Source organism: Lithobates pipiens, unplaced genomic scaffold (assembly GCF_037356315.1).
Source record: "Lithobates pipiens isolate NorthernLeopardFrog02 unplaced genomic scaffold, aLitPip1_a1.2 Scaffold_10, whole genome shotgun sequence".
NCBI lineage: Eukaryota > Metazoa > Chordata > Amphibia > Anura > Ranidae > Lithobates > Lithobates pipiens.
In genome coordinates this window covers 209,896,714-209,958,959 of record NW_027507686.1, presented here as the reverse complement: position 1 = coordinate 209,958,959, position 62,246 = coordinate 209,896,714, and the positions used below count along the sequence as shown (strand labels likewise).

At 44.3% G+C, this 62,246-nt stretch overlaps 1 protein-coding gene across 1 annotated transcript; it reads right to left on the bottom strand.

The window, feature by feature from the left end:
* Window positions 1-4,019: 4,019 nt before the first annotated feature.
* On the bottom strand, window positions 4,020-58,476 carry TCP11L1 (t-complex 11 like 1). Its single transcript, XM_077460903.1, has 10 exons — window positions 58,207-58,476; window positions 47,251-47,411; window positions 45,509-45,641; window positions 42,038-42,158; window positions 33,177-33,397; window positions 26,286-26,422; window positions 17,763-17,926; window positions 14,202-14,383; window positions 12,348-12,520; window positions 4,020-7,430 (listed from the first exon to the last, which is right to left on the bottom strand). Exons 2-10 carry the CDS (start codon window positions 47,405-47,407, stop codon window positions 7,216-7,218), a joined length of 1,503 nt encoding a protein of 500 aa, XP_077317029.1. The 5' UTR covers window positions 47,408-47,411; window positions 58,207-58,476; the 3' UTR covers window positions 4,020-7,215.
* Between the last annotated feature and the right edge of the window lie 3,770 nt (window positions 58,477-62,246).

Here is a 62,246-nt window from a genome sequence, read left to right as displayed (position 1 = left end):
TGGCAGGGAATTGAGGGATTAAATTTCGGTAAGCAGCGATGTGGGCACTGCAGATGCAGCCCACAGCGCTGCTGACACTGATCTCTTCCCCCTCCGCTGTACCGATCGGTACAGAGAGGGGGAGGGAGGAACCGGCGTCATAACATGACGCCGGTTTGTTTACAAGTGATCACTCCGTCATTTGAGCGGCCGTTTACCGTGATCCGTGATGCTCTCGGTCACGGATGCTCTCGAGTGCGCACCCCAGGGGGCGCTCGAGAGCGGAATTCTGGGAGGACGTCATATGACGGCCTCCCAGAGTTAAACAACCGCCCTGTAGCCGTCATTCGGCTATGGGCCGGTTGTTAAGTGGTTAATCAACAACAAATTGTCCTTGAACCAGGAGGTTTTCCAATGGATCTGCCACCAATGGGGCAGCCCTCAATTAGACATTTTGTGTCTCCTCTCAATGCCAAAACACCCTGCTTTTTCAAGAGGTTCCAAGTCTGGTATTCGGCAGGGGTGGATGCCCTTGTCTAACCATGGATCTTCCAAGTAGGATATGCATTCCTTCTGATCCCTCTCATACTGAGAGTTCTTCAATGCTTAACAGAAGAAAAAGTAACCATTTTAGCAGTAATACCTTACTGGCCAAGAAGACCCTGGTTTACCCTTTTAACCAAGCCGTCTTTTTGCAATCCCTTATCACTTCCGGTCACACACAACCTTCTGCCCCAGGGGAACCTCTTCCATCCACATCCCGAAATTCTGGATTTGAGGGTCTGGAAATTGAGCGGGAAAGGCAGGAAAAATTGGGTTGCTCCCACAGAGTAGTACATACACTGCACCAAGCCAGAAAAGCTTCCACCAATAGAACTTACTACAAGGTTTGGCAAAAATTTTCAGAGTTGGAAACCCGTTAAAGCCAGTGGTTCACAAAGTTCTTTTGTCTCTTCAAAGGGGGTTAGATCTAGACCTGGGACTTAGCTCCCTGAAGGCCTTATCAGCCCTAACAGACATCAGATGGGCTCTAGATCCGCTAATAGAAAATTTTGAAGGCAGTCCTTAGATTGAGACCTCCAAGAAAGTCGCTATATCCAAAGTGGGATTTGCCTCTAGTACTCAGTGCGTTCATAGCACCTCTATTCGCACCTATGGAAGAATGCTCTCTAGAAGATATCACTCTCAAAGCAGCATTTCTAATCGCCATCACCTCCGGTCGAGGGGTCTCGGAGATCCAAGCCTTAGGGGCTGAGGACCCCTACATTACATTTTTTCCAGACAGGGAGGTCCTCCCACCGATTTACCAGTTTGTTCCAAAAGTTCCCTCTGTATTCCATCTGAACCAAGAATGGGTGCTCCCAGCTTTCGGGAAGAATCCGGCAACATCAAAGCTGCACGAGCTGGATGTGGCAAGGACTCTCTGACATTACATTGAATTAACATGTTCTTTTCGTAAAGATCAACGTCTCTTTGTGATCCCTAAGGGTGCAAGAGGAGGAATTGCAGCATCAAAGACAACCTTAGCAAGTTGGATTGTACATCTCATTCACCGAACATATCGAGCTAGTTGTCTTCCGGTCCAAAATCAATCAATGCTCACTCAACGCGGGGAATGGCATCTTCCTGGGTGGCTTTAGCACGAGTCTCTCCAGAAACTATCTGTCGTGCGGCAAGTTGGTCATCTTTCACCACATTCATGATCCAGCCTCGCTTACTTCTTGCGACTTCTGGGAAAAAAAGCTTTGCAGTTGTCTGCTCTGTAATCACATTTAAAATGTTTTTGCAGCAACCCTCCATGTGAACGAGTTATTTACCATGTGTATGCTGCCATGAAGGCACCAGGAAAACTGAAAATTGAATACTTACCTTTCCGTAATTTTCCTTTCCTGGTGCCTGTCCATGGCAGCATACACCCTCCCTTTCTATAATCCTTAAATGTTTGAGTCTAGTTACAAGAATGGCTAATGAGGGGCTGACTCTTTCTTTTATAGAGTTAAAGTTGGTCCTGTGGGTTGGTTGGGGCGGAGTAATCAACCATGTGTATGCTGCCATGGATAGGCACCAAAAGAGGAAAATTACAGAAAGGTAAGTATTACATTTTAAATTTTTTACTGTCTCCATTAGCCCTTCAAATGATACATTTTGAAAAATGGGCACACACCCTAGCATATAACATATAATTTGACCCAACACCACAGCATCCCTTTTAAATGTGCAGGTTTAGATTCAGTGGCATACCAAGTGGGGGGCGGGCCACACACTGGGGGGGTGTCAGGCCGGCGCCCCCCCATCCGCAACTGAAGCGGTGACAGCGATGCAAGGCGGGTTTAGGCAGCGGTACAGCAACAGGCAGGTAAGAGCAGGGAGAGGCAGCGACGTTGCGGGGTGATACCACTCCACCAACCAAACATCCCCTTCTCTCGCGGCCACGGGCGGTCTGAGCAGTCCTGGATGTCACAGGCACAGCCGAGCAGAGTGAAGCCGCCTCCCCCTCCTCTCTGTTTATGTGTACACAGGGGGGGGGGGGGAGAGACCTGCTGTGTAATGTATAGGGGTCCAAAGGTGCAGGGTGCTGTGTAACGTAAAGTAGTCCAGAGGTGCAGGGTGCTGTGTAATGTAAAGGGGTCCAGTGATGCAGGGTGCTGTGTAATGTTAAGGGGTCCAGAGGTGCAGGGTGCTGTGTAATGTAAAGGGGTCCAGTGATGCAGGGTGCTGTGTAATGTTAAGGGGTCCAGAGATGCAGGGCGCTGTGTAATGTAAAGGGGTCCAGAAGTACAGCTGTGGAGAGGGGGAGCACAGTAGTGACAAAGAGATATTAGGGTATGCGGGGGGGGGGGGGGAACAGTGGGGTGTTTTAACATTTTAACGTGAAGGGGGTGCCAGATATAGGCTCTGCCCCGGGTGCCAAATGCTCTAGGTACGCCCCTGTTTAGATCTATTCTTCTCCATTAGTTCAATGGCAACAAGCTGACCTACAGGGATGCAAGTGATGTTTTCCTTCACACCGCTTTCTGCCTTCTTCAAAATGTAACAGTGTGAACTGTTCAGTTGCCAGCCAACACTGTTTCCCAGGAGGATTTAGATGGTAGAAATGTTAATTTTAGAATTGCAATCACCTAGTCATGCACCAGGTATGCATACCCTCCAAACGTACTAGATCCCACTGGACTGGCCTAGTGCAGGATTGGGCACAGAGATATGTTGCCAAACAGAGCCTGCATAGTTCCAGTGCTATTGCCATCAGGACAGCCAGAGACCTGGGACAAAGTGGGGATGATTTACTTAGGCCGGGTTCACATACTGTATGGGCGGCAGCGGTTTGCAGCCTGGGGTCCGGTGTGTTTCTGTTCAGCGGTTCTGGTGCAATTCAGGTCTGAATTTGCACCTGAACTAGACCCAAAAAAATGCACAGGACTCTTTTGGAATTCGCACCACGGCTGCCCCGGACATTTGTGAACTAGCTCTATCGAGAGGCGGTCACACTCGCGTGTCATGCAAATTGGATGCGGTAAAAATCGCATCCAATTGGCACATATGTAAACCCAGCTCAAAACTGATGTGGCTCTGCATAGAAACCAATCCACCTCCAATTTTTTTTTTTTTATTGGCAATGCTTAACTGAACATGCTGAAGTTAGAAGCTCTACTGGCTACCATTGACAGCTGCACCAAATTTTGCAGTGTTACAGTAAATCAAACCCACAGTGTCTCTGTTATGACCAGCGTGTGTATATTATACATTTTGGAGCGCTGCTTAGATTATTGAAATTTGATTGCTTTTAACAAGTTGCAAAAGTTTTTATAATCATTCACATGGTCTTATTAAGATATTGTCTTTGAAGTAGCTGCTACTTTAGGTGCAAACCAACAATTATTATATGTCGAGTGTGATTCTTGAACCTGTAGTGCTGAGGTGGGAGGAAATGAGTACCGCAATTTTATTTTTCTTATCTTGTATTTGAGATATATATATATATATATATATATATCCCCCCCCCCCAATCTTTAAAATAAAAAGGAATGGAGGCTCAAACAGTATACTGATAAGAGAAAAGGTGCTTTATTCTGGATGGAATGTAGTGTGAGCACAGATAAGAGGACGGAGCAGTCATGCTTGGGCCCCCCCCGACTCCATCAGCCCAGCAACGGGTGTACCCACCACATGTCAGTTTCCAAGATCCTACAGAGCTGAAAACTTTTTTTTTTTTTTTTTCAATTGTAACTTCCATTTAAAAACTTTATAGCAACAATACAAAACAATCTATATTTTCACAGGCCTCCAGGGTCTCTTCTTTGACTTTAATACTGCCTCAAATCATTTATTTTTTTAAACACAAATATAAAAGTATTTTTAAATAAACGTTAACATTTCCTGTAATAGCTAGCACTGGAAGAATGACCTTTGCGTTATTAAAAAGGCATGTTTAACTTTTATGTAAAGATTTGAAGTTATGTTAGATTATTCTAATATACTTTCTACTCCATGAAGCTGCTGCACATGCTCAGTGGATAGGAGGGAATGCAAGGGCCTACACCAACGGCGGAATGATAGCAAGGATGCACCCTGCTGAAAGAAAGCTGTTATGTAGGTGCTTTACACCAAACATGAATTGAAAATCCAGTAAAATCCAGTAAATGCCAAAAAACATTTTTGCTACAGATCTAGTCTAAAAAAAAAAAAAATAGGAAGTATGTATTAGTATTCATATATGGGATACATTCTTTATCATATTTGTTTTATATATTTTACAGAAGAATAAACCAAACACAAAATAGATTTCTGTTGGACAACTGAAAATTAGGACTTCTGCATTATAGATATTCTCTGGATTGCTATGCTGTTTAGCAACTACTACTCTATAGATATAGGAGGAAATTAGTAGGACTTGCAGCATCATCTCATATCCTATAAAGGGTTCGATATAGTCAGCAATACATTTCTCTCCCTTACAGCTAAGATGCCTATTGAAACAGGGGCAACAAGCACATCACTGTTATCTCTATACTGAAACCAACAGTTCCTCTAGCTCAGTGATGGTGAACCTTGTTTGTTGATGTTTTGGGAACTACATTTCCCATGATGCTCATGCACTCTGCAGTGTGGTTGATCATCATGGGAAATGTAGTTCCAAAATATCTGGAGTGCCAAGGTTCACCATCACTGCTCTAGGTCATAGGACTTCAGCGATAACCTAAACACAAAAGTCATCTTATTCCTAGACCTGGTACTCTCTAACCAAATCACTAGCATAAGGCTAGCTATACACATTTGCATGACCATTCTTGCAGTGAAAGTAGATGTACATTCTCCATTTCCCACATAAAGGGAAAAAAAAAAAACAACAAAAAAAATAAATAAAAACACACGACTACAGTATATCCTGTGCTTTGACTGTAAATCACTTGATTTTTAAACAGAAAATACCAAAATTTGTCCACTAGATCGAGCTAAACATGATAGGAAATTCCTATTCTCCTGTTAGTGGCCAAATGCAGTATTTTCCAATTAAAATCAACAATTTACAATCAAAAAGCACAGGATATAGGCTAACATCACTTTTTTGCCCCATTCACACATAACATGTACATGCACCTTTACTGGGTGAGAGGCTATGCAAATTCTTTCTAAAATCAACCCTGAAGATTTCTCTCTTTAAGCCTGTGGGCACAAAAAATAAAAAAATAAATAAAAAAAAGTTCCTCCATCCATGCTTAAACAGTGCGGATAAAGATATCTGCACTGCCAGCTATTGTATGTGAATTGTATTGTGTAATACCTGGATAGTGACTGTGTCTAATAGATGCAGTCACAGTTTTCCACCCAACTCAGTGGATTTTTAGATACATTTTTGTTAACTCAGGGGGTGCCAACAAGGACTCCCACGACTAAAATTTTGAGCTGTGAAGGGCTACCTTAACAATAAGTTTTGGGCTTCCTTCAGGGATAGGGCCATGAGGTTGATTTACTAAAAGGCATATGCTGTGCACTAGAAGTGCACTGCAAATGCAGTTTCTCTAGATCTGAGGGGAAGCTCTGCTGATTTCTATCATCCATCCATATGTGCAAGCAAAATCAATGTTTTATTTTCTTTGCATGTTCCCCTCAGATCTAGAGCAACTGCACTTACAGTGCCACTTTAGGGTGCACTTGCAGTGCACAGACTGTTTACCTTTAGTAAATCAAACCAATCCCAGTGTTCACTGCCAGAATCACAGCTGTTCATTATAATAGGTACGATTTTTCCTGAATGCAATTCACATTCCTAGTTGGAATTTCTTTTTACCTCTGATAAGAAAAAATTGACATCGTTTAAATGTACTCAATACTCTCAAAAACGATTGTCTATCTGACTTCACTAAACAATAGAAAATCTAACGAGCATTCCAAAAACGTACATTTCTGTTCAATCGTCAACTGGTGTATGGTCAGCTTAATAGGGCCGTGGATATCAGGTCAAACCAAACTAATGATTCAACAAAAAACTCAGAAAATTGGTTTGGCATTCCCGACCCACAGGCTAAACGTGCTGCTGTTGGTGCAGTGCAACTTTAAAAAAAAAAAAAAAAAAAAAAGTTGGACTTTTTTTTTTTTTTCCCCCGCATTTGCAATCTGCAATACATGGACTGCCTACACGCAGAATGCAGGTCGCACAAGTGTGAACCTAGCCTACCTGTTTCAAGAGACAAGTTAGCTACGAAAATAAATCTATGAAGTGTAGTGGCAATTAGTGATGAGTTAAGGTTCAGGCCAGACTCGCAGGAAACTTTCACATGATAGCAGGCTGCCGTCTCAATCATTGTCCATGTGGTCATGGGCCCGGTTATGGGCGGTTGCAGGGTGGGGAATTCACCAATCCCAGATAATTGGAGTGGCAGCCTTCCAGGGATTCAGCCTAGATCTTAGCTCATCACTAGTGGCAATACATAGTCTTCCTGAGAACTGTGGAATCTCTGTCCTTATAAGCATCAGTCAGAATCTCAAACTCCCCACTATGGAACTCATATGCTTTTCCGGATTCAGCCAATTCAATTCCTCAGCTGGGAAGGTCATCTCTCGTGACTTTTTACACAAGTGAAATTTCCTGTAGACCGGAATTAAATATTTAATTGGCATATCCTGTCTGGGAGATTAATGTGTTTGCTGTCGGTCAGGTATAGAACATTGCGCCTGAAAGCTAATGTAAAGCAGAGGTGACGGTACGTCTTCTTCTCGGTCAATATATTGATTGCAAACTCAAGGCTGTGCATCCTGTTTGTTCAGGATTTTGGTCAGGATTGAGTCATAGTAAGGACTGAACACCATTTTGTTATAGTTGACAAGGCGTGCAAATTTCACAGCCAGTTCTTCTAGTTCTTTCTGTATGGGGCCGAGGCCACCAGGCAGGGCAGGGCTGGATTTCTGGTTAGCCGCGGATAGGTAGCTCAACAAAAATGACTCAATCCTCGATTCTGAAAGAAGAAAATAATAATATAATAAATAGGAGGAGATGACTCGCAGGTCACAAGATGCCAAACATCTGAAACGCTGATTTATTTAGTAACCATCCACCACATGGATTCCCTGGAGGAGGGGGCATCTCATTACTAATGTTCAAATACAGCAAAGCTTCCCCCCCCATTAAGTTCTGCATAACATATGATAAGAGTTATCTGTCGGGTTTTCCTTCACTTCCTGTGTTGTCACCAAGACAGGAAGAAAGCAATATCTCTTTTGGGGGTACAGGCTGTAATAAGAGCATTTGTTAGGCTTCATGCACACGAGACGCAGATGCAAACGCTGCTGGACACATGTTGAAACCGGCGTTTAGAAACGCGCGTTTTGCCGCGATTTTTACCGCGATTTAGCGGCGTTTTACCGCGTTTGCGTCTAGAAGCGTTTAGTTAAGCTAACATCATAGACCCTCCCCAGCTCAAAAAAACAGTATTATTAACTATTTCAGCAATTTTGTGAGACCAGAGTGAGTAGCAGCAGCTGTGAGAGCTGCAGTGTATTTGTATTTAGCGTGTCACTTGCCACGGCACCTGCCACAAGTTGTGGATTGTCCACTTGCCACGTCACTTGCCACGTCATCTGCCACAAGTTGTGGATTGTCCAACTGCCACGTCACCTGCCACAAGTTGTGGATTGTCCACTTGCCACGTGACTTGCCACATCACCTGCCACGTCACTTGCCACGTCACCTGCCACAAGTTTTGGATTGTCCACTTGCCACAAGTTGGGGATTGTCCACTTGCCACATCACCTGCCACGTCACCTGCCACAAGTTGTGGATTGTCCACTTGCCACGTCACTTGCCACATCACCTGTCACGCACTTGCCACGAGTTGTGGATTGTCCACTTTCCACATCATCTGCCATGCCACCTGCCACAAGCTGTGGATTGTCCACTTGCCACGTCACCAGCCACATCACCTGCCACAAGTTGTGGATTGTCCACTTGCCACGTCACTTGCCACATCACCTGCCATGTCACTTGCCACATCACCTGCCACAAGTTGTGGATTGTCTACTTGCCACGTCACTTGCCACATCACCTGCCACGTCACTTGCCACAAGTTGTGGATTGTCCACTTGCCACATCACCTGCCACGTCACCTGCCACAAGTTGTGGATTGTCCACTTGCCACGTCACTTGCCACATCACCTGCCACGTCACTTGCCACGAGATGTGGATTGTCCACTTGCCACGTTACTTGCCACGTCACCTGCCACGTCACTTGCCACGTCACCTGCCACAAGTTGTGGATTGTCCACCTGCCACAAGTTATGGATTGTCCACTTGCCACGTCACCTGCCACAAGTTGGGGATTGTCCACATCACCTGCCACGTCACTTGCCACATCACCTGCCACAAGTTGTGGATTGTCCACTTGCCACGTCACTTGCCACATCACCTGCCACGTCACTTGCCACAAGATGTGGATTGTCCACTTTCCATGTCACCTGCCATGCCACCTGCCACAAGTTGTGGATTGTCCACTTGCCACGTCACCAGCCACATCACCTGCCACAAGTTGTGGATTTCCACGTGACTTTCCACATCACCTGCCACATCACTTGCCAAGTCACCTGTCACAAGTTGTGGATTGTCCACTTGCCACATCACTTGCCACCTGCCATGTCACTTGCCACAAGCTGTGGATTGTCCACTTGCCACGTCACTTGCCACGTCACCTGCCACAAGTTTTGGATTGTCCACTTGCCACGTCAGCTGCCACGTCACTTGCCACAAGATGTGGATTGTCCACTTGTCACATCACCTGCCACACCACTTGCCACGTCACCTGCCACAAGTTGTGGATTGTCCACTTGCCACATCACCTGCCACGTCACTTGCCACGAGATGTGGATTGTCCACTTGCCACGTCACTTGCCACATCACCTGCCACGTCACTTGCCACGTCACCTGCCACAAGTTTTGGATTGTCCACTTGCCACGTCACTTGCCACGTCAGCTGCCACGTCACTTGCCACAAGATGTGGATTGTCCACTTGTCACATCACCTGCCACATCACTTGCCACGTCACTTGCCACGAGAAGTGGATTGTCCACTTGCCACGTCACTTGCAACGTCACCTGCCACGTCACGTGCCACGTCACCTGCCACAAGTTGTGGATTGTCCACTTGTCACGTCACCTGCCACAAGTTGTGGATTGTCCACTTGCCACGTCACTTGCCACGTCACCTGCCACAAGTTGGGGATTGTCCACATCACCTGCCATGTCACTTGCCACATCACCTGCCACAAGTTGTGGATTGTCCACTTGCCACCTCACTTGCCACATCACCTGCCACGTCACTTGCCACAAGATGTGGATTGTCCACTTTCCATGTCACCTGCCATGCCACCTGCCACAAGTTGTGGATTGTCCACTTGCCACGTCACCAGCCACATCACCTGCCACAAGTTGTGGATTTCCACTTGCCACGTGACTTGCCACATCACCTGCCACATCACTTGCCACGTCACCTGTCACAAGTTGTGGATTGTCCACTTGCCACATCACTTGCCACCTGCCATGTCACTTGCCACAAGCTGTGGATTGTCCACTTGCCACGTCACCTGCCACGTCACTTGCCACGTCACCTGCCACAAGTTTTGGATTGTCCACTTGCCACGTCACTTGCCACGTCAGCTGCCACATCACTTGCCACAAGATGTGGATTGTCCACTTGTCACATCACCTGCCACATCACTTGCCACATCACCTGCCACGTCACCTGCCACAAGTTGTGGATTGTCCACTTGCCACGTCACTTGCCACATCACCTGCCACGTCACTTGCCACGTCACCTGCCACAAGTTGTGGATTGTCCACTTGCCACGTCACTTGCCACGTCACCTGCCACAAGTTGGGGATTGTCCACATCACCTGCCACGTCACTTGCCACATCACCTGCCACAAGTTGTGGATTGTCCACTTGCCACGTCACTTGCCACATCACCTGCCATGTCACTTGCCACAAGATGTGGATTGTCTACTTTCCATGTCACCTGCCATGCCACCTGCCACAAGTTGTGGATTGTCCACTTGCCACGTCACCAGCCACATCACCTGCCACAAGTTGTGGATTTCCACTTGCCACGTGACTTGCCACATCACCTGCCACATCACTTGCCACGTCACCTGTCACAAGTTGTGGATTGTCCACTTGCCACCTGCCATGTCACTTGCCACAAGCTGTGGATTGTCCACTTGCCACGTCACTTGCCACGTCACCTGCCACATCACCTGCCATGTCACCTGCCACGTCACCTGCCACAAGTTGTGGATTGTCCACTTGCCACGTCACTTGCCACATCACCTGCCACGTCACTTGCCACGAGATGTGGATTGTCCACTTGCCACGTCACCTGCCACGTCAGCTGCCACGTCACTTGCCACAAGATGTGGATTGTCCACTTGTCACATCACCTGCCACATCACTTGCCACATCACTTGCCACATCACCTGCCACGTCACCTGCCACAAGTTGTGGATTGTCCACTTGCCACGTCACTTGCCACATCACCTGCCACGTCACTTGCCACAAGATGTGGATTGTCCACTTTCCACGTCACCTGCCATGCCACCTGCCACAAGTTGTGGATTGTCCACTTGCCACATCACCAGCCACATCACCTGCCACAAGTTGTGGATTGTCCACTTGCCACACCACTTTCCACGTCACCTGCCACGTCACCTGCCACAAGATGTGGATTGTCCACTGGCCACGTCACCAGCCACATCACCTGCCACAAGTTGTGGATTGTCCACTTGCCACATCACTTTCCACGTCACCTGCCACGTCACCTGCCACAAGTTGTGGATTGTCCACTTGCCACGTCCCTTGCCACGTCCCCTGCCACAAGTGGATTGTCCACTTGCCACATCACTTGCCACATCACCTGCCACAAGTTGTGGATTGTCCACTTGCCACGTCACCTGACACAAGTTGTGGATTGTCCACTCGCCACGTCACTTGCCACATCCCCTGCCACAAGTGGATTGTCCACTTGCCACGTCACTTGCCACGTCCCCTGCCACAAGTGGATTGTCCACTTGCCACGTCACTTGCCACGTCACCTGCCACAAGTTATGGATTGTCCACTTGCCACGTCACATGCCAGTCACCTGCCACAAGTTGTTGATTTTTCACTTGCCGCGTCACCTGCCAGGTCACTTGCCACGTCACCTGCCACAAGTTGTGGATTGTCCACTTTCCACGTCACTTGCCACTTCACCTGCCATGTCACTTGCCACAAGTTGTGGATTGTCCACTTGCCACGTCACTTGCCACCTGCCATGTCACTTGCCACAAGTTGTGGATTGTCCACTTGCAATTGCAATTGTTTAAAATATTTTTCTAATGGTTTTTCATCATTTGCAATCATTTTTGAGATTTTTAATGTAAAAAAAAGGTCACCTTTAAAAACGCATATAAACGCAAACGTGGCTAAACGCGGTAGCGGCGTTTTGCCGCGTTTTGCGTCTGAAACGTGGAAATTTTTGCTTCTGAACGCATTTTTTTGCTTCTGGAAAAAACGAGATTAAAAGCAACTGCATAAAAACGGAAAAAAACGAGACTGTGTGCATGGACACATAGGATAACATTGAATGAGTTCAGGGGCAGTTGAAAAAACTGTCCAACTGCATCTGAACGCGCGTTTAACTGCGTCTCGTGTGCATGAGGCCTTAGAGTATAATAGAGAAGATGGACAATGATTTGCAAGTATTGTACACATACTAAACAGAGTCCTTTCTAAATTCTTCTCTCCTATGTCATAGGAAGAGCGCCAGGACACGCAAAGCATTCTGTCACTTCTGAGACAAACAAAAAAGAGATAATTTATTCTAATGATTGTAAAACCAAACAAATTACCTATTAATCGATATATCTTATTGGATGGAGATGCGGCAGTCCGAATCTGTCCTTTAAGAGATTCCCCTCTCTCTGGAGAGAAGGGAGTGGATCCATGCTGACTCAGGCACCTGGCCACTTCCACATTGATCTTCTCACTGACTGTGGCGAGAACTTCATCTGTACTCACACCTCTGGGCAGAGAAGAAAATACTTGTTAATAATTACCATATTAGTGGATATTATGAACTCACTAGCCCAGTGGTTCTCAACCACCAGGCCTTGGCCCATTCCCCCACAGCCTAGGCCTCCAGACAGCTGCAGATCCCTAATGCTGAGTATACATGTATCAAAATTCAGCTAGTTAGGCAGAAAGTAGACAAATTTAGATACTGGTGTACCCAAAGTCCTGCTGGAAAACTAGCCTTTTATTAGAGCTTGCAGCCAACGGGCAGGGAGATCCCTGCATCCACATTGCTTATGTGGATGCAGGGATCCATCAAGCAGCTGGTTGAATGAAAAAGTAACGGTCAGTGTATACATCGATTTACATTTTGCAGTGCCTCCCAGCTCCTATCGTGCCTCCCCAAGAACCCTCAGCCTTCACAGTGCCATTCAGCCTCTCACAGTGCAAAAAGCTCAAGGTTTTTTTACCTTCATGTATAAAAAGGTAAAAAAAAAAAAAAAAACTTCAGTGTACAGCTCCCCCCAGCCCTCCATAATACTTACCTGAGCTCCCTCCCAATCCTGCAAAGTGCACAAGAGCAGCAGCACTCCTGGGCCTCTTCCTCATTAGCTGAGACAGCAGCAAGAGCTATTGGCTCCCGCTACTGTCAATCACAGCCAATGAGGAGAGGGCAGGGCCGAGCCATGCTGTGTGTGAATGGAGTGATCCTGCTTGGATGCCCCCATACCAAGCTGCTTCCCTCCTGCCCACTCAGCAGGAGGGAGGGGTCTTAAAGCTGGTGGTGGACCCAAAAAGAGGCAGATTGGGGCTGCTCTGTGCAAAACCACTGAACTAAGTATGACGTGTTTGTTATTTAAAAAAGAAAAAAAAATGTGCCTTTAATAGCACTTCAAGCCTGCTGCAGAGCCTCCAGCCCTCCACAGTTCCCCCAACAGTGTTCCCTCAACCACCTCCAGAAACTTCATCCCCTACAGGGCCATTAAATGTGCTAGAGAGTCCCCTAACCCACTCAAAAACTTCCATCCCCCCCACCAGTGACACCCAGGCCCATACAGAGCCTTCCAACATTTCAATACACGTTGTGAGTATCACTTTATTTTTTACTATTAGGGTATGGAGGGTTTTGGAAGATTGTACCAGACCCTGATCTCAAAAATAGGCAGAATCACTGTAATAGACTTTTCACACAAAAATGAGAAAGCTGGCTATGCAGTATACAATCTCCTTTTGATCTATCATAACCTATGTCATGCAAGGGCCTGCCTGATCTGGCATCAATTGAATTGTTTAGGTACGTCCTCATATTACACGGTTACCCACTCACTGTCGGTCCTCCGGCACTTACCCCATCTAGGTGGTGGGCATCGGGTAGCGGTAGGCATTGGGCTCCTGTGTCTTGTCCTCCACCGTGTGTCTCCTTCCCTCCTCCTAGGCATCCAATAGGATCGCTTGTCCTTCAGCCAATCGGGTGATGGGTTTCAGACCCGCTTCCCCTGGCCGGGAGGAGGATCAGTGTTGCAACAGTGAATATTCCTTCACTATTGCAACACACCTGGGGGGGGGGCTCCAGATGCAATGCTCTGCATCTGAAGCCCGCCCCTGTTATCTGCCATAGGAATGCCTCTGAAATGCTCATGTCATCCAAATTTTTTTTTTTTAAATCCCAATAAATTGATAAGTGTACTTACGGAGTTCCCACTCCCTCTAGCAAAAGCCCGATAAGACTCTTCATCTGCTCTGTAAAGCCTGGAAGGCCCGAGACGACTGGACCAGAAGCGTTCTGTGTTATAAGCAGCAAAGTCCCCAGCAAGGTGAGCTTCAACAATTCCAGCTTCATCTCCTGAAATCGGATCTGGTCCATCACAACAGTCTATGGGGAGGAAACATGTCACTCCAAAAATTAAAGCAAGTAACTAGGGACCTAGAGGTCCTTCCAGAAACATCATAATCAAGAAATAATATCGTACTTTAGCTTAAAGTGGACCTTTCAGCATTTTTACAAAATGTTAATGACCTCATTCCCGACATGTCACAATTTACAAAAGGAGTATAGTCACCCACAAAATCTGTACCTAACCACAATCAAAATCAATCCTTGAGCAACCCGCATAGGACGTCTTCAGTCTGCTGCAGGCAGGAGGTAGCATTTCCTCAATTTACTCTCCACTGGTGATCAGTAACTTTGTAGTGAGTCAAAACGTGAAAAGCTGCAGCATGGGCTGATCTGTGTCAGACATAGGAGCATAGGCCTAGTTCTTTTACAGAATGGGTTTCATTTACATTGGTGATACGAATGACAGGGCCACTTTAAAGCAGAGCTAAAAATGCAAATGCTAGTGGGCAGTAGTGTGTATAGAATGCCTGCAGGGCATGTGAAAAACTGAAGTAGAGGGTGCCCGTTGGCAAAATCAGTAGATTCTGAACACAGTCAGTGGTCTGAACATATGGTGTGCAACCAGCAGAAGCTGTTAGATTTGTAACATGTACAAATCATTGGCCAGTACTGCCGTTGTTCACATGTAGTGCTCATTTGAGCGAATATATCCTCCAACCAAAGCGTTGCTGTGTCCACTGTTGACATTTAGCCGCCTCTGAACACAGCCACCTATCTGCATCCCATATGAATATAGCCTACTATTTTCTATACCGCTATGGGTCCGTTGACACTGGCTTAAAAAAAAAAAAAAAAAAAAAAAAAAAAAAACACACCATGGCTCTTAGAAGACATTTTTTTATATAAATATAAAGAATTTAATTCATTTATTTTTGCTACTAGAAGCAGAATGTTACCCTATGCATCCATGCATATTAGGTAGTCTAGAGGCATTTTTTAAAAGGAGGTTGTAAGCCAAAAAAAAATAAAAATAAAAAAAAAAAAAAAAAAGGAAGAAGACCTCCGGGCTGATGTCAGAGGGAAATCTCCGCCCCGCCCGCTGTAGTCCTTAGATCGGGGGAGGGGAGTGGTGGAAGGTCACATGACCGCACAGCAGCTCTCTGAAATTTTATATTTAGCAGCACGATTATATAAAAAAAAAAAAAAAAAACACTTTAAGCTCAGCGTTTTGAGGCAGAAAAAAAAAAACAAAAAAAAAAAAAAAAAAAAAAACCACACCTTTGGTTTGCATTTTTTAAGAGCATTTTTCTTGCACTAAATGCTCCTAAGTGCCGATGCCCGGCTTTTTTTCCCCCTAAAGTTTTGATGTATAAAACTTATAAAAGCGAACATTCCTAAACACTGGCACAAAAACGAGGAAACTGGCGTTTTCTTTAAGCCAGGGTGCATAGACTCAAAAAGTACTGAAAACAAGAGGTCAACATCACAGCCATGCAACCAACATTTCCAGAAGGAGTTTAGCAATAGCACCCTTTGTATCTTAGGCGGCTTTCACACCGAGCCGCCCCGGGCTTCAGCGGTAAAGCAGTGCTATCTGCCTGCAAAACGCCGCCGGTATCGCAGCGCTGCCCCATTGATTTCAACAGGGAGCAGTGGTGAGTTCACAGCTCCAAAGAAGCTGCTGGCAGAACTTTTTGTGATGCCCTGCCAGCGCACCGCTCCCTCGGGCTTTCACACTGAAGCGAATGGTGCCGCTTTTTTCAGGCGCTATTTTTAGCAATGTAGCGCCTGAAAAACACTGGCAGTGTAAAAGGGGTCTTAATCAGCAGGAGGTTCCCGTCGGCATAAAATATACATGGAGCAGCACAGTGGGTGGGCCTTAACTCCAGTGGCACTCATGTGGCTACTGTGACAGCCAATCACAGTGATCACATAATCAGGAACTTCAACTCCAGGTGTTAGAAGCGAGGGGTTAAGGATCCCTGGTAAATATTAGCAGTGAAGGTTGCAACGTCCTTTAACTACTTCAGCCCCGGACCATTTTGCTGGTCAAAGACCAGACCACTTTTTGTGATTCGGCACTACGTCGCTTTAACTGACAATTGCGCGGTCATGCGACATGGCTCCCAAACAAAATTGGCGTCCTTTTTTTCCCACAAATAGAGCTTTCTTTTGGTGGTATTTGATCACCCCTGCGGTTTTTATTTTTTGCGCTATAAACAAAAATAGAGCCACAATTTTGAAAAAAAAAAAAAAAAAAAAACGCATTATTTTGTACTTTTTGTTATAATAAATATCCCACAAAAATATATAAAAAATTAATTTTTTTCCCTCAGTTTAGGCCGATACGTATTCTTCTACATATTTTTGGTAAAAAAAAATCAAAAAAAAAAAAAAAAAAAAATCGCAATAAGCGTTTGGTTGGTTTGCACAAAATGTATAGCGTTTACAAAATAGGGGATAGTTTTATGGCATTTTTATTAATATTTTTTTTTTTTTACTAGTAATGGCGGCGATCAGTGATTTTTATTGTGACTGCAACATTATGGCGGACACATCGGGCATTTTTGGCACATTTTTGGGACCATTGTCATTTATACAGCAATCACTGCTATATAAATGCAGCGATTCCTGTGTAAATGACACTGGCAGTGAAGGGGTTAACCAGTGGGTGGCAGTGTAGGGGTTAAGTGTTCCTAGGGGTGTGTTACTAACTGTGGGGGGCTGGGCTTTCATTTAGTGAACACTGATCTCTGCTCCGATCACATGGAACAGAGATCAGCGTCACTAGTTGCTAGGCAGAACGGGGAAATGCTGTTTACAACGGCATTTCTCCGTTCAGCTGCCCCGTGAGACGATCACGAGTATGCTCGCGGCGATAGAGTCTGCGGGACCCACGACCCTGACTCACGGGGGTCCTGACCGGCGCGCTCGCGATGGCAGGGCGCCAAATTTAAAAGGGACGCACAGGTACGCCCATTTGCCTGCCCTGTGCCATTCTGCCGACGTACATCGGTGTGCGCCGGTCGGGAACCGGTTAAAAAATACACTACATTACCAAAAGTATTGGGACACTTGCCTTTACACGCACATGAACTTTAGTGCCATCCCAGTCTTAGTCTGTAGGGTTCAATATGGAGTTGGCCCAACCTTTGCAGCTATAACAGCTTCAACTCTTCTGGGAAGGCTGTCCACAAGAGTTGAAGAAGGGTTGAAGCTGTTCTAGCTGCAAAGGTTGAGTCAACTCAATATTAAATCCTACAGACTAAGATGCCATTAAAGTTCATGTGTGTGTAAAGGCAGGCATCCCAATACTTTTGGTAGTATACCATGTTATAGAAATCCTTATAATCCCTGACTCCTTTTCCCCAAATAGTATGCAATCTGTCTGCAAGCATTGGTAAGTAATTTGTACCTCTGGGAAAGGTCTCTGTTCATGATCCCACGTGAGAAGCTTCAGGTAGGCATGATTTAACACAGAGACAGAACAAGAGGATTCAGAAGAAGCTCCATCGGAATCCTTGGAGTTCAGGTCACTGGCTGTTTCCTCAAGCCAGTTGGTTACATAACACAGAGAATCTGAAAATAGAAGGGGACATAACATTACAAACAGCATTTAATAAGAAAGGATAAAAGATCAAAGACACTGGAGGGAGTCGAGGTCTCCAGCTGTAAAAAAAAAAAAAAAATAGGTCAGGTTCAAAACTGTAGAGTGTAAACTGCACCATCCCTCTTACGCTAAAGGGGAACAAAAGCCAAACCTTTTTTTTCACCAATTTGGATAGAGTAAGTGAGGGTTATTACCCCTGTCAGTTGTTTGCCATCTGTGTGGGAGATTTCCCTTCACTTGCTGTCCCATAGCCAAGACAGGAAATTAGAGGAAATCTTTCAAAGTGAGGGAATTTCTGGTTGTCACCTAGTGTCTCCATTGGATGATTAAAAAAAACAAAAAAACATTTATACTCAATTAGGTGTCCGATCCTGCATTTATCCCCCGCCGGCTCTGCTGTGGGAACTGAGCAATCAAACAGTTAAATCGCTCAGTTCTCCCCCTATACTCAGGAGAAAGCCAGGCTTGTCAGTCACCAGCTCTCCCTGCTCTCCCTTCCAGCGCTCACTGGAGAGCTGGGCTGTGGAGGGAGTGGGAGGGGCTGGCTCAGGCTTTCAACGGATTGCTGAGAGGCTAAGCTGGGTGCCAGTCCAACTATCTGGGCGGATACCGAACATATTCAGATTACTTTAATAATCCCAAAAGGAAAAACAATTACTGAAATGGTTGGGATCTTTCCCAAGCCTGGACCGGCTCTGTGACATCAGCCGTCAGCAGGCTTTAGCCCACTGTCGGCTGAAAGCAGGTCACAGGAGTGCAGAATAAACTGTGATCCATAGAAGTAAAGCCAAGATAGCTTTGGCCATACTTCTTTAATTATAATTAAAGAGGAGCTCCACTAAAAAGAGGTAGTTCCACTTTAAGTACTCCTCCCCTGCCACATTTGGCATGTCATTTTTTTTTGGGGGGGGGGGGGGGGGGCGGAGCAGGTACCTAGTTTTGATAGGTACTCGCTCCCACTTCCACTCAGATCGCCTAGGGGAGCTGAACCAAAAGTTCTTTCCCCCTCCCTCCAGTCTTCTGGGACATGTCACAGGTCCCAGGAGATTGCGGAACCATTTAGGAGGTGAAGTGTGACTTGCACATGCGCAGCGGGCAACCAGCTGTGAAGCTGAAGCTTTCACAGCTGGCTGCCCACAATTGAAATGTGGAGGAGGGAAGACTGGGAGAAGAAATGGCTTGGGTGAGAACATCTCTGGATCCTGGGACAGGTGAGTGTCTGTTTATTAAAAGTCAGCAGCTACAGTTTTTGTAGCTGCTGACTTTTAATGAACACAAGAACGGCTGGAGCTCCTCTTTAAAATATCACACCTTCACTTGTTCATTTTTATTGTATTATGGCTTTCCCATTACAGCAACGTGCTGCAAAGTAGTGGTCATCAACCAGGGCCTACTAACAGGACAGGTTTATGTATTACCTTGGGAAGATGCAGACTAGAATACTGCAATCACTGAGCAGCAAATTATATCACCTGTGATGTATTTCAGTTATCTTGCAAACCCGGCCTGTTAGTGGGCCCTGAGGACAGGGTTGATGACCACTGCTGTAAAGCATGGGACCTAATCAGATTATTAGTTACTGAACAATAAGTTATGATTGGCTGCTAAGAATTACTGCACTTTTGGGCTTCCATAAAAGGTGGATGTATTGGCGTATACTGGTAGTAGGACTGACATTTTCTTTACCAGCTGGAAGAAATCTGATATGACTTCCAGACATTGTGGGGGAACTCTTATTCCTGCTATTGCCCGGCCCTCGTCTCTTCCCCTTTCCCCTTCCAGCCACATGGACAGCATAGTGCTCAGTGGTTAGCACGGTCTTGCAGCTCTGGGCTAAAATTTGCTGTCAAATCAGTGGCTGGTGAGACTTTTGCTGGACATCACACTGGTAAAATACTATTAACATTTTACCCTTAATAAAAGGTCCATATACATGTTTTTAAATTTCAAGCACTTCAAGATGAAAGGAGTTGTTTTTGGACCCCCTCTAGTGCACTGGCTTCTTCTGTTTGATTTTCTGACTGTTTACTGGATCAATATTGTATTTGGATTTCTGTGTAGTAATCTGTAGTGTAGCACTTCAATCTTAGAATTTACATTTTGCGCTAAAAACCAAGGAAACCGTGGGAATCTTCTGGGTGTAGAAGGTGCCAGACCAGTAACTAGACAACCTGTGCAAATGTCATTACAAGACAGCAATGCCAATAGAACAATCCCAGGCTTCAACACCATTGATCCACTTTAATAAGTAACAAAGGGTAAAGCCAGCCATAGACCGTGCACTTTTCTTTCCTACAACCATTTGCTTGATTCCTCCATCAACACAGTCTCACCTGGTCCCTTCTGAACTGGCCAAGATTCAAACTGTCTATGGCTGGCTTTAAAGGTTTTGATTCACTTCAATCACTGTCCATAATCCCCCATACCCTCATTAGGATTCTTTCACTTGCAGTTCTTCATCCAATGTCAATCACTCCAGTCACATCCTCACTTCCCCTCAATTCCTTTCTAAATATATGGTTTACCCAATTCATCTACCTTATTCCATCCAGACTCCAGCCTATTGATTTGTTAGTCCCCCCCAGTCGCCATGGGAGACTCCCTTCACTTGGTGACGCCTTGTGCCGTGTGCTTGCCAGGATGTGGGTAAGCAGTTTCGCTTTTGCCCCTGTACAATATAAGCATATTGTTTGACCGATATATTGCTTTAAATATTGTTACTCTTTATGTCTGTGATTAATTATATTGTCATTGATTATTTGTTAATCAAATTACAGATAGCCTCCTGATGAAGCAGCTTTAGTCCACGAAACTAGTTGAGATGTTATCCGTGATCAACTATCCCACTGTGATCTTCCCCGTTTGGGGACTCTTATCTTGGTGATATATAATGGATTGTTACCCATGCGTTTAACCTGTAACTGATTTTTTTTCATTATGTGTTATGCATTAGTAAACTTTTGTACTATTTTACGCATTTGTTCATACATTTGAGTTTTCCCTTACTACATTGTACCAAGATAGTCCATTTGCTCCTCCCTATTTTTGGGGAGACCCGATTGGGGACCAGGCTCCCGATTCCTTTATCTATAAAGTTTTGGACGACGGTACAACTCCTTTCTCCCTATACACTCTACTCGTTGTTACCGATTTTAGAGGCTACCCTTATTTTTCCTGGCTTTAAAGGTGTAGAGAATGGGCTTCTTGCTCTGTATGGTTATTAGGACAGGTTGACTAACATTGTTCAATAAAGCCAGCCATAGACTATTCAAATCACGGCTGGTTCAGAAGGATTTTCCGTCAACTTTGTGCAACCGTGTGTATGCAAGACAAGTTTGGGCCAAAATCCGTCGGAAAAAATCTGACTGATTTTGTCGTCGAAATGCTCGACCGTGTGTACAGGGCATTACAATTTAGTCAGCCATTCATAACCAATAGTTCAAAGTCATATCTTGAAAACAGTTTTCCTGAAACTTTGCTCGCTGATGGCTTATTAAACATTTATTTCAGTGACTTGAAGTACTGGCAACTCCTTATAAACCTGTTCCATGAAATATACATACATTACTGCATGAACACTGCAGAGTCTCACACTAAAGATAATGGGCCCATTCTCCTAAGAACATGATCTTTTTGTTTTCCGGGTTCTGGATAAGACTGAATAGGATTGTTCTATAATTATGCTGTAATTATGAATGAAAAAAAACACTGTATAAAGTTCAGATTGTTCCCGTTAAGAACTTGCTGAGGATACTTTTCTTTAATAAAATGGTTGTTACTTGCACAGTTTTAAATTACATTATTAAATAATAAGATCAACAATAACAACTACATAATACAAACATTAACTTAAAAAATAGTAAGTTACATAAGGTTGAAGAAAAAGACAAGTCCATCGATTTCAACCAATATAAAAAAATAAAAATAAAATATATGAATGTAAAACCTCCATATACAGAACCTTATAGCCACAGCTGATCCAGAGTTGGGCAAAAAAAAAAAAAAAGAAAACAAAAAAAACAAACCTGAAAAAGCACAATCTAATTTAAAGAAATTCCATCCTGATCCGTGAGATTGCAATCAATTGTTCTCCGGATCAATCATCTCTAGTGTTATTAATCATACATTTTAATATCTAGTAGTACATTCTGTGCATTTAGGAATGCATTCAAAAAAAATTTCAATTGATCTGCCCAGAACTAGTAGCCATTTCACATTTTCACAGCTCTGTCTAAGGTTAAACCACCTATTTTTCCTACTTTTCCTTTTCAATGACCTTCAAGTGAAGAAGAACTCTACACCAAGTTCACTTATATATGTATACATCATGATCATATCTCCCCTAATCACCTCTTCTCAAGGAAGGATAAGCTAATCTTTCCCCCTAGCTGAGCTCCTCCATGCCTCTTATCAGTTGGGTTGCCCTTCCCTGTACTTTCTCCAGTTCCCCGATATCCTTTTTTTGTGATTTGACTGAACTGTATGGTTCAGGTCTTACTAATGGATTTGTACAGGAGCAGATTATGTATCCATCTCTGGAGTCTATACCTCTCAATGCAAGAAAGTGTTTCATAGCATTGGAGGCTGCAGTTTGGCATTGTAAGGCCCCTTTCACAAGGCCGTTCCAATCAGGTCCGCCTGTCAGTTTTTCAGGTCGATCTGATTGGACGGTCCATTCACCCCTATGGACTGGTGGGTGTAAACCAGCTTCTGTCCATTTCCATCCGCCTACCTCCAATCTGATCCGGTCAGCTATAAAATGTAAGGGGATCCATCCGACTCCATCTAGGCCAGGGGTCTCAAACTGGCGGCCCTCCAGCTGTCGCAGAACTACAAGTCCCATCACTCCTCTGCCTATGGGAGTCATGCTTGTAACTTTCAGCCTTGCAATGCCTCATGGGAACTGTAGTTCAGCAACAGCTGGAGGGCCACCAGTTTGAGACCCCTGATCTAGGCAGATTAGAGGGCAGTCAAGTGTAAGCAGAGTCCAGTTACATCCAGCAAGCCATGGAACAGAGGGATCAGCAGGGGATGGGCCTAAGAATGTTATTCTACAACAAAGCTTAGTGCCATCTGCAAACCCTATCTTTTATACATTTATAAAGTTAAAAATGAAGAGCCCAAACACTGAACCTTGGGGTACACCAATAATAACCTTAGACCATTCAGAGTATGAATCAGTAACCATTACTCTCTGAATTCAATCTATAACCAGTTAAGGACACTGGGTGATGCTACAAACACTCAAAAACTTTACCGGACGTGTGTAGTACATTCAGTCCTTCTGCCTTACTACAATCCCCCCTCCCTCTACAACTTGCTCTCAATTTCCAGCTCCTAAAATAAAAGCTGGGCGCGTATGTGTATGTAGCTGCTGCTGTCAAAAAAGGCCGTCTGACTTAACCTGGCCATAGAAGGACCAAAATTTGGCTGGTTCAACAGGGACTATCCAAGTTTCGATTTGTGTGTGGCTATCCCTGCTCGACATAAGTCGATCATTTGAGCCCGGCTGTCAAAAAAAAAAAAAAAAAAAAACAAACATACGCACAACGTTCCGGTAGTGGTGGTGGTGGGGGGTGGTTAAAGTGGATTCCCCCATCCATCTTGTTTGTGTGGGTGGAGGAATCTGTTTTTGTGTTTATCAACACACATATGACAGAAAGGGGGTCAACAAGCCATCAATCATGATTGACTGGTCTTCCCCCAGCATCCACCGCTCTCCTGTTAACTGCAGAGAGGAGAGCCGGAAGCAGCATAGTTCTTCATGGTGGGCGGGGACGGGACCTGCTCAGCGATTGTTTGCTAGGAGGTTGTAGCAACCAATCACCAGCTTGTTATTATGAACTCTGGTAGCTCCCACTCCCGCCTCCCACCCAGCACTACGCCGTCTACTGATCTCCACTCTGCTGTACATGTTTGCAGGTAGTAAGTGCTACCTGCACAGGGCTGGGTTTAGGGTGGGGGATGCTGTGAAGGGGACAGAGGACACTGTTTTGGGGGGAGGGGAGAGAGATGACACTACAGTGGGGGGGGGGGGGGTGGATTGTGATAAGAAAGGGACAGAGGTCACTGCTTTGGGGATGGGGAGGCAGAGGACACTGTGTGTGTGGGTGGGACATTGCTATGGGAGGGGGGGGAATTAGAAGACACTAAAGAGAGGGAGGGTAATGTGAAGGGGGGGCGTACAGGACACTACTGGGGGAGATAGAATGCTACAGTGGGGGGAGGGGGGGTGATGTGAAGGAGGCAGGGGACACTGCGTTGGAAGGGTACAAACCACTACTGTGGGGGAGGCAGAAGACACTACTTTTAGGGGGCAGAGGACACCTTGTGGAGGGCAGGACATTGCTATTGGGGGGGGGGGGGTAGAGGACAGTACATTATGGGGGGGGAGATGTGAACCACAGCAGGAGGACACTGTTTTGGGGGGGGGGGGGTCACTACTGTGACACTGTGTTCCTTCAGGCCATCTTTGCTTTCCTCCTTGTCTCAGTTTTACTACCCCCCAGCTGCACACCTAAATTCTAACATTATAGCTTGACAAAGCTGTATGCATGCCACAGCAGAAACTATTTTAACTTGGCCTGCAGAGTTTGACACACAGCAAGGTCTAATAAATTAAATTAAAGTCAATGGGAGCGCACCACAATGGTGAGCCAAATGCTTGGGTAACGGTTGTGGTTCATTATTTTAATACAAAGTTGCCTTTAGGATTTAAAAAAAAAGAAACAGGACACCAGTATCCCCTCACTTCTATAAAGCCCTCTGAAAAGCAACCCATTGTTGCTTTCAGAGGAGAGTAAGCACTGCTGTCCATGTGACAGAGCCCTTAGTTGCTTTAAGAAGGCTTTTAACAGGTTTTTGCAAGCACCCAGCATGTTGATTGGGCAGTAAATGAGTAGCAGCACACTGAGGTGTCATCTCTGTTCTGTCCCCTCCAGTAGGTGTGCTCATTGTGTTACTGTGCAGAGTAAGGCTGGATTCACACCTATGCATTTTTAGTGCTTTTTGCAGATTTGCATTACAGAACGTGTTCCATAGGAAACCATGGTAAATGGACTGTAATGCAAATCTGCAAAATGCAAAAAGCACTAAAAATGCATAGGTGTGAATCCAGCCTTACTCTGCACAGTAACACAATGAGCACACCTACTGGAGGGGACAGAACAGAGATGACACCTCAGTGTGCTGCTACTCATTTACTGTCCAATCAACATGCTGGGTGCTTGCAAAAACCTGTTAAAAGCCTTCTTAAAGCAACAGCCAACATGTTCATTAAATTCTGTATAACATGGTCACACTGGAATGTGTTTTAAAGGCTTTCAAAACATTGCTAGAAGCTTGTTAAACGCTTACATACATGATGCTCCTAAGATTATCATTTAAAAAATAGTGGAAATGTTAAGACCGCTTTAAGGGAGATTATTGGTGAAGGAAATACCCCCAGCTATCGCCAAGCAAACTCAGGCAAGAAAAAATACTCTTTCCTAAAATAGAAAAGAAAAATTCTGAGATCCCTCCAGCATCAGGTCACATGACCAATACCTAGACACAGGTAACGTGGTCACTGGAAAAGGGGAGGAACATGTGACCGGCCACCAAAGAGAGCCTAATGATGTCCAAGTATCCGTAACCTGAAAAGTAGTGGCGGCTGGTGGTTTTTTATTTGGGGGGGGGGGGGGGGGGGCGATGGCAAGATGGTGACATCAAAGCCCCACACTTACCCCATCTAGGAAGTGAGCAGGCGGGTAGCATGTTCATGGGAGTGACAGCTTTTTTCCTCCTCCTGTGGTGTGGATCACAGTGGCTTCCACCTTCCATCCCCCTCCTCCTCCTAGGCATCCAATAGGATTGCCCGACCGTTCAGTCAATCGGGAAACGGGTATCAGCCCCGTGCTTGCTGATTGGCGGAGAGGCGAGTCAGTGTTAGAAAAGTGAATATTCATTTGCTTTTCTAACACACCTGGGTGGGCTCTGAGCACAATGCTCTGCACTCCAATTCTACCCCATTTTGAAGCCTATTAGAGCCTATGGCTCTAATCAGGTGCTTAACAAAAAAAACACCCCTGCCACTGTAATTCAGGCACCCGTCGTCCTGAAAGGTGCCAAACGCATTCATACGGGGTGGCCGCGGTGGCGGCCATGGATAGATTCATGCTATGCACGAACCTATCCCTTAATCATAGAGGGTGGTGTGGATAGACGGGCCGCCCCTGCTGAAAAGGCTGCCAACAACATGCTTCACTGAGACACTGAGATTAAGTGTTAACGTCACAAAAATTATTTTCTAAAAAGTAAAAGTAAAACATGAAAAGAAAGCGTTCATACCTGGCTGCTTATCGAAGAAGTCCTGAAATTTATTCCTTTCATATTCCACAGATTGCTTCATCAGCTGAGGCCGGATGCTGCTGACAGCAAAGTTGGCCATGTCCAATTTCATCAAGTCCAGAGCAGCGAAGATTGCTCTGTGGGACAAGATAGACAGACAAATATTTCATTAAAGCTACCAGAAATAATACATGGGATTAATACACAATTAACATAATATAGGATTATGATTGTGTTATTGAAGTGCAATCTGTCACCTGTGGTTAGGTTTGTTAAGCTGGCCATAGATTTTTTATTTTTTTTGCATCCATTACACAGACATTGCATGCTGACAGCGGGACTCGTGGCGGTGAAAATACACTGATGAGCAGCTGCAGCCGATTGGTTGCACAGGCTGATCGACAAACATTTTCCAGTTTGACAGAAACCAATCTAACCATCACCTTTTGTCAAACAGCCACCTACGATTTAAAATTCAAAGTTTTTTTGCTGAACTGGTCACATTTCGGTCTGTCTTTTTCTAACTTTACATTATAACACTTCTGCCTTGCCGCACTCAGTTTGAATCCTGTTTAAGACACCATCTGCATTGAGTTTGCATGTTTTTCCTGTGCTTACATGAGCTTCCTCTGTGTACTCTCCAAAGACACGCTGGTAGGTGATTTGCCCCTTGCATGTGAGACATGGGAGACATGGGAGATAGGGACCTCAGATTGTAAGCTTCTTATGGGCAGGGAGTTAGGTGATTGTACAAAGTCTAAAATGCTAAGTAAAGTGTTGGTGCTATATGAATGTTATAATATAAAAAAAAAAAAAAATATCACTGTATTTTTAAAGGTCACTGAACAAGTAAAGCACCTATCCTATACATGTTAGTATTAATGAGGGGTTAACATTTAACATAGAAATTAGGTTAAGTTAGAGCTTAAGGTTGAAGTGAAATAAGGGTTAAAGTGAATCTCCAGCCAAAACTTTATGAATAGAGCAGATAGGATTTAAAAAAAAAAAAATGTTATTGGTCGTTTATGTCCCTGTTGGGAGGATCTTCCCGTTTTAGCGACATCTCACATGCTCCTTGCAGGTTAATTACTTGCTAGGTGGTAAAATGAATATGGGGATGACAGCCCTGGAGCCTGCACATTTAAAATCCAGAAATGTCAGGGTCGATATGTTCATCCTCCAACTTACTTTGGCATGTTTGCTGGTAAGTTGAACCATGTGCTAATGTTTCGAGTCCCCAGTATAAGAGAACGGCTCTTTCCTTGTGGAAGAGGGTGGAGACACAAAGGGGTTTATTTACTAAAAGCAAATCCACTTTGCACTACAAGCGCACTTGAAAGTGCAGTTGCTATAGATCTGGACGGGGCATGCAAAAAACAAAAAAACAAAAAAAAAAACAAACAAACAGCATTTTTGCTTGCACATGATTGGATGATAAAATCAGCAGAGCCTCCCCTCATTTTAGATCTTTCCCTCAGATCTACAGAGACTGCACTTCCAAGTGCACTTATAGTGCAAAGTGGATTTGCTTTTAGTAAATCAACCCCGAAGTATGCTTGGGAACTCTTACCATTTGAGTCTCCCAAAAGTCAGCGTATAACATATAACATGAGCCCATAGCATGCCGAATAGTATCCGTTTTTTACATGAACAGAATTTGAGTTACATGCTGTAGTTCAGCAGAGGTACATTTAGTAAGTGTGCATGATGTGCCCATGCAGATCTGAATTATCGGTTTCGGGTGGAGTTGTCCTTTAATTCAAGACAAGAATAGAGTGCACATCATGCACGCGTAATAAATGTACCTCTGCTGAACTACAGCCTAGAACTTGAATTCTGTTCATGCAAACGGATACTGCTCAGCATGCTATGGGCACATTAATCCGGCCAGGTTGTTTTGCCAACTCCAGCAAAGGTTTGGATATGAAGTGTAACCAGAAAGAGTGAATGTCTATTTTAAAATGAACTGCCAAACAGTACATATATAAAACCTCTCCCAAATCATGTACATCCCCTGGATAAATCCTTTCATAAGGAAGGAAATCAATTACAGAGAGACTTGTGTGGATGTCGGTGGAGTCTTGTATTGTGCTCTCTGTCCGTCTGTTCTTCTGCTCTGGCCGAGGTTCCCGATTCTCGAAGCCAGGCACTGTACATTAAACAGCACAATCCTTTAATCTACAGTGATGGATGGAAGATTTGTCTGGAACAGTCAAACAGTTTGGAATACATAAACTCTGTTTTACCCACGCCTTCCAATTAATCTATGTTTAGCAGCACTGGGAACCGTCTGCCAACACAGAGTAAAAGGCTTTCTTTAATATACAATCTACTTTAAACACCTGACACACGTCAACACAAAGCATAAGTCACACAGCAGTAAAGAAAAAAAAGAAAAGAAAAAAAGAGCTCTAAATTTGCAGACCTGAAGTAAGTTCTATCACAGAATATGCTGCACTTTAAAGCGGAACTCAAGCCAAAAAGGTAAGATAAGAATTAATAGCTCAAACAAGAATATAAAAAGTAACTTTTGTTTTGATATCCATTGTCAATCCAGAGATCCCCCCCACAGTACTTCTTTTTCACCACACAATGTCTTCAGTCCATCCTGAGCCCAGGTTGTCCTGAACCCTCCTCAGCCATGACTGGACAGTGAAAAAAGAAGCAGCACTGTAATGAGCTTTCTCCTCCTATCAGCATGCTTCCTTACAGGAATATGAACTGACTGACTCCTCCTGCTGCTTCTTCCGTTCACATTCCAGCCCTGCTCATAACCCTGAGTAAGTTATTGGAAAATAGTATGATGTGACTCTCTTAATGTTACAATAATCAAAATACAAAACTGAAAACAAGTATGTCATATGCAGATGCATTCATGTTCCTTGTAGAGTAGTGTTTCGCAAATGCTAGATTTTGGCCATGGTCCCTCTTCTCCTGTGCCGCCAGCCCACTGCAGGTCCCCTAACCTACCACAGTGCCTTCCAACTCCAATAGTGCCCCCCCCCTCAACCTCCCATAGTTGCCCAGTGTCCCTCATCCCCCCACAATGACCCAAGGCACCAGAGAGACCCCAGAGGGCCTCCCTCCTCCCAGCCAGCTGCAGATCCACACAGAGCCTCTCAGCTATTGCTACCAACCTCCCACAATTGCCTGCAATGGACCACAACCCCTTACAGTGCTCCCAGCCCCCCCCCCCCCCCCCCAAAAGAGCTCACAGCTCCCATAGTGCCCCTTAGCCTTCTATAGAACCTCCAGCCCCCCCCCCCATTATGCTCCCAACATTCAAAAGTGTCTTTACGTTCCCCTCCAACCTCCCACTTTAGTTCCAGTCTCCCACAGTACCCCTGCAAAGCCCCCGGTCTCCTGGAGAGACCTCAGCCCACCTCCATAAACTTCTTCCCTACAGGGCCAACAAGACTGGTGCAAAGCCTCCTAACCCACTCTTTCCCCACACACAGTGACAGCCTGTCCCCCCCCCCCCTTCCAGAGTCTTCCAGCACGTCCACACATATTTTGCTTTCCCATAACTTTATTGTATGATTATATATTTATTTATTTTTTTATCTGCTGGGGCATGGAATTCTTTTGGAAGAACTTACCAGGCCTGGTCTCAATATGTTTGAGAATGCCTGCTGTAGTATACATCAATATAATTAGGAGAGGTCATTAGTATCCCTGCTAACATTACTATTGGAAAAGTCCAGTCTATGGTTTTCTGTCAGGTCAGACCAGACCACTGGCTGCCCAAGTTACACCTATTTTCAATACTATCCCCTTTTTAAAACTTTTACAATTCCCTGTACTGAGAGAACATTCATTTATGCTCCCTTTTACAGCTAGGAGCACGCAAGTGTGCAAGTTCCTCGCAGTGTGCCCCAGTGGCGTCTTGTGTTCAAATTCAAAAATACTGAAACCCCCCCCCCATCAATTGCAGCCTCACTGTGCCCATCAAACACAGCCTCACTGTCCCCATCAAATGCAGCCACTCGTGCCCATCAAACGCAACCCCTACCCCAGGTTGGACGTCCTGCCTCCTAATTGGTGGGGAGGAAGGTCAGTGTGAAAATAGCAAAAATGAATTTGCCATTGTCACACAATTGGGTGGGATCAGGGCATACTCTCTGCGCCCTGAGCCCACCCTATTTTGAAGCCTATTCGAGCCTCAGGTGCTTCAAAAAGTACCACCCCTTCCCACCCTCGTCATAGGAATCCATGCGTTTGGCGTCCTGAAAGAGGCCGGGCGCATGGATGGGGGGGTGGCGCCTGTACGCCCACAGTGCACAGGCCGCCACTGGTGAGACCACAATATCATAGCTCCTTCTCTCCTAATGATTGAGAACCAGATCCAAAACCAAATGTCAGCAAACCTATTTCACTGGAACCAGCATACAGATTACGAGTCCCCACCCTTTTCTGATCTGTGTAGAGTCTCAAAGTACTGAAGCCAGAGGACCAGCATAATGGCTATGCAACTAGAATTTTAAGATGGCTGTCTGCAATGAAATGTGTCAATGCTTCCACTGCAGGTAGACACGCATTGTGTAAAATTCACCCTTCCCCTCAACCATTTATATTTTGAGGGGAAGGTTATGACCATCAGACCCTGAAAAAGGACATTCTGACAGTACGAACCTGACCTGCTGACATGAGGAAAGAGCAAAGAGGTGCCCTCATCAGGGTGGTGGTGCTCCTTCACTGTCCAATCACAGGCTGGGGGCAGGTCCGTGATCAAACTGTACTACAGTACTTAACAGTGCTATGCTGTCTAGCAGGGGATTCAGGATCATAAGGTTGGCTGAACAGATTTACAAATAATATGATCAATTCACATGTATGCATTGCAGCTATATATTCAGCTTTTAGACTGGAAATATTAAACATGTTCAGCTGAATATATAGCATCTTAGAGGCCATTACTGTCCTCCAATGTTTTTTGTTTGTGCATATAACAAACTGAACAGTGAGAGCTACAGGAAATTGAATTTTAAAGCGGTTGTAAAAAATCTTTTAAATTAGGCCGGGCACCGACATAAACCTTTGTAGAAGAAATCATATGTGTTTTACAGGACATTTATAGGTATATAAATGGAAATTAAATGCCCCTTTTAATTGGCTATAAACAAGAAGGATGTAGAAACTTTATGCAAAATTAAAAGAGAAAAAAAAAAAAAAAACAACACACACACACACACACACACATAGGATGTGGAGCAGAATGTACCCAGTGAATTACAAAGAATTGCAGGAGACAAGGAATATCAATTCAATTGACATTGCAATTCACATAAAGCATAACTTCAGAAAAAAATAAAAATAATAACCTTGCCAAGAAGTGTGCATTGCCGCACACTACAACACATGGTAACGCATTACTGTGGGTTGCAGTGCACTACAAAAAATAAAAATAAAATAAAAAAAACACCATACATGCCAGGGCTCATTTAACTATGCTATGCTTAAAGTGGAAGTAGTTATTCCAAAAATGTAAAGTAACAAACAGGTCATACTTACTTGCCCTGTGCAATGGTTTTGCACAGAGCAGCCCAGATGCTCCTCGTTTCAGGTACTCCACTGGTGCTCCTGGCTCCTCCCCCCTGCCTAGTGTCCACCATAACAAGCCTATTGCTATGGGAGCCCTCAAATCTACTCACTCCTGAGCCAACTGTGTGTCTATGTCCCCGTCCCCTGCTCCTTGGTCACTGCACATCGCTGGATCAATATTGGGCTCAGGTAAGTATAAGGGAGGGCTTGGGGAGCTGCTTGCATAAGGTTTTTTACCTTAACACATAGATTGCAAGAAGGTAAAAAACCTTCAGCTTTTAGAACCACTTTAAAAACTATCATTTTTTTGAAAAAACGTTGACAGGTAGGGTTTTTATAAAATGCTTCAGCGTGCATTTACAGCACCACTCTGTCATGAAGATGCTACTCCCATGCACATGCATGGGAGTGACACCATTGCAGCCCAATCATTCAAGCAGCTGGAGAAAGTGAACCCAGAAGAAAGAATAGGCAAAGTTGGAAGCTCCTGTGACCAGCGGGAGCGATGGCAACTCGGTACTGGTGGGCTTCATTTGACATAATGTCAAATGTGTCCGTCATAATTTAATATGTGGCATATAATAGCACATTATGGCATAAAACCACGTGAAGGCCAATTTATAAAAAAAAAAAAAAAAAAAAAAAAAAAAAAAGAAGATACATGGAGTTTAATCCTGCTTTAAGTCACCAAGTTAAGCAAAGTTTTTAAAGGGCTTCTGGGCAGGTCTGAGGCCATTTATGTACGATGCTGTGCTCTCTAATGCATCTAAGTTTTGGAATTCTATGTCAGGTTTGTATTCACATCGTCACCCTCACTGGTATGATTCACCCTCTCTGTATGACCTGGCAACCAAAGGACAGAAAGTAATGGGAAATTCATTCTTTTATAATTGTCACCAGAAAAGGAAAAGGCAAATCTTCCAATGGGGACAACTGTTTTATTGTCAAATGTTCCCAGGAAGGGATTAACTGCACATTCCGATGTCTCTGGGGCAGGAAGCAAAAGGAAATATCTTGAAATGGACATTTAAAAAAAATATATATATATTTTTTTCTTTTTAATGAACAGGGGCTCTAACCCTTCCCTACTCTATACAAAAAAAAAAAATAAGAAAAAAAAAAATACAAATACTTTAATATACATATTAAATCAGCCATTATAAGGAAATTGGGTAAATGTGTCAGCTGGTTTTATTTAGTGATCTCAATTATAAAATCCTGGAAACAACGCATGTACTCCAAAACGTTTTAAGAACTCCAAACAGAAGTAGGTAGGTGGTTCTGAAAGGATCCCAATGAGATCTAGATAAAAAGATGCACGCTGCATGCAGTGAAAGGTGTTTAACATACCTGAACAAGGGCACAGGCTCTTTAATATCCTGTAGCTTTCTGATCTCCTCATCTCGAGCTGGGGCACACAATGTTCCCATCATTCTAATAGTAAAGTTTGCAAGCTGAGGGATATCCAGAGCTCGGTTGTCTGCCTCCTGCTTAATGAGCTCCAGGTCCAGGACCTCGTTAATCTGGTTCCTCAGTCGAGTGTGACCAGGTAACAGGAATGAGAGAAGAGTCTTTAAAAAAATAGAAATACTTGTCACAATCCTAGTGGAAAAATTACAAAACTTTATATGAACATGTTTTAAACAAGACCTGCCTGTGATGCTTATAGCTACCAATCAGCTTCATCCCATCATTCTTAAAGCTTAGAATCCACAAGATAAAGAGGAACTGATTGGTTGATATAACAGGATTTGCGGTTTCACACACATATAACGAATTTATCGGTGTATATTATGCACTTTTTTCCCCCTTAAAATCAGGGGAAAATCATGGGTGCGTGTTATATGCCAAACCGCTGCCTCGGAGGGAAGGAGGGAACGAGCGCCGCCGAAATAGACAGAGCCGAGTGTACTGTGTAATCGGCTAGGCTCGGCTCTGCTCGCAGTCACACCTGAACCGAGCCGAGAGGAGCCGAGTACACAGGACATTCGGCTCCGTCTATCTTGACGGCACTCCTTCCCTCCTAAATTGAGTACCAGTAACAATTTAAAACTGATCATGCTGCAATAATTCTACAAGGATTTTCTGAATATAGATGGGCTAAAAATAAATAAATAAAAAAAATAAAAACGTATTTTATTTTCAAAACCTATTTCATAGTTTAAAGTGGAGGGCCACCCTGAAAAAAAAAAATATTAAACATTACAAAAAATCTAAAAAAAAAAAAAAAAAAAAAAAAAATTTTTTTTTTTTTACTTACCAGAAATGCCTGTTGCTAGGCACATAATCCTAATCTTCCTCTTCCTCCTCCGCGGAGATCTTCTTTCTTCTCTCCTCGTCGCGTTGTCTTCTGGGTAATGGGTCGCGCTGTGTTCTGGGAACTGTGTGTTCCAGAACACAGCGCGTCCCATTCACAAAGCGCTGCGCGACTCGCGCATGCGCAGTAGGAAACGGGCAGTGAAGCCGTAAGGCTCCACTGCCTGTTTCCCTTAGAAGGAATGGCGGCGCCGGGACCTGAGAGCCGAGGGCCGGGTCAGCCTCGGGCGGCCGACATCGCGGGCGCCCTGGACAGGTAAGTGTGCTTATTAAGTCAGCAGCTGCAGTGTTTGCAGCTGCTGACTTTTAATTTTTTTTTTTTTTTTTTTTAAACGGCCCTCCTCTTTAAGCTTTTTTCACATTGAAAAGACGGATCCCTATTTCGAAATTCTCCACTTATCCTATAAAAGTCTTTTTTTTGCCCTTTTTTTGAAGGCTGATGCTTTATATATTTAACCACTTCCCACCCGGCCAATGCATATATAGGGCCGGGTGGGAGCCGTCTACTTCTGATAGGACGTTCAGGAACGTCCTTCAGAAGTAGCGGGATCGTGCGCGCGCGTGCCCGCGCAGCGGCGCGATCCCGATGTGCTCGTGTCACCCGGACACGGCACATCTCAGATCGGCAGGAGGGCTCTGTGATTGACCCTCCTGATCACATGAGGGCCGTGTCCAATCACGGCCGTCATGTGATGAAAACAAACAGCCGGTTGCTAGGCAATCGGCTCTCCTCTCCTCACACGGAAATCATCGCTGAGGAGAGGAGAGCAGAACGCTGCAGCCGGCTGATGATCAGTGAGTATGAGCTGTTTTTTACTCACTGATCATCAGTCTAGTGTCAACACACAACACAGTGTAAACACAGTCCCCACATATGTCCCCAAAACACACATGTCCCCAAAACATACATGTCCCCAAATAATAAAAACACATGTCCCTAATAATAAAAACATGTCCCCCACATATGTCCCACTAAAATCACATGTCCCAATGATTATCTACACACATATGTACGTGATCACCTGCACACATATGTACATGATCATTTGCGTACATATGTCCGTGATCACACAAACCAATTATTATACACTTAACGGGATTTTTTTTACCAAAAACATGTAACAGAATAAATTTTGGCTTAAATTTATGACAAAATTTGATTTTATTGGATTTCTTTTAAAATAGAAAAAAGAAAATATTGCTTTTTTTCCAAATTTCCGCTTTTTTTGCGCTTATATCGCAAAAAATAAAAAAAACGGAGTCGTGAATAAATAACACCAAAATAAAGCTCTATTTGTGCGAACAAAATGATAACAATTTCATTTGGGTACAGTGTAGCATGACCGCGCAATTGTCACTGAAAGCGCTAGAGCGATGAAAGCTGAAAATTGGGCTGGGAAGGAAGGGGGCGAAAGTGCCCTGTATTGTAGTGGTTAATTAAACTTGTTTAGAGCAACCTTTTCCAACCAAAGTGCCCAGGCACTGTGGAATGCCTCCAGGTTTCTTCAGGGGTGCCTTGCCAAAACACCCAACAATAAAATGTCATTGGTTGATGAGGAGGATGTAGGGAGCCGGCACAGCATCCTTGTCTGCCCCTGTCCACCAGCATTGGGGTCTAATTAGCTGAATGAGGGCAAGAAACTGAGGGAAAAGAGAATATTATTCTTTAACAGTGTGAAAAAGGTGTGTTTGCTTTGACAGAATAAATCATCTCTAACATTGGGTGTCCTATAGAGCAGTGTTTCTCAAGTCTAGTCCACAAGGCGCTCCAACAGGTCATGTTTTCAGGATTTTCCTCAGATGAAACGGCTGTGGTAATTACTAAGGCAATGAAACTGATTAAATCACCTGTGAAAAATAATGGCAAGCCTGAAAACATGACTTGTTGGGGCGCCTTGAGGACTGGAGTTGAGAAACACTGATTTAGAGTATATCAAGTATTTTACAAAGACATATACAATATATGATGAACATAAGGCACAGGATTTACTGAGCCTTATGAGTTCTCTAAAGCCCCGTACACACTATCAGATTTTCTGCAGATTTTTTCCTTCAGATTTACCAAAACCATGTAGTAAAAGGGCCTGCCCGATTGCAAAAAAATTGAAACTCCTAAGGTTTGACCTTATATTACATGGTTTTGGTAAATCTGAAGGAAAATCTCAGCAGAAAAACTGATAGTGTGTATGGGGCTTAAAGGCTCAGCAGAAACTGTTTTCTTTTGGAGTCTCTGTTTCTAATCAAACCTTTATCTGGGGCTGTTTTATCAAGGCAGGAAGTGGGGAAGGAAGATTTAAATGTATTCGTGTGTCCAAATTTTAGCTTAATTCATTGAAAATTCATTCATTGAAAATATTACCAAATGAAAATGTCAAACATAAATATATACACAGTGCCTTGAAAAAGTATTCATACTCCTTGAAAATTTTCCACATTTTGTTATGTTGCAACCTAAAACTTAATTTTTTTTATTGAGATTTAAAATATAGACCAACCACACTGGATTTAGGCACCCCTAATCCAAAGCCATGCCACTGGCAGCTGAATAATTTCCTCCTGCAGCATCTCCCCTCTAAAACGGAATTAGAATCTACTCTGAAACTTTATTTCGCTAAGAACAATACCCCCGATGTATACCTTTCTACCCTCTCGGAAGGCCATAAGGCAGTCCTCCAAGGTTGCTGTATTGCGCTCACATCTGCTATGAAAAAAAAGATGCTAGAGCCACCAAATTACAAACCGAAAAGGAACTTAGAGTCCTTGAACTTCAGCTACAACTTTCTCCATCCCTACTCAAAAAAATTGCCCGCCTACGTATGACTCAAAGATTTGGCACTAGGTCAGGTAGAAAAAGCCATAGTTAGGCTGAAACAATTCTATTACAACAAGGGTAATAAGGCCCACTCTCTATTAGCTAAGAAAACGATCTGACTGCTCCCACATCAAATTAAGGACAGATCGGGCTGCCTACTTTCCCATCCCTGAGACAGTGCTCACTCTCTTGAGGAGTTTTATACTGCCCTATACAATAATCCTGGGATTTCTCATAACCCCTTCTCCCCCAGATCTGGAAGATCACATGATTCAATATCTAGAGCACAGCAAGGTTCCTCAACTACAACTTTTGGACCCCCTCCCCCTCAATGCACCCATCACAGAAGAGGAACTCACATGGACCATTAATACCTTACCCACACATAAATCCCCTGGCCCGGACAGTCTTCCTTGAGTACTATAAATCTTTCTTTCCCCTATTGCTACCACACGTGTAAACACTTTAACGCCATCCTTCAGCAAACCCCTATCCCATCGGACATGCAGAGATCCTTCCTTACTTTGACCCCAAAACCAGATAAAGAACCCCCCCTTGTGTGCTGGCTCTATATAGGCCCATAGCACTTTTGAACTCTGACTTGAAAAGCTTTACCAAACTTCTCGATTTGCCTGAACGCGGTCTTACCCTCCCGGATTCATAAGGACCAGATAGGCTTTGTCCTTTCAGGCTGGACACAACACAAGAAGGGTCATAGACTTGACTGACGTAGCAAACAGAGATAGTTTGGAGTCATTAGTACTAAGCTTGGACGCAGAAAAGGCTTTTGGCCTTTTCTGTTTGCTACGCTGTGCAATATGGGATTCCGGGGGCCTTTTCTGCAGGCAATTCTACACCTTTACACCAACCCTACACCCCAAGTGAAAACCTCTTTGATCTCTATCATCTTCCTTGTCAGTCAATAATGGTACCCACCAGGGATGCCCGCTCTCATCCCTATTGTTTGCACTATGTGTTAAACCCCTGGCGGCGTCCATTCGCAGAAACACAGACATTTGGTATACCCGGTTAGGGGGAAATAATTTAAAATATCACTGTTTGCGGACGACGTTATACTCACCTTGAATCAGCCTAGAATTTCCCTACCAAACTTTCTAATCCGATGTCCTTGCCCTTGGCGTCAAGGAATTTATTTCATTTTGGACCACTTGGTAGACCCAGGATCCCATAAATTGCTAACATTTCCTGAACTTCAGGAAAAATATGATTTACCCCGCCAGGTGTTCTATGGATATCTGCAGATACGCCACTATGCCCAAAGTTTTACTTCAAACTTTCAATTCTCAGCACCATCCCCTTTCGAATGCATAATATTGGAGGGATCCGCACGTAGGGGCTTGATCTACGACATATATTGCATACTTAATTCCTATTCCATACCAAACTAGGGTAAACATGCTTATATGCTTCGCTTTGGGTAAAGAAATCCCTGAGACGGCGTGGTGGACGATCTGGTCTCAGGAGGCTAAGATCTCTTTTTGTATGCTTTGCAAGGAAAACGCCTATAAAATTCTTTATTTCTGGTACCTGACTCCAGGCGTGCTCCATGTCATCTACCCTTCTAACTCCAATCGATGCTGGCCTTGCCATGGAGACAAAGGCACCCTTTATCACATCTACTGGAGTGGTCCCTTGATAGTGCCGTTCTGGCATTCAAACACAGCACTTACTGACCTGCCTCTGAGGTACAGGTCCCTATGACGCCAACATTTTTTCTGCTAGGTGTGTCACCACAAAAAAAAAAAAAAAAAAAAAAAAATCGCTAAACCATACAAGAAGCTACTTAGACATATCCTTACAGCTGCACACTGCTTAGTTGCCCTCAACTGGAAGCGCCATTCCCCAACTTCCCCAGACGCCATATACGCCAGAATAAAAGATGTGGAATGACTACAGAATCCCTCTAATTAGTAAATAGAGTCCACCTGTGTGTAATTTAATCTCAACATTAGGGAGAAGGGAAGAAGGAGTCAAATCCTATTTAAAAAAGGAACCAGCACCCAGCTATTGTAAAAGTAAAAAAACAGAGCTGTGGTCCCCTCAAAATCCATATCAGACCCTTATCCAGGCATGCAACCTGGCAGGTCAGGAGGAACCATACCAGGCCACCTCAACATGGGGGGGGGGGGGGGGGTGGGTTTGGGGCTTCCCCCCCCCCTCCCGGCACCTTTTCCAAATGTTGATGGGGACAAGGGTCTCTTACCGACAATCCTGGGCTGTGATGGCAGGGTCCCCCGTGGGGGGGGGGGTTGGCTTTTAATCAGAATCTGGATCCAGATCCCGGCCCCCCCATGTGAATGGGTATAGGGTACATTGTACCTCTACCCATTCACCAAAGTGTCAAAAAAGCAATAAAGAGAAGGATATGTAGAGAATCCGATTTCAAAGCATTGGAAAAAGTGGGAGGAGTTTTGTACCTCAAGGAACCTTAAGGAATATTTGTAAGTGAGGAAGTGAGGAGCGATGGGGTAGGTGGGAGGGATGAGGGCTGATTTATATATATTTTTTTTTTTTGAGAAATATGTAGTAGTTGATGGATGTTAGGTATGTTGATGGATGTTTTGTATGTTTTATAATTATAAATAAATAATAAAGAAAGATTTGAAACAAAAAAGCAATGAACACAAGAGACAGTTTTTGACAAATCTATTATTAACAAAAAAACAAAAAAAAAATAGTGCCCCTTAATGTCATCAATCATGCCGCTGGACCCGAAATGGCATGTGATGTCAGAAGGGGGTGGTGCCACCCGATGACGTAGCCAGATGGCCCCGCCCTTTGCCTATATAAGAAGTGTCAAAGCGCAGAGGAGGCATTCGGCGGCAGGCCTCCCAAGAGGCAAGAACGTTTTTTTGGGATTTACTTTGAGGGACACCATTTATTCTTATTTTTTTTTTAATAAAAGGATTTGTCAAAAACAGTCTCTTATGTTTATTACTTTAACATTTTTTGGTGAATGGGTAAGGGTACAATGTACCCGATACCCATTAACATGCGGGGGGGGGGGGGCAGGATCTGGCAAGCAGAGCATTTATCAGAGAAGCAGCCAAGAGGCCCATGGTAACTCTGGAGGAGCTGCAGAGATCCACAGCTTAGGTGAAAGAATCTGTCCATAGAACGACTATTGGTTTTGCACGCCACAAAGTTGGCATTTATGGAAGAGTGGCAAGAAGTAAGCTATTGTAGAAAGAAAGCCATAAAAAGTCCCATTTGCAGTTTGTGAGAAGCCATGTGGGAGACACAGCAAACATGTGGAAGTAGGTGCTCTGGTCAGATGATACTAAAATTTGCTTTTTGGCCTAAAAGTAAAACACTATGTGGGGCAAAAAACTAACACTGCACATCACCCTGAACACATCATCCCCACCATGAAACATGGTGGTGGCAGCATCATGTTGTGGGGATGCTTTTCTTTGGCAGGGACAAGGAAGCTGGTCAGAGGTGATGGGAAAATGGATGGTGCCAAATACAGGCAACCTTAGAAGAGAACCTGTTAGAGTCTGCAAAAGATTTGAGGCCGGGGTGGAGGTTCACCTTCCAGCAGGACAACGGCCCTAAACATACAGCCAGAGCTGTAGCAAAGTCCAGACCTAAATCCAATTGAGAATCTGTGTCAAGACTTTAAAATTGCTGTTCACAGACGCTCTCCATCTAACAGAGCTTGAGATATTTTGCAAAGAAGAATAGGCAAATATTTCACTCTCTAGATGTGCAAAGCCGGTAGAGACATCCCCAAAAAGACTTGCAGCTGTAATTGCAGTGAAAGGTGGTTCTACTAAGTAATGACAGAATACAAATGCACGTCACACTTTTGACATATTTGTAAAAAAAAAAAAAAAATTGAAAACCATTTATATCATTTTCCTTCCACTTCACAATTATGTGCCACTTTGTGTTGGTCTATCGCATAAAATACATTTAAAGCGGGAGTCCACCGGGACTCCGCGTTTTTTTTTTTTTTTTTTAAAAGCCAGCAGCTACAAATACTGCAGCTGCTGACTTTTAAAATAGTGACACTTACCTGTCCAGCGCGCCCGCGATGTCGGCACCCGAAGCCGATCTCTAGGTCGTCTGTCGGGTCCTGCCGCCGCCATCTTGGGTATGGGAATCAGGAAATGGAGCCTTTCGGCTTCATTTCCCGGTTCCCTACTGCGCATGCGCGAATCGCGCTGCGCAATAAGGACGCTCCCCGCTGCCTCTGGGATCTGTGTGTTTCCCAGCAGGCAGCGGGGCACTTGCGGGAAGGGGCGGGCATTTGCGGAAAGGGGCGTAAGTTACGCCCCTTTCCGCAGAGAGCTATCCCGGAAGTGGGTGCAGTTACCTGGATTATCCAGGTAACTGCACCCCCCTCCCCCCTGAAAGGTGCCGATTGTGGCACCGGAGGGGGGGGGAGGGTTCCGATGAGCGGAAGGTCCACTTTAGGGTGGACCTCCGCTTTAAGTTTTTGGTTGTAATATGACATAATGTGGAAAATGTCAAGGGGTATGGATACTTTTTCAAGGCACTGTATATACATACAAACACATTGTATATGCACACACATTCACCTCTATAGCTAAATATTTATATAAACACTTCTAATAAGTTTTATATTTTCATTTATGTTGTTTCCATGTCAAGTTAATGTGGTTGTAAACCAAAAAAAAAAAAACCTGCAAGACAAAAGGCATAATGAGCTAGTATGCATAGAATACTAGCTCATTATGTATTACTTACCTTAAATCGGAGCCCCCGCAGTGGTCCTCTTTCACCGCTCTGGCCTCTTTCACCGCTCTGGCGACATCGCTCCCGGAGCTACTTCCGGGTATCGCGAGCTCCGGCGCTGTAATTGGCCGGAGCTGTGATAACGTCACTACCATACCAGTAACAGCATAGTCTAACTGAAGCAATGGCACGTATGTGCCGATGACGTCGACACATACAAATACAGGGGATATCTCCTAAACCATTCAGGTAGGCAAAAAGTGTGTTGTAAGGGTTTACAACCACTTTAAAATTTACATTTTCTTCTCTTGTAAAGGTCACTGAAAAAGACACAGGTCAGTTTGAAAACAGGTATTACCTCTTTAATTTCTCCCATCAATATTATTGCATGGTCATACACTGGAGGGTCTTCATTGAACTGAGCCTCTAAGCAATCCCAGAATGCTTTGTGCACAATGTCCCGAACTGTTCTTTCCAGGCTGCAAAAAGTTGCGGAGAAGAAAAAATAAAAATAAAAAACCAATTAACCACTTCAGTTCCGGACCAATAAACACCTTAAGGACCAGAGGTCTTTTTGCAATTTTGCACTGCGCTGCTTTAACTGGTAATTGCGCGGTCATGCAATATTGCACCCAAACGAAATTTGCGTCCTTTTCTTCCCACAAATAGAGCTTTCTTTTGATGGTATTTGATTGCCTCTGCGATTTTTTTTTTTTGCGATATAAATGAAAAAAGAGCGAAAATTTTGAAAAAAAAAAGATATTTTCTTCTTTTTGTTATAAGAAAAATCGAATAAACTAAATTTTAGTCATACATTGAGGGCAAAATTTATTCAGCCACATGTCTTTAGTAAAAAAAATGTCAATAAGCGTATATTTTTTGGTTTGCGCAAAAGTTATAGCGTCTACAAACTAGAGTACATTTTCTGGAATTTACACAGCTTTTAATTTATGACTGCCGATCTCATTTCTTGAGGTGCTAAAATGGCAGGGCAGTACAAATCCCCCCCAAATGACCCCATTTTGGAAAGTAGACACCCCAAGGAAATTGCTGATGGGTATGTTGAGCCCATTGAATATTTATTTTTTTTGTCCTAAGGGATTGAATAATGACAAAAAAAAAAATAAAAATTTTTTTTTACAAAAAGTTGTCACTAAATGATATATTGCTCACACATGCCATGGTTATATGTGGAATTGCACCCCAAAATATATTCCGCTACTTCTCCCGAGTATGGGGATACCACATGTGTGGGACTTTTTGGGAGTCTAGTCGCGCACGGCACCCCGAAAACCAATCACCACCTTCAGGATTTCTAAGGGTGCAAATTTTTGATTTAACTCATTACTACCTATCACAGTTTCGAAGGCCATAAAATGCCAAAATAGCACAAAACCCCCCCAAATGACCCCATTTTGGAAAGTAGACACCCCAAGCTATTTACTGAGAGGCATGTTGAGTCCATGGAATATTTTATATTTTGCCAAAAGTTGCGGGAATATTACAAACTTTTTTTTTTTTGCACAAAGTTGTCACTAAATGATATATTGCTCACACATGCTATGGGCAGAAGTCAAATTACACCCCAAAATAAATTCTGCTGCTTCTCCCGAGTACGGGGATACCACATGTGGGGGACTTTTTGGGAGCCTAGTTAACTAGCTACCTAGCGACACTAGCGACACTGATGCAGCGTTCAGAAAAATTATCGCTTAGTGACACTGGCAAAAGGGGGTGAAAGGGTTAACTAGCGGAAATCAGGGGGTTAAAACCATTATTGGGTAGTATATCGGGGTACCTAGCGCTATAAAAACCTGGCGGTGAACCTAAAAAAATAACTAGCTACCTAGCGACTGTAGCGACACTAATGCAGCGATCAGAAAAACGATCGCTTAGTGACACTGGCAAAAGGGGGTGAAAGGGTTAACTAGCGGCAATCAGGGGGTTAAAAACATTATTGGGTAGTATATCGGGGTACCTAGCGATATAAAAACCTGGCGGTGAACCTAAAAAAATAACTAGCTACCTAGCGACACATGCAGCGATCAGAAAAATGATCGCTTAGTGACACTGGCAAAAGGGGGTGAAAGGGTTAACTAGCGGCAATCAGGGGGTTAAAAACATTATTGGGTAGTATATCGGGGTACCTAGCGCTATAAAAACCTGGCGGTGAACCTAAAAAAATAACTAGCTACCTAGCGACTGTAGCGACACTAATGCAGCGATCAGAAAAACGATCGCTTAGTGACACTGGCAAAAGGGGGTGAAAGGGTTAACTAGCGGCAATCAGGGGGTTAAAAACATTATTGGGTAGTATATCGGGGTACCTAGCGATATAAAAACCTGGCGGTGAACCTAAAAAAATAACTAGCTACCTAGCGACACTAGCGACACATGCAGCGATCAGAAAAATGATCGCTTAGTGACACTGGCAAAAGGGGGTGAAAGGGTTAACTCTAGGGGCAATCAGGGGGTTAAATCTTTATTGGGGGGTGATAGGGGGCTACCCTGGACCTAACACTAACTGTCCTGACAGTTTTTACTGTCACAACTGACACTGAATGCATTGATCAGTAAAGAAATGATCAATGCAATCAGTGACACTGTGACTGGGGGGGGAGGGGGGCGATCGGGGGGGGGAGGGGGGCGATCGGGGGGGGGATCGGGGGGGGTTTGTGTGCCTGTGTGTACCTACATGTCAGTGTAGTGTTCGTGCAGACTTACTTTTACTCTTCTCCTCGTAGTCCGGTCAAAAAGACCGCCCCGAGGAGAATGACATCACTTCCTCCTTCCTGTGTAAACAATACACAGGGGAGGAAGCTTCTCATTGGCCAGGAGCGATCCAGAGGGGGTGGCCGAAAACGAACGGCCATCCCCTCATCACGGAGCGCTCCTGGACCGAATCGGACCGCCGTAACCAGCGGGAGGGGGTCCGATGGGACCCCCCACCCGCTGGAAGGCAATCACGTAGATGTACGTGATTCTGCCTGCCTGTGCCATTGTGCTGACGTACAATGGCAATACGGCGGTCCTGAAGTGGTTAAAGGATAAGTCCACTAAAATGGGTAGCTATCTCAAGCTCTCAGTGGCACATTGAGAGACTGAGCCGGCTACTTGTCAAGCATCTAGGTGCATCCAGACATTATTGTTGGGGGACATTCAGAGACCGGAGCGGCTCTGTGATTCTGGGTCACTGGAGTGCAAAAGTAAGTGCACTCTTGTGACCCACAAGCTTTTTTGGCCATACTTCTCTTTCATTAAGATGAAATTGCAAAATGGCTTCTGTAGCAATGATACATACTGAAGATTTTTATTTTTTATATAAAAAAAGATATCCGTTTAGGTAAATGGTATAGTATACTAGTGTGTTGCAATGTTACTATAATTTAAAGGATACCTTTCTTGAAAGAAACACATGGTGAACACTGTTAAAGCCTGAAAAATGCTAGCTGCCTGGCCTTTTCTAGCTAGAATGATTTCTAAATTATTAACCCAAACAAGCATGCAGCAAGTGAATGAAGCAAAAGTTAACACTTAAGATTGGCATCCTTGTTCTCTGTTGGTGATCAAGAACATATGCAAGACATGAGGATACTGTCTGTCAACTAGCATTTTCAGAAGGTCAATAAGGACAGATTGTGCAATAACCTAGCAATAGGATTCCTATAAAGAGGAATGTATAATTTACAGCGTATGCATTCACTTACATCTGCACTGCCACCTGTAGGTGTCAACAGGTATCACAAGTTGTCCATTCAGATACAGTCCTACTATGGGACATTTGTTTTAAGTTTACCACTTAGTACTGCCTAGCTTATTCAAATCTTACCTTCCTTGAGGAAGCTTCGTAGCTTTGATCTGAAAGCCTCCATTCACCACAATCTCATGAGCCAAGGCTAGGTTAGAGACACCCTTAGCTGCGTCCATGAGCTCCTCCACTGACACAAAACGAGGGGGGCTAGCTGCAACATACAAGAAAATCAATACAATATATAGTAATCAGCGGTCTGCCAGAGAAAGGTGAATTTCCTAATGACTGCTACATGCCTTGATCCATCTGCCCATCTTCTGCTGTACTGCTAGGCTGCCTACTATGATTTTGTTTCTGCTTGGCAGGAAAACGTGAATATGGGGCATGCATTATGAAAGACTTGCACTCGATTATCCATTTAAAAAGGCAATGATCAGCAAATGGCGGGGCAGGGAACTTGATCATGTTGAAGAATGAACATTCGGAAGGTCTGGCGGTCTATAGCTTGGTTACACATAGAAATCTGGAGCTCTGTATACACCAGGGGTGAGATGCGGAGTGTTTTTAAGTGCATGCAAATGTAGCAAGGAAGCAGCTGAAGTGTGTGTGTGTATGAAACATTTATACACAGCGATTAGATAGATCTATAGCTTTGAAGACGTTCCAGCTGCTGCTGAAGAACTGACAAATGACACCAGCAGACATAAGTACAAATAACACATTAACCGCTTCAGCCCCAGAAGGATTTACCCCCCTTCCTGAAAAGAGCACTTTTTGCGATTCGGCACTGCGTCACTTAAACCAATAAGTGCGCGGTCGTGCGATGTTGCACCCAAACAAAATTTACATCCTTTTTTCCCCACCAGTAGAGCTTTCTTGTGGTGGCATTTAATCACCTCTGCTGTTTATTTTTTGTGCTATAAACAAAAAGAAAAAAAGCAACAATTTTGAAAAAAAAAAAATGCATTATTTATTACTTTTTGCTATAATAAATATCCCCCTTCAGAGGTTGCACTTGGGGTTCCCTGAGCTCTACCCACTGACACCAATGTCAGCCATCTGTAAGGGGAGGGGTAATTCTTCAAGGACCATAAATGTAAGGAGCATTCTTCCGATTGACCATCACACTAAGGTATCATGAGCTGTAGATACAGTAACTTTTGACAGGGGTTCTCTGAGATGGAAAAACTATTTCAAGGTTTACTCTGTGTTAAAAATTTTGAGAAAGGCTGCAGTAAAAGATTTAGATACACTGAGAAACCAAACCCCAGCTGACACTTTAGAAGCAGTTACAACAGGTTTTTGTTTTTCCCTTTTTGGGATAAAGGTTTTACATAAATCAATAAAAACTGGTCATTATAAGCACCTTGTCAGTGGTATATGGTTTATCTCAGCCCAGTAACATCTCCAGGAGAGCTTGTTCTTTTGAAAAACAATATACTTACTGGCCAGATCAACAGACTTACTGGTGAAAATAAAAGCAAGAATACCTTAAAAAATAAATAATAATGCAATAATCGCATCTAAGAATAAGTAAGCTGCAGTATAATAAATGTTTGTTTTTACGTTCAATAGCCCTTTATTAGGAAGGGTACCTCTGTTTAAGAAAAAAAAAAAAAAAAAAAAAAAAAGGAAATAGATAAGTCAAGATCATAATTGCTCTGCTGCTAACCCTACACCGCTGCTGCGGTATATATATATATATATATTTTTTTTTTTTTTTTTTTTAAGTATCTGCCTTGTATAGACTGCCCTATATTAAGGTATTGAGAGCAGCTGTTCCGTGTCCACTTTAACAGAAATGATGCAGTAAATCTCACCCTGGGCAGGGCTTCCTCGGTGTGGGCTGGGGGTACTTTGTCGAATTCGATTCCGGACACATTCCTCGGAAGCCTTTGAGTTGTCCCCACGGCTTGTCCTGCTGGTTTCATTAGATGGTTCTTCTCCAGACTGTGACTTCCCTGGTTCCAGCGGCATTGTCCTATTAATATTAGGAAAGTATTAGTTAGTTTTTTGTACCTGAATGCATGGAACCCCAGGAGAAGGAACACAACAGATGTATATTACTACCCCATCCCAAGTCACCGCCAGAAGAAATGGCTGGAATCAGTGCTTTTTTTTTTTATCAGGTATATTGCCTATAGACAGCAGAGGCAGAGTCTTCCTGTAAAAGTATCAGCCATTAATTTATTTCCCATCATCAAAAAAAAAAACCCCATCAAACACAGCCACTGTGCCCGTCAAATGCAGCCACTGTGCCTGTGCCCACTCGCTGACTGCCAGGCACTTACCCCATCTTAGTTGGGGATCAGCAATGGGTAACAGCTGACTAGCTGTGGGATGGAGGGGTGAGCAGCAGGTCAAGCGATGGCTCCTGAGCGCCTGTGCCTTCAGCCAATCAGGTGACGGGTATGAGACCTGCACTTCCCAATTGGCTAAGAGGCGGTTCAGTGTTAGAAAAGCAAATATTAATTTGCTTTTCTAACACACCTGGGTGGGCTCCGAGCACTCTGAGTCCACCTTTTTGAAGCCTATTAGAGTCTATGGCTCTAATCAGCTGCTTAGAAAAAAAATAAAAATAAAATAAAAACCCCCGCCGCTGTAATTCAGGTGCCTGCCATCTGAAAAGGGGCAGACGCCTGAATAGGGGGTGGCTACAGTGGCCATGGATAGATTCATGCAATGCATGAATCTATCCATTCTACACAGAGGGTGGCGGCCGGGCCTCCCTAATGGCCACTGTTGTACAGACTGTAAAGCCAGGCTGGTGACCTGACTTTTCTGCTTCTGTTAAGCAACAGTGCTAAGTCACCTCTCTGCCTTCAGCCTGTGATTGGGCAGTAAAGGAGCAGCAGTTCACCAATCTTCTCATAGAGCTCTCCTCCTAGCAGCATGTTCCCGGTCTTCACATACTGTATGTATGCAGCATATCTGATTGGCATCTAGTGCTGCTTATTCAACTCCTAGTCTCAGTGCTGTGAACAGGATTAGATCATGTTAATTTCAGGTACTGTACATATATATTAGCTTTTTTTGAATTGATTTGATTGTTTCCAATTAGGATATACCCCACACCTCTTTTGAAGACTTGTTTTGCTATAAATATCAGTCTTTAAATCAAATATGTGTGCTTTGATGAAGGCTCCATAGCTAAAACACGTCAACATATAGCCTGTACCTGTGTACTCATGTAACAAATAAAGTACTTTTATTTAAGAGCATCCGAGTTGCCAGCCTTCCCGATTCAAAAACAATACAGTGCCTTGCGAAAGTATTCGGCCCCCTTGAACTTTTCAACCTTTTGCCACATTTCAGGTTTCAAACATAAAGATATCAAATTTTTATTTTTTGTGAAGAATCACCAACAAGTGGGACACAATTGTGAAGTGCAACGAAATCTATTGGATAATTTAAACTTTTTTTAGCAAATAAAAAACTGAAACGTGGTGCGTGCAAAATTATTCGGCCCCTTTACTTTCAGTGCAGCAAACTCACTCCAGAAGTTCAGCGAGGATCTCTGAATGATCCAATGTTGTCCTAAATGACTGATGGTGATAAATAGAATCCACCTCTGTGTAATCAAGTCTCTGTATAAATGCACCTGCTCTGTGATAGTCTCAGGATTCTGTTGAAAGCGCAGAGAGCATCATGAAGACCAAGGAACACACCAGGCAGGTCCGTAATACTGTTGTGGAGAAGTTTAAAGCCGGATTTGGATACAAAAACATTTTCCAAGCTTTAAACATCCCAAGGAGCACTGTGCAAGCGATCATTTTGAAATGGAAGGAGTATCAGACCACTGCAAATCTACCAAGACCTGGCCGTCCCTCTAAACTTTCAGCTCACACAAGGAGAAGACTGATCAGAGATGCAGCCAAGAGGCCCATGATCACTCTGGGTGAACTGCAGAGAACTACAGCTGAGGTGGGAGAGTCTGTCCATAGGACAACAATTAGTCGTACACTGCACAAATCTGGCCTTTATGGAAGAGTGGCAAGAAGAAAGCCATTTCTCAAAGATATCCATAAAAAGTCTCGTCTAAAGTTTGCCACAAGCCACCTGGGAGACACACCAAACATGTGGAAGAAGGTGCTCTGGTCAGATGAAACCAAAATGGAACTTTTTGCCCACAATGCAAAACGATATGTTTGGTGTAAAAGCAACACAGCTCATCACCCTCAACACACCATCCCCACTGTCAAACATGGTGGTGGCAGCATCATGGTTTGGGCCTGCTTTTCTTCAGCAGGGACAGGGAAGATGGTTACAATTGAGGGGAAGATGGATGCAGCCAAATACAGGACCATTCTGGATGAAAACCTGTTGGAGTCTGCAAAAGACCTGAAACTGGGACAGAGATTTATCTTCCAACAAGACAATGATCCCAAACATACAGCAAAATCTACAAAGGAATGGTTCACAAATAAACGTATCCAGGTGTTAGAATGGCCAAGTCAAAGTCCAGACCTGAATCCAATCGAGAATCTGTGGAAAGAGCTGAAAACTGCTGTTCACAAACGCTCTCCATCCAACCTCACTGAGCTCGAGCTGTTAGATAGAGACATACCCCAAGCGACTTGCAGCTGTTATCGCAGCAAAAGGTGGCTCTACAAAGTATTAACGCAAGGGGGCCGAATAATTTTGCACGCCCCACTTTTCATTTTTTTATTAGTTAAAAAAAGTTTCAAAAATCCAATAGATTTCGTTCCACTTCACAAATTGCGTTCCACTTTTGTGTCCCACTTGTTGGTGATTTTTCACAAAAAATAAAAATGTTATATCTTTATGTTTGAAGCCTGAAATGTGGCAAAAGGTTGAAAAGTTCAAGGGGGCCGAATACTTTCGCAAGGCACTGTAGCTGTATGTAAAATTTGATTTAATGTAGAATGACTACATAACTGAACTCTTATATTTTACTCAAATTCATGCATAATAAATTGGCTAATTATTTATTTGCCTAGATTTCAGCTTTACTTATTAACAATATCCAGTAAAAGGAAATGTTCTGTGCAGAAAAGTTATGTTTTGGGTCCTAAAGACTGTGGGGGATATTTACTAAAGGCAAACAGACTGTGCACTTTACAAAGTTTCTCTCTGTAAGTGCAGTTGCTTCAGAGTTTAGTAAAAGAAGTCAGCAGATCTTCTGCTCAATCATCCAATCATGTGCAAGCAAAAATTATTTTTTTTTTTAATATTCCTTGCAGGGGATTGGGCACTCTTTGCAAAGTGAAGCTTTACCTAATTTACAAAGCTCTGGAACAACTGTACTTGCAGATGGCAACGTCACTTTGCAAAGTTCACAGTATATTTGCCTTTAGTAAATCAACTCCTGTGTGCATACAGGCAGGGCCGGACTGGCCTACCGGGACATTTCCCGGTAGGCTGCCTGCCCTGGGGCCGCTTTGAGCTACGCCGTGGCTGTAGCATAGCTGCATTCATGGTTTTCCCTTATAACAATGCCCTCCCACAGCAGGCTATCACCACTGAGAGGGCTGACATCTTCCTACGGTCTTTCTTCTGAATTCGCATGCTCTGGCTGTGCAATTGACCGGAGCCACAAGGATGTCAATCCTGCACAAAGCTCTGAAGTTGCGGCAAGGTATGCCGGACCTTCACAGTGTATGTGCCGGTGATGCCACTGGCTGCATGCTGGGTGAATATCTCCTAAACCGTGGATGTGGATATTCATTTTACCTACAGATTAGCCTTACCTGTAGGTAAAAAAAATCACAAAGCAGGCTTTACTACCACTTTAAGTGTCTATTCACACTTGGAGGACCTGTCCTTCAACTTTGGACATCAAGGTCAGATGACAAGTCATACCCCATGTTTTCCAATGAGAATGACACCCATTATATATATATATATATATATATATATATATATATATATATATATATATATATATATATAATAACATACACACACACACACACACACACACGTGACTTAAAGTTGCAGCGACTTCAAAATAGTCCATGCACTACTTTGGTCTGACTTTCATGCAACTTGAAGGCCATAGACTTCAATGTTAGCTCTCAAAATTTGCATGAAAGTTGTACCTGAATGTTTTACCTGCAACAGATGTCCGTGATCTTTGGTCAAAGCCAAAGTTGCATCCAAGTCATACCCATCCAAAGTTGCGTCGAAGTTACAAAGTTGCACTCGAAAGTCTAGCTACTTTGGGAGTTGTACAAGTGTGAATGGAACCTAATAGGAGGCCCTACCTAAACTATCTAATAATTTTGCAACCAATTTGGCAGACCCTTGCACTACATACTTGTTGGTAGATCTAAGGGAGATTGAACTATCAGATTTTAAATGTGAAAATGCAGATGTAAATGTGTGAACTTAACCTAACACCAATGGCGGCTGGTATTTTGGGGGGGGGGGGGGGGCAAACAACCCACAACCCCCCCCCCCCGGTTGGTCAAGCCTGGCACTTACCCCATCTAGGTTGCGGGTGGGTGGGCTGAGGGTTCCTACGGGCGGTGGGCACTGGCTCCCATGTCCTCTCCTCCTCCTCTGCATCACGGAGGCTTCCGCCATGTGTCTCCTCCCTCCACCTCCTAGGCATTCAATAGGATCGCCTGTCCTTTCAACCAATCGGGTGAAGGGTGTCAAGACCTGCTTCCTGTTTGGGAGGATGATCAGTGTGGAGATAGCAAATATTCATTCGCTATTGTCACCCAAATGGGTGGGCTCAAAGTGTAGTGCTCTGCGCTCACCCTTTTTCAAAGCCTATTAGAGCCACTGGCTTTAATCACGTGCTAAAAAAAAAAAAAAAGAATAAAAAAAAAAAAAAGAACACACAACACCCCCCCCCCATTGGAATCCATGTTTCAGTGCCCTGTACGTAGATCGGGGGCCGGATGCATGGATGGGGGGGCCGGCGTCAAACACACTCTGGCACATGAACTGGCTAATTCTTACAATATGCAAAACTATTATATGTTCTCTATGATATGTTCCCTTTTAACAACTCACTTTTCAAAATAACTAATGAAAGATGCTAGACTTACCTAAAAATAAAAAGCGGGGTCCCTGTGACAGTAAATTTACATTTACAACAATGGGACATATTTTTGGCCTGTTAGTGCCTTGTCATGTCCCCAAATTTCTGTATGGAACTCTATATTATTACTAATGTCTACAGAACACAGCAGAATAGGATTACCTTCCCATAATGCTAGGGGGGGTCACATCAGGCTCCAGACAGTCTGAAATGGTCAGAGTTGTTTCAACAGCAGAAAACAGCATTGATGGGTTTATAATGTAGTGTTCATGATATATGTGAAAGGACTGATGTAATACCCGTGTTCTAAAACATATTCCCATAATGGAACCTCAGTCTTCAATTGCTGGCTAATGTAACGTATACATGGAAAGAGCACATCTGTCATACATATTTTATCTTAGATGTGTTCAGAAGAGATTTACAAACTCAATACAATACAGATAACTGTGCCAAATGACAAACTACATTTTAATGGTTCACTTTAAAAAGGAAATCGTACTGCTACTTTATATGATTTGGCAGGGTAAGACAGTATGGGGGTAGGGGTGGATGGGTGAGGCAGTATGGCAAGGTGAGACAGTGGGGGGGTAGATGAGGCAGTATGAAGGGTAGGTGAGGCAGTATGGGGGGGGGGATGTAAGGCAGTATGAGACAGTATGGGGGGTGGGTGAGGTGATATGGCAGTGTGAGACAGGATGGGGGGGGTAGGTGAGGGATGTAAGGCAGTATGGGGGGTAGGCGAGGCAGTATGGTGGGGGTGAAGGTAGGGGAGGCAGTATGAGAGGTAGATGAGGCGAGGCAGTATGACATTTTTACAGGTACCAGCAGGATATTCAGCTCACCCAAGTACCTCGGTTCTGCTGGTCAGCCTGGAACATCTGTGCAGGGCCCACCCTGTCTCCCAGTTTCCTGCCTGTGGTGAAGTCACTCCCTGGCCAGGTAGGTATGATGGAGGAAGTTCTGTCCTTGCCCTCCTCCTTCTCTGAATGTCAAGACCTGGGCAAGCACATGATTGGTTGCTAGGACTGCCAATGTCCTAGTAACCAAGTTGTGCTTGCCCAGGCCCTGACTTTTAAAAAAGAAGGAGGGCAAGAATAGGAGGAGGGAGAAGTATGGGGACCACACCCCCGCTGCCACCCAGCCTATATTCTCTGAGAGATCTGATTGCTGAGGCTGAGTGGGCATTTGGAAAGGGTGCTTGGGGGGGGTTCAGGCCTCCCATGACACTGTTGATGGTTTGGCTTCTTTAAAACACTTTTGGTAGGTCCTTACCACTGCATGCCAGCAACATGCCACAAGAACTGCAGCTTTAGAGTTACTCTGACCTAGTAGTCTAGCCATGACAATTTAGCTCTTGTCAGAGATGCTCAAATCCTTACACTAGCCTATTTTTTCTGCTTTCAACACATCAACTTCAGGGAGAACATGTTCACTTGCTGCCTAATCTATCCCACCCAGTTTCAGATGCCTACTACTATCTACTTTACCCGTTAGTTATATTGTTATGGCTGATGGATGTATAGTATACAGCACTGTGTTCTGGCAGTGGTACAGGGACCTCTTGTATTCTGTCAGAACAAAATTGAGTGTTTAACCATTCACAGAAAATCTTTTATTTTTTTTTATTTTAAATACAAAGCTTCCTCTTATTGGCTCATGTCATCATAAAGTCACCCACCCACCTCTATACCTCAGCCAATCAGAGGAAGCTTTGTATTTATTGATAACAATACAAGGCTTCTTGTGAATGGCTGACAGGAATTTTGTTCAGGCAGCACAAAAGAATTCTTCCACACCAATGCCAGAACACAGCACTGTATACTGTACTTGGCGTATGCTACATACAGATAAAGTGATTGTAAAGCCTAAACATTTTTTACCTTAATGCGTTTCTTGTATTCTTGTATTCTTGTATTAAAGCGGTTCTTCACCCTAAAGGGGAAGTTTCGCTAATCTGATCCCTCCCCCCCCCTCTGGTGCCACAATCAGCACCTTTCAGGGGGGTGCAGTTACCTGGATAATCCAGGTATCTGCACCCACTTCCGGGCAGACTGCCGCAGACCCCCGCAGACACCCCGCCCCCCCCCCCCCCATTGTGTTCTGGGAAACGCACTGTTCCCAGGACACAGCGGGGGACCAGAAGAGATGCGCAGCGCGACTCGCGCATGCGCAGTAGGGAACCGGGCAGTGAAGCCGCAATGCTTTACTTCCCGAATCCCTGACAGAGGATGGCGGCGGGGGGCAGCAGCGAGGTGAGCGATCGCTCGTAATCTGCCACCGACATCGCTGGACCCTGGGACAGGTAAGTGTGATTTTATTAAAAGTCAGCAGCTGCAATATTAGTAGCTACTGGCTTTTAATATTTTTTTTTTTTTTAGGTGCAGAACCACTTTAAGGCAAAAAATGTTCAGGTGTCAGCTTCGCCCCCTAAGCCCTCATTTGATCCAGCACCGTGCACGTCTGCAGATCTTTTCTCCTCTCACTTCCGGGTCTGGTTGGCTTTGCACGGGCACATTGGGCTTATTGGCCAGTGATGAGGGAGCGGGGGGCGGGGCCAAGTCCTACTGTGTCTATGGATGGAGCAGAGGGGCTCCGATACAAGCATGCACGAGTGCCCCCCATGGGAAGCCGATTCCTATGGGAGGCACTCCTGCATGCTTGTACCAGAGGCCAGAGAGAACGGTCTAGGAGCGCCAGCGGGGACCCGAATAGACGAGGTTCACAGCCACTCTGTATAAATCCATTGCACAGGGCAGGCAAGTATATATATATATATATATATAAATGCCCCAGATGATGTTCTATTGAGTCCATGATTGGGTCCGGTGACAAGGTTGAATGGAAGCGGACCACATGTTTCCTGAGAGGTGACCACATTCCCAGTTCCATGCCAGTTTGACTCCGTGCCGCTAGTATTGGGTCCACCAAGTCCAGTAAGAGTATCCAATTTTTTTTCAATTGGTGGTGAATTCACAATCTATAGTGATTTCTTACTGGGTGGTGACCTATCCATCAGAGGTCTAATACATCATCACGTTCAACACTGATTTCTACCAAAAAACTTGTGATTTCATTTCACCTGTTTGGACTGTTTGTGTTTTCATGTGTTATTTATTCACAATGTCATTTCACATATATGGACTTTAGTGATTTCAGTCTATTAATTGTATTTATATAAAAATGTATTGCTGTTTGCACCTAGGACTTTATTTTGCACAGCTAATGTGTTCTACTTACTGTTTGCCTATTGTAGCTGGCTGCTGGATGGTCTATTGATGCTGTCTGTGGGGAGATCTGTTGTTGCTGCTGGGGGGTCTAGTGTTACTTGGGGAGGGGGCTATTTTGTTGCAGGTGGCCCATTATTGCTAGGGGGGGATCTTTTGTTGCTAGGGGTCTATTGTTTTTGGCTGCAGGGGATCTATTTTACTGCTTTTCTTGTTATTAATAAAATTACATACATATGACTTTGTACCACAAATATTACTTCTGGGTATGAATACATGTAGGTTCTGTATTCTCTAACAGGGGCCATTAAAGCGGAGGTCCGCCCATTCCTGCAGAAATTAAAAGCCAGCAGCTAAACATACTGCAGCGGGTGACTTTTAGGCCGCATGCACACTGAACATTTTTACAGCAGCTGTTTTTGGCTGTAGATGTTTTTTTCTACGGTCATTAATCTCTCCATCTTGTTATCCTATGTGTCCATGCACACATAGACTGTTATCAGCAGTTTTTGAGCAGTAAAAAAAACAAAAACAAAAAAACAAATGGGTTCTGAGAGACGTTTTTCAGCTGTAAAAACGCTCTAACGCTGATAAACACTCAAAAACATCGCTCACCAGTGTTTAAAGTTTTTGATCCATTGTAAAAAAAAACGCTAATGTGGAAAAACGCAAAAAAATGCTATTGCAAAAACTTTGAAAAACTCACTGCAAAGCTACTTATGTTTTTATAAAGTTATTTTAACGTCCAGTGTGCATTAGGCTATCATATTAGGACACTTACCTGTCCTGGAGTCCAGCGATGTGTTTCCATCAGCATTTATTTATATAACATTTAGGCCTCATGCACACTGAACGTTAAAATAACGTTATAAATTAGTCAGCTTTGCAGTGAGTTTTTCAACGTTTTTGCAATAGAGTTTTTTTTGCGTTTTTCCACGTTCATTTTTTTCTTCAAAAGAAAAACAAAAAACAGCTATTTTTTAAACTTTTTTTTCAATGGATCAAAAATGTTTAAAAATGCTGGTGAGCGAAGTTTTTGAGCGTTTATCACCGTTTTGTCACGTGTTTTTACAGATGAAAAAAAGTCTCAGAAGCCACTAGTTTTTTTTTTTACTGCCCAAACTGCTGATAACAGCCTATGTGTGCATGGACACATAGGATAACATGATGGAGAGATTAATGACTATAGAAAAAGAAAACATTTACAGCCAAAAACAGCTGCTGTAAAAAAACGTCCAGTGTGCACGAGGCCTAATAGGTAAAGTTGATCCAGGGAACATCCGATTCCTCTTTTGGGGGGGGGGGGGGGAATCAGGAAGGAATGTATTCCCCTGCTGTAGCAAATTGGATCATGCTGGGGTTTCTTCGCCTTCCTCTGGCTCAACTGTGGGTATAGGATTGGGTATACGGGACTGTTTGATATTATTTATTTCACTTGATGGACTGGTGTCTTATTTTCAACCTGACTATATAACTATGTAGCTGTCGGGTGCCGCTACGGCCATTGCTGGTAAGGGAACCCGGCAGTGTAGCCTTACGGCTTCACAACCGGATCCTTTCTGCGCATTCGTGAGGCTCTGCTCCTCTCTCCTGACCTGGCAGCAGGGGAAGGAGGAGGGAGCCGTACTGCTGTCGTAATTTGCCGCAAGATCTCCTGGAAGTGGTCAAAGACAGATACCTGCTCCCCCCCCCCCAAAAAAAGGTGCCAATGTGCCACCGGAGGGGGGGGGGGGAGACCAATGAGCAGAAGTTCCACTTTTGGAATTTCGCTTTAAGGTTAGGTGGTAGAACCAAGGAATGGGGCTTGAAGGTAGGTAGGGGTAGCGACAAGGGGTGACTCCGAAAGGAGGAGTTCCTGCACCCATTCTCTGAGATTGCATTTAAACACAGGAGTCTCAAACTGGCCGCCCTCCAGCTGTTGCAGAACTACAAGTCCCATGAGGCATTGCAAGGCTGACAGTTACAAGCATGACTCCCACAGGCAGAGTCATGATGGGACTTGTATAAAGATGAGCTCAGGCGTGTTTGCATGCTCCACGTGCAGAGCCCGCCAGGAAGTTGGCGCAGCACTGCGCTAATCACAGGCAGTGAGACATTGTCCCGATACGCAGCTGCAGAGATCGGGCAATGTTTCACTGCCTGTGATTAGCGCAACACCGCGCCGACTTCCTGTCGGGCTCTGCACGTGGACCGTGCGAACGCACCTGAGCTCATCCCTAGACTCGTAGTTCCACTGGGAGGGTCCCCAGGTTGAGACCCCCTGATTTAAAGAGTCGGACCACCCAATATTTTTAGTTCTAGGTGGAGCCTGGTGAAGTGAGTCCAGCTCTGGCTTCTCACATGCCTTGGATGCCCCAACAGGGTGTCAGGTGAGAGTCTGAGAGCCCCTTGTAATGGTCAGACCCGGGAAGTCTACACAGAGGTCCCACCAAGACACAGCCAGGGGATCCCACTCTCCAGCAGACACTGAAAGGTCAGACCTTTCTCATACACACTGTGACGCAATCAATGACGTAGGAGGAAGCGTTACTCACCCAGCGTATGAATGACAGGAGCCTAATTACAGGGGCTATACAGGCACTATAAACGTGGCCGGGTGGTCATCACTCTATGGACTCGCTCTCTGCGTAGTCTGATCTCTCCGGCCGGGTAGTGATGTGTGATTGGTAATAATAATAATGGCACACAGGGAGGGGAGGGAGGAGGAGATCCTGCAAGTCACAGCCGTTAGGGTGCAGCCTATTGAAGGCCGGGCAGACTTTATTATTACGGAAGCTGATCACAGTGCTGCTGCTGTTGGGAGATGCAGTTTTTGTTTTGCAAGCAGCGATGACAGAAGCATTTCCAGTGGCTGGGCCCTGGAGGGGGCGTGGATGGAGAATGCAACGCCGCCTGTCACTGGCCCAGGAAAACCTCCTCTTATTGGTTCATCTGTCCCAGCTCTCTATTGGCTGCAGCTGACAAGTCTGTTGTGGTCATTGATTCTCTGCAGTCATTGTTTCTGTTCAGACACCAGGCTGTCATGTCACACAGGGGATCCTACTAAGATACACACAGCCATTGACGACTACTTCTTCACTCAGTGCTTGCCTCTGTAAATCGTATCTTATAGACCAGAGCAAGTTTACCGTTATTATACAGGATTTATATAGTGCCCTCAGTGTGCACGGCGCTTTACAAAATAAAGGGAGGCAGTTCTAGAATCTCTATATCCTATTCATTACACAAGAGCAATCTTAGAATTTCTGCTATTATTATACAGGATTTATATAGTGCCAACAGTGTGCACAGCGCTTTACAAAATAAAGGGAGACATTACACAAGGGTTATAGGGGCTGTAAAACTTCCTGTTTTTTCACCTTAACCACTTCAGCCCCGGAAGATTTTACCCCCCTCCATGACCAGAGCACTTTTTGAGATTCGGCACTGCGTCGCTTTAACTGACAATTGCGCGGTCGTGCGACGTGGCTCCCAAACAAAGCTGACGTCCTTTTTTTTCCCCCACAAATAGAGCTTTCTTTAGGTAGTATTTGATCGCCTCTGCGGTTTTTTATCTTTTGCGCTATAAACAAAAAAAATAGCGACAGTTTTGAAATAAAAGCATTATTTTTTACTTTTTGCTATAATAAATATCCCCCAAAAAATATATATTTAGCACTGACCCCCGAAGGAGCGGCTGGTTTTGTTGGGATTACCGTTACCTTCTTGACCTCGTTTATGTCTAGGGGTTTTCCGACGTAGATGGCCCAAAGAACTGCAGAGACTGACACTGAATCCACTTTTAGGATATTTATTTGACAGGTAGACAGAACAGTCTCTCAATGAAGGGTAGAGGGATAGATAGGAAGTTCAGGTACTTTGGGAACTGCAAAAGATAGGAAGTCTCTCACTATAGAAATCCAGAGAATTACGGCTCACAACTGGGTTCTCACAGCTACTGGATAGACCTCCTCTCACTAGGCCTAGCAGCCGATAGAGTGTTTGAATAAAGCAAAGCCTCTGCCATAGACTTGGATGTAGAACTCTTGTGAATAAAGTCTCTGCCACAGACTTGAATGGAACTGAAGGATGTAGACAAATTTAGAGAGCTATCATACGGTACCAGTATCTCGCAGCCTGTCCGGCGATACCGTATGAGTGTAGATTCACTTGGTGTCTTTTAACTGAGCCTCCAGGCTCTTCAGCCTTTAGCGTGGCCTTCTCCCGAAGAGTCCTCCCCTGGTTGCTTCTCCAGTTGCTGGGCCTCTCCACAGCTGAGACGGCACCGGACCACCTTTGAATCCTCCTTCCAGTTACTTTGCCTCGGGCTAGCCAGCCCCGAGACTCTGAATTGGATGGATCCGCACCCCAGGCCATGAGGGCCATGGGGGCTGGTCAGGAGGACAAGGACCAAACAGACAGAAAGATCTTCTGGACCAGAAACCCAGAAGCATGTGATGTCAGTACCTTAAGTACCCTCTCTCAGAATGCACAGCAAGATGACACTCCCACTGGGCTGGTTCCGAGAAAGAATTGCACTCAATGCGCCGAGCTAAACTGCGTTCTCACACTTGCCAGTAGTAACAGTGCCACCTGTGGCCAAGCAGAACCCAGTGCAATCCAGCTAGACTGGTACTGAAACCATAATTTGGTATAATTGACCCTAAAACCCAACTGTGGTTTTAGGAATTTTAAAGGGAAAAACACATAGCGCGTGCTCTTCAGGAGCCGGCGCTACATATAAAAAACATTTTTTTCCTCAGTTTAGGCCGATATGTATTCTTCTACATATTTTTGGTAAATTTTTTTTAAAAAGCGCAATAAGTGTGTATTGATTGGTTTGCGCAAAAGTTATAGCGTCTACAAAATAGGGGATAGTTTTATGGCATTTTTATTGATAATTTTTTTTCTTACTAGTAATGGTGGCGATCAGCGATTTTTATCGTGACTGCGACATTATGACGGACACATCGGACAATTTTGACACATTTTTGGGACCATTGGCATTAATACAGCGATCAATGCTAAAATTGCATTGATTACTGTAAAAATTTCACAGGCAGTGAATGGGATTAACCACTAGGTGGCAGTGTAGGGGTTAAGTGTGTTCTAGGAAGTGATTCTAACTGTGGGGGGGAGGGGCTGTGTGTGACACGTTACTGGTCACTGCTCCCGATTACAGGGAGAGCTGATCAGTGACAGTGTCATTAGGCAGAATGGGGAAATGCTTGTTTACATTAGCATCTCCCTTTTCTTCCTCACCATGAGATGATCGCGGGTATGGCCGCATACATCGAGTCCGCAGGATCCGCGGTCATGGAGCTCCCAGCCTGTGCACGCCTCTTAAAAGACAATGTACAGGTACGTTAATCTGCCTGTATGTGCCCTTCTGCCGCAGTATATCTGCATGAGGTGGTTGGGAAGCGGTTAATGCTCCCTTTGCATTAAGGTGAACAAAACTTCTGACACTGACCAGCCCCCCCCCCACCGTTTTACTTACCCGAGTCGCTGTCTCTCTGCCTGGGGGTTCTCGACTCTTGATTGGATCACTTTATAGCAGCGCAGCCATTGGCTCCCGCTGCAGTCAATCAAATCCAATGACGCGGGGGCGGGGCCGAGTCATACATTCGTGTCTACGGACGACAAATGCTGGACTCGGGAGTGCGCCCGCAAGGTAACCCTCTCGGGAAGGTGCTTCTCCTAGGGGATTATCTGATGTGGGGAGGAGATGGGGACCCCTAGAAGATGAGGTTCGGGCAAAACGAGCTGCACAGTATAGAAGTATGATATGTTTGCTATTTAAAAAAAAATAAAAAATCTTTAACCACATGCCGATCGGGCCATAGCTAAAAGACGGCTACAGCGCGGTCAGCTTATTCTTGCTCTCGCGTGCCCCCTGGGGAAGACCCGGTGCATCACAGATCGCAGTAAACGGACGCTGGTAGCGGCCGTTTACCACGTGATTGCTCCATCAAATGACGGAGCGATCACTTGTAAACAAACCAGCATCGTGTCATGACGCCGGTTCCTCCCTCCCCTCTCTGTACCGATCTGTATAGTGCGAGGGGAGAGATTGCAGCAGCGCTGTGGGCTGGATGTGTAGTGCCCACAGCGCTGCTCTGTGCCAATACTCTGCAATACTCTGCAACACTGTGCAATACTCGCCAACAGGAAAAGGAAAAAATACTGCACTCCTACCTACCTAGTGAAAAAATATTCTAACATATATAGCAGCAGCTACTAAGTGTGATACACACAAAAATACAGTGAGAAAAAGAAAAGATAGCTGCTCTGACACTGTTATTCCCATTGATAAACCACAAAATTGAATAGATTATTATATTAAATTAAATACTATAAGTGAACAAACAAATATAATCCCACACCCAAAGTGAAGTGAATGAATAAAATTGTATAGAATTGTTAAATATATGATCAATACCAATTATTGAAAATTTATAATAATTATTAATGAAAATAAATAGGTGAACAAAGTCTCAGGTGAAAGTCTCAGATTGATAAAAGTTTTCTTGAGTATAAAGTACAAATAATAATCCAAATAATAAGTGAGTATGATGAATCATGCAATCTTCCA

Bases quoted from the DNA above. Each gene is read 5' to 3' on its own strand.
- TCP11L1 (XM_077460903.1), bottom strand. From the start codon at position 47,407: ATGCCGCTGGAACCAGGGAAGTCACAGTCTGGAGAAGAACCATCTAAT. The intron at 42,159-45,508 runs GTAAGATTTGAA...AACTTTTTGCAG, and splicing joins ACGAAGCTTCCTCAAGGAAG to CCTGGAAAGAACAGTTCGGG. The intron at 7,431-12,347 runs GTAATTTGTTTG...TTCTTCTTTCAG, and splicing joins TAAGATATATCGATTAATAG to AATCGAGGATTGAGTCATTT.